The sequence below is a fragment of the Chlamydotis macqueenii genome, chromosome 17 (genome assembly GCF_036417535.1).
Source record: "Chlamydotis macqueenii isolate bChlMac1 chromosome 17, bChlMac1.mat, whole genome shotgun sequence".
Lineage (NCBI taxonomy): Eukaryota > Metazoa > Chordata > Aves > Otidiformes > Otididae > Chlamydotis > Chlamydotis macqueenii.
Window position 1 is genome coordinate 11,266,019 of NC_141572.1, and position 53,864 is coordinate 11,319,882.

General features: G+C 39.6%; 1 protein-coding gene across 1 annotated transcript; it reads right to left on the minus strand.

Moving 5' to 3' along the window:
- Positions 1–1,342: 1,342 nt before the first annotated feature.
- On the minus strand, positions 1,343–29,542 carry SLC5A1 (solute carrier family 5 member 1). Its single transcript, XM_010121210.2, has 15 exons — positions 29,456–29,542; positions 27,228–27,299; positions 19,417–19,521; positions 17,022–17,081; positions 16,568–16,672; positions 11,518–11,623; positions 11,172–11,252; positions 9,750–9,970; positions 8,633–8,768; positions 7,756–7,863; positions 7,051–7,201; positions 6,265–6,433; positions 3,578–3,793; positions 3,163–3,265; positions 1,343–2,286 (listed from the first exon to the last, which is right to left on the minus strand). The coding sequence occupies exons 1-15, from the start codon at positions 29,540–29,542 to the stop codon at positions 2,066–2,068; spliced, it is 1,941 nt and encodes a 646-aa protein (XP_010119512.1). The 3' UTR covers positions 1,343–2,065.
- Between the last annotated feature and the right edge of the window lie 24,322 nt (positions 29,543–53,864).

Below are 53,864 nucleotides of genomic sequence, written 5' to 3' on the forward strand. Positions count from 1 at the left end.
CTCAGCCTGCCAGGAAGTCACTTGTGTTATTTGTCTTTATCCAAATGTCACCATATTTTTCTTTTTGTAAGAAAGCATGACAAAGAGGGATCTGGGCAATCCTCATTAAAGTCCTTCTTGTTTGTTTGTCATCCATTACTGGTAATAACCCAGAGCCAAAATCTAGACCCCAAATTAAGTTTTGCTGTCTTCCATTATATGATATAAAAATCCCATCATTTTCTGGACACCGAATACTTCAAAATGTACAAATACTTTAATACATACAAGTCTTCATAGTCCATTAAATATAATTAATTCCATGGTCTTTAAAATACTCCATCGCTGTATTAACTGTATGAAAAAGGTTTGCGCTGATATTTATATAGTATTGATGTGATCTGGCCTATGCAAAACCTCTCCGTTTACTGCAGGGATTATACTGAAGAGCAGCGATTCTGCCAGAATCCGGAGCATTTTGGTTTAGATCCAAGTGAAGAAAAGATACTGTCAGAAGCTTATGAAGTGGGAGTGCTTAAAGCTGCAGCAGTTAGGAGCAGTGAGGTGTAGCGCATACACAGAGACCACACTGGCTTCCTGTTCAGATGCAGCTACTGCAAGCTGGTGCATCCTGCTGCAGAATTGCACTGAAATGCTTTGAGACAATGCAGTCCCACGACAGGTGTGAGCAGGAACAAGGAAGTGTGGTGCAGCTTGATGACAGCAACTGATGTCTTCCTTTTTACACTCAATTCAGGAAGTTGAATTAGATGATAAGAACTATTGCTTTTTGCTTTGAAGTGTTAAATCTGTCTTTTCCTGTACTTCCAGCTGGTATGAACTATCAAGTGTAGACAATCAGACTGGTGTAGCTGATATCCCGCAGCTGTGACTATTCTGCTTCATGAACTGTTAACTCATACTGTCATACAGCACGAATTCTACTTCTCAATGAAATCTTCAGAAGAAAGATCTATAGCTTTGCAGAAAAGCAGTAGAGAGCCCTCAAGTGTACTTGAAAGAAAAATGCAAACCCAGCATTCTGATGCTTTGGACTGTTAACCATGTGCAGGGACTGGTTTGTAATGGAGTCCACAGAAAGAGGCAAGACATTAACACCAACCCCACCATAAAGAGGTCCCAGTAATTGTGGGTGAAGATTAACTTTGACATACCAAGATGGGAACTGATCAGTAAGAAATAAATATATATATACACACACATATATACATATATATTTTAAATATATTATATATAGTGGATATATATAATGTATTGTATGTATATATATAATATATGTATTTTGTATAAAAAAGCTTCACATTCAAGTATAGAAACATATTAAAATATAAAGAGAGGAGGACCTTTTGAAGTTATCCTTAAACAGAGAATCTATGACAAGCAGAATTCTTAAGATCATCAAGACACGTTTTCCGTGATTTCAAAATGTGATAAGTTCAGACTGTTAGTGTTCCACTGATTACTGAGAAACATAACACAATGAAAAGTAAGAAAAAGGGGGAAAAAGTTATAATGGAAAGTTAGATATAGTGTCAAATATATCAATGTGTACATAAACCCTTTACTTAAGATATTCCATGCTTGGAAGGAACAAAACTATTTTTTAATTTGAATTCATAATACGGTCCCTCGGTAGTTGTGTGGTTTTTGTAATCAATTTATCATAGCCAAAGGAAAAAGAAATTCGAATTATCAGAAGAAGTGGTGTTGAAAATCAATCCTAAAAGGTAGTTCACAAGCCCTCATATGAAATACCGCGCATGCAGCCTTGTTCTGCACCTAAAATACAAAACATGTCACGAGTAGAGAGAATATCGGATGGAAATGCTGAACCTCTGTTAGCCGTGGATTGATTCAATGTCTAAACAGAAATGGTCTCTCTTGAAATTCCAGTGGCCTTCATCTTTAGATTGTTGAAATTATGATCACAAAATCAGTGAGTAAATCACCCTGATTTTTTACAAATGTAGACAATGAAAATACTAAGTGTATCTAACTCTGTAAATCTACAAGTCATTGTTTTTGCTTGAAAATACAGTACAATTTCAGAACTGTAATCTGAGGTTTATGCAAAGTAGGCATGGCAAAATACAGCCACAGTCAATAGGATGATGCCATTGATATTCACAACATTTCTCCAAAGTGGCACTTCGCTTGTGTCAGTCAGTTTCTTCTTCATCGCCTCCTCTTCCTCCTTGCTCAGTTTGGGTCCTTTTTCTTGCTCTAAGCCACAGAACCAATTGTACGCTTTCCTAAAGCATCCCGGTTCTTCACTTTCTTCGTTAACTGGAAGGAATAACACACTGGTCATGAAATGCAAGCACGGACCACCGCATGCACTAGAAGATCTCTGTGACTGATGAGGTCATTCCTATATTTAATAAAGCAGCTCTCATTTATGATATTTAGTTACATGGAAACATTTTAGTACAAGGCAGTACAAGAATCAAGTTAATATTGTGTTTTCACAGCTCACCTGGAAAAAAAAAAAAAAGTGTTTTTCTATATGTTGCAAGAGAGCCTTTTGCAGAAGACACTTGCACCTTTTGCAGCCTAGAACCTTGGTCTGATATTGGGGAAGCAAACCATGCTGCAAAGCTTAAACTCCTTTTTTTTTTTCAATACTTTCTACACTTTTAATTAAAAGACAAATAAATTAATTTGAGGATCCTTATGAAAAAGAACTTGGCAGCAGAACCAGAATCCAGCAAAGAGAGTAGATGATTTTGCCTGGATGGATGTCTGGCAATTCTCTTTCATGGTCCCTTGCACCAGATCCTTGCTCCTTCAATCCTGGCTACTACCCACTACTTCCAAGCAAATACTCGCTGTTTCATTCCAAGTGCTAGAGTCGCACTCAGTTCTGCCAATGCACACCACCTCTGACCTAAAGCATCTCCATTGTTTTAGACCTAGAACTGCCACCTAGCTACCCAGAGAATAAGATTTTCTCCCTTCAAATCCACTTCACTTCTGACTTACACTGAGCTGGACAGATTGGTAAAAGGCAGCTTGCTAGCCATTTAAATACGTGGCGTTAGAGGTTTTGTTGTTGGAGGGGAGGGAGGATGTCTTTGACTATCAAGCATGTTAATGTTTCTCTAGGAATTAAACAGGCATACTCAAATATATTGATAGAATCTTCCTTTTGAATCCCCTTACCTGATTCCTCATCTTTTTCATTAGCTTTGTCCTGCTCCTCATCTGCATCAAGATCAATACGTTCTTCTTTGCTGTTCCGCAAAGACCAGCACAAGCGGTAAAGCTGTCATGAAACAAAATGAGTTTATACATCTACAGCCTTACTACACAGAGACAAACCAGTCTGGCCAGCACATGAACAACCTATAAGACCACAGCAGCCCAAGAGTCTGTTAAGTCAATGTCTAAGATCATTAGGAGTCACTGAAGATTTGTGACAGGTAAATGAAGATTATTTCCTTTGCTTTCTCACAAGGGCTATGTGATGTGGGTAGCTGAAATACCTCAATGAGGTAATATACCAAGGACCAACGTTGAAAAGGAGTGGTTTCATTGAGCTCCATTTCTTGACGAGCAGGACTGCAATAATACTCACATGTACATCAGGGATGGGCTTAGTCATGAAGGAGACTGCCAGCATGACAATGGCAGAAACCCCAAAAAGAATCAATGCAAAGTAAAGGTAGTGAATCCCACAGATGATGAATGGGCAGTTGGAAGGGATCACACAGCTGCCAGTTCCGTAGGCAAACTCTGCAATCATTCTACCGAGTCCAGCTAGCAGCCCGACCATCAGGCCCCAGAAGGCACCCTGCAGTCAAAGCAACAGAAGTTATCAAAATTAGTAATTTCAGGCATGGAAATATGCTCTAAGCTCTGAATAGTTGCTGGAGGAAACATGGAGGTAGTTATGTGTTATGTTGGCTTTGGCATGTGAGGTTTAACCCAGACACTTTCAGTGACCGCATTTACAGCCCAGTGCATTAATACAACTGAAAGGGACGATGACCAGCAGCTCAGAGAAAAAATACAGTGGACATCTTATCCAGCTCATTTCTCAAAGTTCATCCATCTCCACACAATGCTCTCCTTATACAGGACAGGCTTTAGCCACAGACAACACATCCCAAGGGCAGTTCTCATATTGTTTTATCTTTGAGGGCTAAATCCCTGACAGTTCTAGTGTGATGGAACCAGCTAGCAAGTGTGTGTCATTCCTACCAAAATATGTGTCTGGTTTATCTTCTAATGACCTCGTCAATAATTAGTTAAAAGTTAATTCTCAATACTTTTGGTGGATGTTCCTCCTAGGTATATATTACTCTAGTCCAAAGTATAAAAGGCACACAGGTATGCCTGGGCACAAATTGAAATATGAGAAATTCTGTTTAAACATAGTTTTTTTTTTTTCATTTTACTGTAAGGGTGATTAAACATCAGAACAGGTTGCCTAGAGACATTGTTAGAGTCTCCATTCCTGGAGATATTCAAAACACAACTGGACAGGACCTGAGCATCCTGCTCTTGTCAGCCCTACTTTGAGTAGGGGAGGTTACACTAGTCCAGAGGTGCCTTCCAATGTCAACCATTCTCTGAGTTTGTGAAGCCAAAAAATTAATGATAGTAACACAAAATTATAAATCCTGATTAAAAAAAAAATATTCTAAGTTTCATGGTGTCTTGGTTTTGGCTGGGATGAAGCTAATTTTCCTTTCAGTAGAGGCTGTGTAGGATACAGCCAGAACAGTTGACCCAAAGTGGCCAAAGAGAGCATTCCATGCCATAAACCTCACACTCAGTACATCAGTGGGGACTGGCCGGGGGGCATCTCTCTCTCTCTCTCGCTCCTTTGCTTGCTGCTTGGGACGGGCTATATCGGTCACTGGGATGTCGAGTGGTGAAAAAGTTCACCTCATTCATTTTGTATCTTTTACTATTCCTGTATTTTGTTATTGTTGTCATTTTCCCTTGCTATTGTAGTAAACTGTTTTCATCTCAACCCAAGAGTTTTCCTTTCTTCCCAATTCTCTCCCCCATCCCACTGGGAAGGGAGAGGGAAGGCAAGCAACTGTGTGATGACTAGGGCTAAACCACAACAGTTGGGTTTAAGAACAAAACAGTTTTAATTATTCAGTGGTCAAAGTTACAAAAAGGTTTTGGAGTAGGACGAGATAGTTAATTCAATTTCTAGCAGAAAAAAAAAATGAATGATTCTGAGCAAGAAATGTTGATACATCTTGTAAGTAATTGCAATATTGGAGTTTATCTTATGCAAGGCTCCAATTCTCAGAAGCTTTGACGCTCATCTCCTCTGTTTACCTATGTTTAAATTGTGCAGTGTACACAAACTCTTGAGGATTATACTGAATTCTTACTCAGGTAAAATCCCAGCTAAAGGCAATTACTTCAGTCAATTTCCACCAAGGGCACAAAAATTTCATCCATTTGTGAGGTTTAGCCGTGTTAGGATAGGAAATGGAACATCCCTTGTGTGTAAAAGAGGCTTTTCTTGGATATATACACAAATAATCACTGAACTGGTCTTGAGAGAAAATCGTGAGATAAAAGTTGGAGCCATATTCAAAATCCTTCTCTTTCTAGGCTTTCTCATTGAACTCATCCTCCTTGGAGGAAACCTGAATAATAGGCCAGGTATTGTTAATCCTAGTATTACGGATAAGAAACTGAATTCCTGAGCATTGAGTTTTCAGAATGTCCGAGACTTCAGTCACCATGGCAGGTCTATGGTCCCATCAAAGCATGTGACAGAGCTCACGCCTTCTGAGTTAATTACACAGGCTTAAGTACAACATTTCTCAGTTCACTGCTCTGTGAATCAAAATCAGCGATTCCCAGAGCAGTTCCTAAAAGTCATGGGAAACAATGCATGAAACATTGTTTATTTAAAAGAGCATTGACAAAATATGTAGCAGTCAAGAGGAAGGTGAAAGGTGATATGTTTAGTAAAGCAGTTTGGTGGCCAGATCCTAAAAGATTACTTTCAAATATGTGTCCATAAATTATCCATTTGACACTCTTCTTGGCAAAATGATAGATAACCCAAGTTTCTGAGCTCTCTAGGAATTCCTAGGTGACTGTTTATTGATCAGATTAGCAAAGAACTCTTTTAAGCTCGTCTCAGGCCCTGGGATATGGAAACACAGAATCCCTGGGCTATAGTAGGGTTGAAATGAACAGGAAGAAGTTGCTGATAAAAGACACTAAAACAAAAAAGTCGTTCTCCCAGTGCCTAAAGGAACATGTTTCCTCATTTGTACTTACCTGCTCATTGATCCGCTTGCAGAAGATGCCAAGCAGAAAGACAGCAGCAATGGGAGGTCCCAGGAAGCTAGTGATTGACTGAATATAATCAAAGAGCTGCCCACTTTGAGCTGTCTGCACCACAGGAACCCAGGCAATGCTGATGCCAATTAAAAGTAACATAAATGCCCTGTAAACATAGCCAGATATTCAATTAGCCACCTGCTTAGAAGCATCTATCAGAAAGAAAAAAACAGCAATTAATCAATAATTTAAATGTCCATTTTGTATTTCAACCAGTGAAATCAATGATGATGCCCAATTACCATTGAACAAACAAAAGAAATCCAAGTTGTATATTATGTCTGTTAAACATAGGTGCGCATACAGCTAAACATGCAAACAAAACATAGAAAATAACCTTTTTCCTTTGTTTGTTATGTCTAGAGACAAATCAATTCCAGATCAACTGGAAGAACTAGTTCATTGACGGTGTAGGATGGTGTAGCATAAAGCCTATGAAGATATTTTTAAATTGTTCCTTTCGAATGGTGGTAAGAAGTACTGAGAAATACTTCATGCACCACTATCAATTAAATTGGAAGCAAGGTCTTTTTTTTTTTTTTCCAGAAGGAAAGTGTACAGTGGGACAGCCTGTCTGGCCACAGGAGGCCACTGCTGGACTGCCCACACACTGCGAAAGCAGGTTTTCACGGAGGCACTTTTTGGATCTTTTGAAGGCTGCACTCTGTAATCATCCAGTGCTCGCTGTGTCGGTAGGGCTGGCGAAGACTCGGCTGTGCTTACCTTCCAGCTAACATTAGCTCTTTCTCAGATGGTTTTGACCGAATTTTGGTGTAAATGTCCATAGTGAACAAGGTACTAGCACTGTTAAAAATGGAGGTCAGGGAGCTCATAAGAGAGGCCAACATGACTGACAACATCAGACCCCGCAGACCTGAAAGACAAAGACATGTGAACAGGGATGCGCGTTCCGTACGCGGCACCGTCCGTAGTGCTTGTCCGACCCTTTCAGGTCAGCCAGCTGTGCTGTGTCCGGCGTATCTACGTGCTGATGCCTGCCTGACATTCTCTTGCAATGCAAGCAGAGTAATGTCGCTGAGCTTTGGAAAAGCTATTTACAGCAGTGATAGAGCAACTCTTGAGCTTTTAGAACATAGGTACTTCTTTTGTGAATGTCTGGTTAAATGCTGAAATAAAAAGAAAAAATACTAAGCAGACTTTCCCCAACAGTTAGGAGTGCTCACTTGCTTGTGGTATATTTGTAAACCAGCTGTTTGGCAAAAAAAAAAAAAAAAAAATGTCAGTGCGCAGCTATTCTGCACTTACAGCCACAACTAACACAGATGACCCCTTTGATTCATAGTACAGAGTTCTAGCAAGAATTTCTGAACTAAATATGGGACTTGGGCTCCCTCTATCACCTGCTTTTACAAGTCTGGCAGCCTCACCTTTCCTAAAACAAGCAAACAAATACAGACAGCGTCTTACCATTTGGCATAAGCTCCACTACCATTTTTGGATAAGCAATATTTGTGCAGCCAACCGAGACACCACAGTACTGCTGGCAGAGTTCAGGCACGACACAAGCTACCACATCTGAGGAGGGGATAACGAGACAGGGTTAGATAAGGTTATATTACCAACAGGTTGCTCCCAAATTAGTAGAGCTTCTAAAATTTATCTCTGTGTTGAACCACTGGATTGACATGCTTGATATGATCTTTGGTCTGCTGGCCGGCTGGAAGATGATTCTAAGCCTCTACCCTCCCTTTCCTCTCTAAAAGAATACTCAAAAGTGCTGCAGGCCACCAGCATTAATTTGTCAGACTAGAACCGAACAAAGCAAGGACAGCAAGTAAGAACAAGCGGAGGGGTCTTTGTGTCCTGAACATCTCTCCTCTGCCTGCTGTTAAACACACTGATGGCTGGAGAGAAGAGAGATTGGCATTTCCCCCACACTGCATTCAGAACTACCCATGGCCCAAAATATTGCTGTCTGTGACTGATGACCCTCTTCCTCTGATTGCCAGCAGAGTATCAGTACTGGAGCACATTTTCCACTCATTTTCAGCCAGAGTGGGGCTGTAACAAACAGAGGACCAGGGAGGGACACTGTGGAATTTCTCTCTCCTACCACAGACAGCAATAGCATCAGCAGAACCCTGGGACTAGGGAAAGGAGGAAGACCTGTGGCTTCTTGCAGTGTAGTTAAGTTTTTGTGCATATATGTGCCTGGACAATTTGGATGACAAGATGACAATCTAACAGGTATTTTGGAAGGGACAGGGAACACGAAATTGAGAGAGATTGGCAGTGAAAGATAGGCAGCAGGAAGCAATTTGCCCTTCTGTATACATACGCCTACCTGTATACAAAATTCGGCTGATCATTCCAGGCATCACTATGATAAACATGGGCAAGAGTTTCAGGTATCCACACATGATACAACCAGCCTTCACATGGGACATGTTCTTGCCGGAGAGACATCTTTGGACAATAACCTGTCAATGAAACATGGCAGACATGTATGACTCAACCAAGAATAGCATTTCCATGAACACACCATGCCAGGTCCCAGATACAAGGGTACTTCTTAAGCTCTGTGATAGCGACAAAGCCTATTTTCTGCTTCTGTCACTAGGAAAAATAAAAATTACATGAAAAGCAAAGGATGTATTTGAAATAAGTAAAGGAAAAAAATCATTTATCCAGTGTATGTTTAAAAGGCAAGACTCTTTCTCACAAGATGTTCTTAAAGCAGGTAGAGTAAAAAGCCAAAAAGGAATTAAATATTTACCTCAGCAATAGATAGTTACATTGGGATTTTTGTTCCTTTTTTTTACAAATTGTGAAGGTTATCTTTCTCACGATTCAGCATGCAGATAGATCACTTGCTAGAGATTTGACACAGTCACATGTCGCATTGCAGGAGCACACTTCCCTCTACTCACGTCAGTGTGAGCTCTTGGGGAAACTGGATGGTAGGTTTTAGGGAGAAGGAAGGAGGACTGGGGAAGAGTCTCCAGACTGAAAGATCTGACATATAAAGAACATCATCCCACAACTGTGCATGCAAAGACGAAAGCCACACAAACAGGAAACAAACTAGTATTACTAACTAGGGAACCGTATCTCGACCCAGTGTAACAAGGATCATTTGATGCATGGTTTTCTGAGTAAATGTTCACATTACAACCTCTCTGTGTTTTTAGACATGGTCACACACAAAAAATGAGACAGGAATTATACACAGTATCTGCTGGGCACAGTGTATAAGAAGAATTAAAAGAATACCCATCCCATTTTCTCACATGTGGGAGGGGTTTAGAAACCAGAAACTGAAAAGTCACTGACCAGTCTTGAAATAACTGCCATTTCTGTGACCCAGCTTTGAATTACAGTGGAGGAAGAGTACCCTTAGATCACACTAGACTGCAGAGTTTTGTGTTTGGCATTTCCAAGGCACACGGATTCCACATTACCTGATCTGTGCACCAGTACCACAGAGCAAGGATGCTCAAACCAAAGATGAGCCCTGGCCACGGCAAATCTCCAGTGACGGCATCTCGGAAGATGTGAAAGGAATCTTTACGAGGAGTGTAGCATTCTGCACTAATCGTAGTATTCCCATAGGAGATATTGGATGGAATTGCTTCCATGTACTTCTGCATGAAAGCATCATACCCTCCTACTTCAGAAAATGCTGAAAAACAGAAAATAAAAGTAGCAATGAAGTATTTAATACTGAAATTTCAGATATAGTTAGAGAATGTGAACAGAAAAAGCCTCTTAACATGGATGTAAAAAACCCTAGCCAGTATACATCAACATTTTCAGAAAACAGTATACAGTGTTTTGTAAGTATTCACACAATCTAAGCACCAAAGTGACCTTTCCTTTTAGGTTTCTGTATAGCTCACAAACATGGGTTTAGGCTCCACTCTTTCAACATCTTTTATACGTGCCTTGCCAAGAAGTGAAATGAAGATACATTATTTCCACACACTATTAAATTAGGGAGAACCCAAGGCAGAGTCTTACCAGGTTAGGTCAATCTGAAGTTATTTCTGTTCTAACAATGGTGGAATAATTTAATTTCAGTGAAAGACCTAGCTAAAGGAAAACTAAGCACTGAGTAACTAAAAGGATAAGGAAAGGACACTACAAATTCATGGAATTTTATCACTACTTCTTTCTTTCTTATGAACCCTTCCTATTAATTCTGTTTAACAGCATGATTTCTGGTTTAAAATGCATATGGTATTCTGGACACACACATTGTCCCATTCATAAACATTCAGTCGTATCTTTTGTCCAGCTGGCAATATAACAACAGCCATAGATCAACTACAAGGCTTACTTAAAATGTTATTATATTGTTTTAACACAAGATAGCAGCTAGAAACAAGGAAAAAATATGCAATGTGACCAACAACTCTTCACTTTGAATCAAAAATTTTCATGTATTAGTATCTGAATATCTACATATTCTATCTATCTATCTATTCTAACTATCTATCTATTCTATCTATCTAACTATTCTATGATTCTAACTATCATCTTCTTAAAACAAAATACTCTCTGAACTTCTCAAGAGTACCATCATCACCTGCAAGCAACTTTGCCTTTACCTCATTAGCCATCACAGGTCCTGTTCTGTCATGGGATGCTGTATGTTACCTTACACATTTGCCTGTGCTTTGGAGATGGAGTGGTCTGAGTGACTGAAGGGCTTGGCAATACGCCTGAAAACAGAACAGGCCTATTTTCTTCCCTGATAAATAGGTATATGAACCGAAATCTGCTGGTTAAGATAACAGAGTTCGACACTGCAGGAGCCATTTCCATAACCACTAAGGGATTTGAGGTTGAACATTCCAGTTTAATTAATCTGATTTACTTACCAAATCCCATGAGAATAAAGGATCCCACTACCATGATAAATGTTTGTAAGGTGTCTGTGTAAATCACAGCTGCAAGGCCACCTAATGGCAAAGAAAAGTCAAGGCAAATAGGTTAGCCTCTGTGCAAATGCCTCAGTGGAAGGTTTGTTTGGTTTTCTTTGTTGTTGGTGTTTTTTTTTTTGTTTGTTTTTACTTTACTCACCACCTCTCTCTTTCAAGTGAAGACCACAGTAACTCACTCCCCTTTCAGGTTTTCATTTCTTCCCTCTTACCCACCTCCCTCCTCTTCTCTTTTTTTGTGGCTCCCTTAGCTTCTTTGATTTATCAGACTGCTCTGCAAACTCACCTGTGATGGTGTAAAAAGCAGTAATAGCAAGCAGGATAATGATGGCCAAATAAAGATTCAACCCCATGGCCAGCTGTATAAATACAGCTCCAGAGAATATGTCTGCCTATAAAAGAAAAAATGACAGCGTAAGTGATGTTTAAATTCATTTTGGTGGTCTATTACACATAGATGATCAGGGTACTGAAATACACAACTCTGCCTCTTATAGTACTGCACATACACCAAAAAGAAAATGGAGACCATTTTAGTCAGCTGCCAGTCTCTTCTCAGTGCTGTGGTGCTGTTGTAACACTTCTCCAAGAATTTCCAGGTCTCTTTCAGTGGATCGTTTTAGCTAGACACAGAGTCACCTCCCTACTCTGTGCTTACCTGCTGAGAGACAGCTTAATAACAAATGTCTTAAAACTCAGGTTACACTTGCTGCTATGTGCGGGGATGGACTCTGTGACACCTCCAAGACACGGCATGGTTCTCTTCATTTAATGCTACTCCATCAGTCCCTTACTTTTCTTTACTGCTTGCATACATGTGGTATAGCTAGTCTTGCTGGTTCAGGACAAATGGTGATTAAAGGCAAACATCCTCTATTATCTCTATTTTTACGTTCCTGTCAGAATAATTTACATCACTTGGGTAACAGAAGAGACCTTAAGCTCTTGCGTAAGAAAGGAATTGTTCAGGTTTCAGAGTAACACTCTGGGATTTTAATCACATTGAATCAGTTCCTGATTTAGATATAATTTGCATCAATGTTATTTATCCAACTTTGCAAACAGAGTTATCTACCCCTGTGCACTTGTGATGCATTACTGTAAATTATGTTTTCATTACAGGTTTGCATCCTTGCTCCTGAGCATCCAGCTCATGGGCTCATCTCCAATCCCACCGGCATGCCTCCTTTCTGTATACCACACCACCTACACCAAGGAAGTCCGATCCTCATTGAACAGTACAAGTTCTAGAGGCATTCAACAAGCTCAGGAGCTGCAACATGCTGCAGGAACTGCCCAAATGCAGGGTCTGAGAAACAAAGATAAACACCATTACTTGTGCCCTGGGGTAAAGCCTGCACACACACAATCACTGCAGCTTGCTGGAAGAGCAGGATGCTCCGCAGGCCAGGCTGCAGGACAGCCGGAGCCCGTGATTGCGGAACAGGCACTTGCACCACTGTTGTCCATGGCTGGGCTGAGGTAAGGCTGGGCAGATACACTAATAAGCAGTTATGCTGTCTGTCTAGGTGGGAGATGCCAGATGAAGAAACCCTCTTAATTCCAGAGACACTGAAACCGAGACTGCAGGGTATGATCTCACCCTTAGTTCGCCCTGGAGAACGAGGAAGAGGTATGGACCTCTGCAGCAAGAGGTTCCCCAACCCTACTGCCCTGCCATGCAGAAAACAACTGTGAAGCAAAGCATGAATCACAACAGAGGTCCCACTCCCAAAGCTCTTCTGCCTCTGGAGTAGCTTGAGACGATTTGATTTCTTACAGGTTTTGGTTTTAGTTTGGAACTGGGAATCAGGACTCTTATCCCCAGTGGCTGTTAGACTGTATCTTTTGTCCCTTCTCTCTGTGGTAATATTTTCTTCCTATCTTTTCACACCACTGATAAGCTTATGTCCCAGATCTTTCTTTTATTGTTCTTGACTTTAGTTCAGCCTACATATCATTAAACATTAATGGTCCTAAAATGACCACCAGAAATAAATGTAGAGTTAATTATTTAGCATCCCGAGCAATATATCAGCTTCTCTGAATTGCTGAGTTACCTTCCAACTTCACTGCTCCTCCCTCCAAATTAGATTATTGCCTTACAATATTTCCTTGTTTCTCCATTTATGCTCGTTTATGGACACTATTTAATCTTTATCTTATCTCTGAATAGAGTAAACCTTTCCTTTACATTACATTACAAGCTATCTCTCCAAAGCCATGTACAGGTCATGCAGGAACAACTGGCAGGGCACATGCCAACTGAGTGAATCCAGCTGCAATGTCAATGTGGGAGTCAGGGCAGTGGCACACGCTCTTTAGCCCCTACGCTGTGCAGTCCTAAGAGGAGGCTGTCCTCTCTCCTCTTGCCCCTGGTAAATCTATGCCCATACATTTGCTACCGAAATTATAGAATCACAGAACGGTTTGGGTTGGAAGGGACCTTTCAAGCCCACCCAGTCCAACCCCCCTGCAAGAAGCAGGGGCATCTCCAACCAGATCAGGTTGCTCAGAGCCCCGTCCAACCTGGCCTTGAACGTTTGCAGGGATGGGGCATCCACCGCCTCTCTGGGCAACCTGTTCCATGAATATAAATAAAATGCTGTAACATATTTAGAAATTCCCGTTTATAATTTCTGATTGAAGAAATCAAACAGAAAGCATTCGGGTCTTAATTCCCTTTTGTCTTCTCAATTTAGTCAATCACTCTCTATCAAGATTTTACTTTTAGTAAGACATTTTCTTTGGCATAGTGACCAATATCAGCAACACTAGTGGCTATCAAGCCCCTGAAAGCTGCTATGGGCATTACTCACAAAGCACTGAATGCTTAGGAAGCATGTACATACGCGGCACCTGTGCAACAGAAAACTTTTGGGCTCAAAGATCGCGAGTGTCCTCATCCCAAAGATCAACACCTTGCAGCATGGCCTTGTCTGGAAAGTGGTTATTAGCCACAAAATAAGGTAAGAAATCAACAAAAAAAAAAAAACCCGACAAAAAGTGTACAGGAAAAGAGAAATGGAAGGGACCTTGTACAGGGGTGTGCAAAGGGAATCTGATCATCACATGGCAGTGGGCCCTGTGCCAGAAAGAGCATGCCGGGAGTTACAGACCTGACGCATTATATTGTTCATTGGAAAGCACCATACCAATTATATTATTAAGAACCTTAGATAATATTTTAACACATCAAGGAAGCAGCACATGAAATAACTACCTCAGCAACAAGATTCCACTCTTCTGCAAGGATAACTGGCAGTAAGTATCGCTGCCAGTCAAACTGATAGGTGTGACCACGCATTAAGGGCAGGGCAGAAACCCATCCTTCTATATCAAATCTCAATAAGCCTCCAAGTTCAAAGGAGTGTTAGCAAAGGTGGCAGTCAAGGAAGTAACATGCAAATCTCCAAGCTGGCTGTGGCATGGATTGCCAACACATGGGTATGTTTGGATAGACTATGTGCCTCCGGGAACACAGACCTCTGCTAGCTTCACATAGCTTGCATATCTCTGCACAGCACAAAGCTACCATCCAGGATGGAACAGCCCTTGCTTTTCTGCTTCTGGAGCTGGTTCATCCAGAGATAATTTGGGCATGGTGTTGCCCAACATGGTATAGAAAAACCTACTCTGACATCCTCTGCCAGTACCTGAAAACTCCAAGGACTTTGACTGTTCTGCCTATTCTGAATAAGACAAGGCAAATGAATCAGATGTGGGCAAATCCTGCCCTACTGAACACAGTGACACAAGACAACAATGCAGAAGATGTGTTCACATACTGCAGAAATCTGAGCCACATTTGTACATGGGACAGACACTGTCAGAGTTGTTCTCTTGGAACTTGAGGACCAGATTTTTTTGTGCACTAGAATTTGTGCACCAGATTTTTCCCCTGCATGGCACAGAGACCCAGCTCCATGGCAATTCCCCACACACATCTGGAATAATGGGCTTGATGGTAAGCTGGGATGGGCCACTGGTAGAGGGAGGGCCAGGTAACCTACTGCTGTATGGATCTTTTGACTATTGCTTTGCTCCCTAATAAGATAGGATCACAAGAGCAGAAGAGGGTGCTTCAGCCTCATGTCCACACCAGAAGCTTAAATGGAGAACCTGTCTTGCCTGGAAGCAAGCCACTCCAACCGAAACGAGGTGAAATTCCATGACCAGATCCTTCGGCATGATAGAAGCTGGAAATAAAAGATAGATAGTAAACTCAGAACCTACATAACACCTTGATGGGTTCATTACAAACATGTGTTGCAGAATAGGTCTGTGACTCATCTGACTGGAAGAGTTTCTCAGCTGATAGAGCTGCCAGAACTCTGTGTCATATCTGGGATTTCTGATTATGGTAGTTAAGCACAACAACAGCAAATTAAGTAATCCATTTGAAATATATGGAAATGCAACTCTGAGGCCAGCTCCATAGTACCAACCTGTTTAATTTATAACCTTTCTAAGGATCAGTTATCGTGAAGATGTGAGAATGAGAGCAAAAGGCCACTCTTTTAGCTTAAATTGCACTATTATCACTCAGCTCCCATTCAGAGGGCAAAGAGTAACCTGCCATGGCAACTTCTGCAAAACAACAGATTGAGGCATGCCTGAACTGTGGACTTCTTCAGAGGCTTGGTAGTTTCAAGATATACGGAGAATACCAGCTCCCTTCACTACTTCACAGCAACACAACCACTTACCTAATAAATATTAACTTCATAGCACCTTAAACTTTATACCAACCACTTGCCTATTAAAAGAATCTCTCCTCTTCCCTCCTTTCACCTCAGCTGTTACAATTTCCCTCCTTTGCATTTCCCTACACTCTTATTTTCTAATTCCTATTATTCTCTTTTTCTCCATATTCCTCTTGCTCTTTTCCTTCATCTATATTACTGATGGCACGCTCACGAGAAGATGCTAAAACAGACAATCATGAAGTTTGAGGACAAAAATTCCTGTCACAGGTTTCACGGATCCCTAGGATAATAGAATGTAATACAAGTTTCCCTCCACTCTGACTTGTTGTAGAGAAGAGCATAAGTAGAAGCAAACCTTAAAACCTAAACAAGAAAGAGAAAGCACAACAAGCATCAAGAGACATTGCTAGGAAGGAAAAAACTCAGATTGCAGAACAGATCTGGATATACAGGCTCACTAGACAGAATAAAAAAAAACCCACAAAATCGTATTTTTACCATCCTTAATTCAACCAAGGGCTCCAAAACAGAAATAACTGACCAATTGTGTGAGCAACATTGTAAGTGGGAGTTTCTTTTCTTTAGATCAATGTAGGATGGAAGAAATGCTGTCAAAGTTTTACTTACGGAGATCTTTGTGAAAATATACAGGAGCAGAGAGAGGACTGACAGATAGACCTGAATCCGTTTCCCACCAAAACGCTTCCTCAGATACTCCGGCATTGTCACCACCTGCAGGGGGAGCAGATAAGGTTTCAGATAATGGGGAACAGATACAAAGCAAATTAGAGGAAGTTTTTTGCTACTCAGATACTGTGAGAGTGGAGTGCAAAGAGAGGGGAGCTGCAAACGCAGTTGCAAGGAAGAGCAGCTCCAGGAATCAAAGGAGAACAAGTACCAAGTACTTCTCAGCTCAGGCCTCAGAACAGAGAATCCTTACTTTTCAAATATATACAGGCAAAATACAGCACAGTTCTAGCACACTCGGATCTCGTGCCATTCATAACAACTTTGCAATATTCAAGAGCTGATCCAAAAACACGAGCAGAGAAGAAAAGCATTACGTACTGTTTTGACTTACCCCAGCTTTGATGTAGATGGGTACAAACAGCCATCCTAGAATAACCACAAATATCAGAGCCTGCAGCCAAGACAAGAGCAGCTGAATTAGCCTCCTTTCTCTAGACAGCACTCCCAAAGACCATTTATCAGACCCAATAGCAGCTAAAGACCATTGAAACCACGTAAACCTGGGTATTGGGGAAGGGGAGTGGGCAAGAGGAGGAACTGCTCTGTCCTTTGTTTTACAGTTGAAAATTTGGGAATGAAATCTTAGCCAAAAAATTTGTCAGGTATTATGCAGCCTGGATTTCATGCTAGATGTCCCAGAGAAACACACACAATACTACTACTACTACTACTACTACTACTACTACTACTACACTTCCTAGAAAAACAGCCGATATCTGCTCACAGGATTGCCCTCTGGTATCGAAGCACCACTCCACCAGCAGCACCAGACTATCCTAGCCCTCTTCAGATCAAGACCAGGGAGCCTGGTTTACCAATGGTTAAAATGCAACCAGCCCATAAGACTTCCATTTCCAGGAAATATTAAGGAAGGTGAAGCCTACTACTTGAGACCCATTTGCTAGCATCTTGAACCCAGAGCCACTAATGCAGGATCCTTTCCCGCTCAGAATCAGGTATGCTGCAATGGTATGTTGTGACATCGGCAAAGCTAGACGCTGGGGAGAGCAGCACTTCTTTTAATTATCATTTTCATCACTAACTGCCTTCTGCGCTGGGTCTCTGTGAGATGACTGTATGTTTTACAACAATCTCACATATTGTACAGGATGTACCACATGCATTTTGTAAAATATTTTGTATTTCCACACTGCCATTTCATAATATATTTGGTGATACCATATATGTATTGTGAACTATAGATTTACTGTATTGCAGCATCACAGTTTTCTGACAAAATCCTGCTCTCAGAGCTGCACTCTGCCATTATTCTGTCCACAGGGTTTAGAGGGCTTTTTTTAACTGCATCTTTGAAGTTCTGCCCTTAGATCAAAACCATAAGATGGACAAGAAATACTGGGTCAGCTTCTGTTGTGATACTAATACAAATTAGAAATAATTTCAGTGGAGTAATAATGATACACAAGGACAATAACAGTCAAACAGTATTTCTTTCAAGAGGAGAATCAGATTATACAGTCAAAAGCAATATTTCCACCACATCTATTAACCTGTGCGCCAGTCCCCCCGTGTCATAAGTAATGAACTATGTAGTGTATCTGCTCAAATATACACATGCATCATTGCTTCTTCATAAACAATTGTTGTACACTGTGGATGGATATTAGTCCACACAGAATCTCCCAGGAGTTAGAGCTGGATACGTTTGCAGAAGGACGTGTGTCCTAGAGATTTGAATACCATGAAATTTCAAGCAATGCTTGTTCTGTTTTGTTTTGCTCAGTTTTGGTACAAAGGTAAGAGGAATCAGGTTTCTTAGAGGACTAGTGTAACCAAATAGAAAAAGATGACAGTTTAACTGTGCACATCTTGTAAAGTTCATTTCTCGTTCTCCTTAAGTATTTATATCACATGAGTACTTGACTATTTGCAACAATCCTCTACCTGGAAAAGCCACACCCCTCAGGGTAGTATCCTTCTCTCACTGCGCAGAATTAAATGCAAGGAAAGTATTTACCAATGTAGGCTCATTAAGTCCTTTGTGTTATGGTATAATCCCTTCCATGAAGGTGAATTAAGCAGAACAAAGACATTATTATCCACACCACAGAGCCTGAGAATACCAGGAAATTAACTGAATCTCATGTGAATCTCCATGCTGTTGCAGTTAACACTACTCCTGGTACTCCAAGTAGTTCATTTAAAGTCAGCTTGGATATCTCTACACTATACTGCAACCATAAGCAAAACACACACATAATTAGAGGCAGGAGAAAGTAAAGAGGGAAAGATTTTTGGAATGCAGGTAGTTGTGAAGGATGACCAAAATTTCTTATAACTTGTGAAGAAATCAAAGCCCCTTCAACAATTGCTACAAAGCAGAATACTGTAAAAAATACTATGGGTTACAAAACTGATAACTTCTTCCCAACATCCTGTAGTCTGAAAGTGCTCTCTATAAATACTTTAAAAGTAATCAAAAATATATGTACAGAGAAGAGAATCCACCAATTTATTTGGTTCAAATGCTCTCCAAAAAGCCTCATTCAGCAGAAAAGGATCATCTTCTCCCAGTGGCTTGGACAAGGACCAAGGAGGACGAGCTAAATAGTAGATTACATTGGCACTCACTGGTCTGCACAGAAAACAAGTGTTGCCAAGCACAAACTTTGACAGTCCTAAATTATTAGGCAATGTTGTTTTGATTAACCTCTGCAGATAATTGTGATGTCACAAATATGTTCACTTAAATGCGTGCCACTTACATTCCATTCATACCCTCCGATGGCAATTCCTCCGGCTGCTGCTGTTCCTGCTATTCCCACAAAATGTCCACTGCCTATGTTACTGGCAAACAGAGAAGCACCAATCTGCAAACAGAAGCAACAATATTTGGTTCTTAGGTCCCGTTAATGGTAACTTGAAAAAATCATGTTCATTTGGCATTTTGAACTCATGCTATCAGATGGTGATGATGAGAATGATTGACAACCAACTTCCGTGACAACTTTAAAGACTCCGTCTTATTGTTCCCCCTGAAACCCGAAACTCCAGTCATCACATCTACAGCAATGAGAAAGAATAGGATGTTGCACAGAAGATCTCCTTCCAGTTGAGTCAAACAGTTTATTACACCAATATAGATTTTAAAATATTTTCAAAACTTGACTAACTGACATTTAGATTATATCCAAAGAACTGGGGAAGAAGACTGTGATCTGTCTTGCCCAAGGAGGAAAAGATAAGTGCATATCCACTTGTCAAAGTGGCACTCCCTATTTCATATTCTACAGTCTGTGAAACTAAATACATCATCGGTGAGAGTTGTACGGACTTCGTTCTTGGTTCACTTTTAGTCAAAAGATACTCGACTATTGAATTCAATTCTGAAGGCTGCATGGCAGAAATATCTGCTGAGAAAGTGCTTCTGGAAAATACAAACTCTAGTAGATCAAGGAGTTATATTTAAGAAGTTCTGGATCTCTAAGACCCCCAAATATTGCACTGATCATAGAAACAGAACAGTGGAAATAACATAGGAATTGAGGAACAAGGAGACATTAAAAAAATGAAAGGTTTATGTTGGATTACAGACAGGCAGGAGCCATTCACAAAAGGGAGATTGTGCCAAAAGATCTAATTCTTTATCAAACAGCTCAGACAATAGAAAAGATCAAGAGGAAAAGCATGAGCTTCATTTCCTCAAAATGAAACCATTAAAGGCAGCAGAAATGCATAACAATAATTTACGAGGTCAGACATTGAAGGATGCAGGGTGAGAACTCGAGCATGAAGAAGAGGTTGGACGGGCAGAAGACATGTGAGCTGGAATAGTTCTGAGATGAAAAGGCAAGTGAACATTTTGTTTATTCACTTCTATTTTTTCCTCTAAAAGCTACAAAGAAAAAAAGGAAACAGGGTTAAAAATAAAAGCAAAGCATATAGTAACTAGGCAAAAGAACCTCTGCTGACCAGCTTCTAATGCTCTTTTGAGATAAACCTCTCATGTTGAAAGATCCCAACGTACTTAAAAATTGTTTTCTAGACATATGGATGCGGGACCTGCATCCAGCATGTTCTCCTTATGTAGTTCCCTAGTACAGGTGGTTGGAATATGTTTGGAGTCAACTTTACGAAAGGGAGAAATATTCCTTCTCTGTAAGTCACTGGGAGATTTCTAGGGTCTTAAAACGTAAATAAAGGGAGTAGTTACAAATTTCCAGGTCCTCAGTCACTGCCGTGAGTTCTTTGAGTGGCATTAAAAATTAAGTCAATCTTTCTGAGAGCACAGGGACTATTGCTTGAGATTCAGGAGGATAAAAGGGATTTCATCATAGAAATCCACCTCAAAAGATCAGATTTATTCTACAGAGCTATTCCATAGCCAGGAATAGCAACCATGCTCTTCAACTCACAATCCTGATCTCTAATCACAAAATAGATTTTCCTCCCCCATTTTTATATGCAATGCACAAATAAAAGTCATCAGAGGATTCCACTCTTTCTTTTCCAAGCTTGCCTTTTTCTCCTTTCCCTAGTCTGATCTCCTGATTTCTTCTAGTCTTTTTGCAGGTAAACTATTCTTTTGCTGTGACAGATAATCTGTGTCTCCAAGTTCACTCAGTTCTGGATTATTATTATTATTTTACGCATTTCTAGAAGTCATTTGTGCCCTAAAGAAATGTAAGCATTTTGTCATATGACAGATATTTCTACAGGAATTATAAATGTTGCAACAAGTATTAGGAAACAAGCCAGAGACATCACTTTTTCTTCTAACCTCTTTGTGACAGGAACAGCGTTTTCCCAGCAATGATCATGAAGAAACAAATACCATTTGTACCAAGCATTAGCACTGCTGTCCAGCGCTTCCCTGGAGATGAATAATTAAACTTAAATCTAGGTTACTAGAAATGCAATCACCAGAAAAGATTAACCACATTAATCTCTGATTTTATTTAATGTGTTCCCTCTCCTGTTTCAAAAGCTTAAAGTGTACTGCAAGCAGATGCAAGTAACAAAAGCAGCTAATGAAGAACTTGAAGAACTGACAGCTGCAGTGAGCTTTGGCTCAGTGCCCGAAACCCCGGGACGTATTGTGGGATTCATTGACAATGCAGTGTTCCCAGCTTTACCTAGAGTACAACTGTATTAAAAGAAAAATACAAAAACAAACCAAAACAATGCAAAATTACCAACATGTTTAAGGCCAGCACAAGGACAAAACAATGTGAATGCACATAGCACCTTCAATTTCTAAATTTTCTTCTTTGAATTTGGGAACACCCAGTGCAGCTTAACTGTAAAATCAACATGTACTAATAATGGATGCCATTTTAATTTTTTTTTGTTGTTGTTACATATACATGGAAAGGTAGAACACGGCTTCATAGCTGGGAAGACACGTATTACCCTTAAAACAGCAGCGTGGTTAAAGCAAGAGGACCGTTTACCAAATATGCTTGCACCCTGTTAGCTGCTGGTGCCAGAAGGGAAAGAGAAATTTCCAGTCCACCACAGCAGTACTTTAAGGAAGAGGGAAGAAGGCAGATGGGCTCTGGGCCCAAGCTGCCTTGCTGAAGAACACTGGGCTGAAACTGGGCAATGACAAAGGGAAACAATTTTCTCCGTGTTAACTGTTCTTGGTGAATGTGTTAGTGAATTGATTTTAAAAACAGATCTAGGAGAAGGAGTAAAGAAGAAAGTTGATTGAAAGGAACAAAAGCTGTTAAGAGGGAAGGAGAGGACAAAAAAACCTGAACTAACCTGAGGCAAACGTGGAACATTAACTCTTTTAAAATATTTCAAGAGGTCAGGTTTTAACAAGAGTACTCTGTTCAGGAAAAGTACCATCACACTGGAGGCAGATGATGATCACTATGTTTTTTCCATGTTATTCATTAACCGTTTCACCTTGATCTTTTCATTAACTTGAGGATGCACTGACATCCTAGCACTTGCTGTTCCAAATCACATACAGCGGGTGTACTTTGCAAATCAATGACCATTGCAGTGACAGTGTGCACTTTACAGCTTACGACTTTTCTCCTTCCCAGGACCTGCTCATACACACCTTATGGCCCAATGTCCACTTTCCTGTTTGAAAGCGTACCTGGGTATCAAACTCTTTTCCCCATCCCAAGCACGCCTTGCCTGGGGGCTTTAGCCCCTTTACAGAGAACGGCAGAGGCTCCCTCACATCATGAGGAGGTCATGAGCCTTGCCCTGAGGTATCATTCCTCCCATGGGTCACCTGCAGAAGCTGCTTCTCAAACCCCTCTTTCCTGGACAAATTTCTCATTCTCTTGTTTGAGAACTACTCCTTGACACTGTCCATGCTTTTCTTTAACTCACAACTCTTCTCTGCAACATGTGACTTGACCCTGAAGGAAGGACATCGTTTTTTTACCTGAGTTTTTTGGGATCACCCTTAATCACTTTGGAAAAGTCAGTACACTGCTTACAATGAAATATTGCTGCCACCCTTTCAAGGCGCTGAGACCTAAAGACAGAAGTGTAGGTTTTTATTCTTCTTTCCCAATTACTCTGCAAATTGTATGTATTGCATTATTGCCAGATTAAACCACATTCATGCACAATTCACTAAGCGAGAGGTGGATATACAATGCGCATCAGATGTGTCGCTGTCTTCAGACAAGCCCAATGGCTGTTGGAACAGCACAGTTGCAAGCAGCCTGATCTGATACCTTTCCACCTTTGTCCTCTGAGACAGAAACAACACCTCCTGCCCAGCTGGAAAATTCTGACAGATTCTGTAGAAATCTGTTTCACTGAACTTTTCCTTTTCTACTAGATCTTTGCTTTGATTAATTTATTATTCTTTTTACTCTGAAAATTATTTATTTCCCACTATTTTTTTTGCATGGAACTTAACAAGATAAGTTAATTTCTTATTCCACTTTACTTAAGAAAAGGAAACACAAATCTTACTCAAGCCAGAGTTGTCTTACCTGGCTCCTCACAGCACTGTCAGATTCAGCAAGTGGAGATAACTATGAGAATATGTAAAACTTAACTGGAAGCAGAGATCTGAGAAATCATGCCAGTGGTCAGTTCTGATGGCCATGAAAATAAGCCATGCAGAACTGAAGCAAATATCTTTCTCTTTTTTCCCTTAACTGTTACCTATCTCACAAAGATCGACAACAGATGAGCTGAGTTACATTTCCATTTGAAGTGTAGCATGTACTTGACTCTGTATGCTTCCTGTGTACTCTTCAGTAAATCTTTCTAACCACAGCTGGCCTTCAGAAGCCCAGCACATTCTCTTTGTGCTATTAGCACTTATGCCGCAAAAACTGCGGTATATAAGGTAATACATAATTTTTTTTTTTTTTTCAGATAGCTCTGTCTGCAAAACTGTAGAACTTGAAGAACAAAATTCAGAAGCAGGAAAGCTTCAAAACTGAGATTGGGTTTGGTTTTGTTTTTTGGGGTTTTTTTGTGTGGTTTTTTTTTAAGTTGTGCATGAAACCCTGTTAATCCTGTCAGAAAAGCTGCTACCAAAGCTGACTGTTCTCCAGGAACAAATGCTTCATTTCCTACAATGATGGAAAGTATTTGGCTGAACCTCACTCCTTCATCTAACAAAAGAAGTTAAAGTTTGGTTTGCAAAGCCCACTCTTACAAAGCTGTCACTTTCCTTGAGCTTCTCTGTGTCTTTTTGGAAAAAGCAGAACTGTTTATCAGTATTTAAAAAGCCATGTGTGTCCTTCCTGAAGATATTTCCCTCAAAGCCCGAGAGATCAAAACCAGTTTCTTGAAGATTCTTCTCTCAGTTTCTGTAAAAAGACTGTGGAAAGGGCACAGCATTTCATACCATTATGATTAACCCATGATGGGTTTCAATCTATGGCAATCAGTGAGAACATAATTATATATCCTGGTCCCAAATTAACTGCTGGAACTACTGAGTTGGCTCATCCACTGCACAAGGGCAGTGATTTCAGTGAACTGACACAGAACTAACCTAGTGCATCCACAGAACAACCAGAAAAGACTAACTGTGGGCTTTGTTCTGCAAAATACTAAGCAACCTTCATGGGTTCTGTTTGAGCCAACAATCAGAGCCAAAGTTGGACGGATTTGACCCAGGAAAACTGTCTTTCTCCTACTTTATACATTGAGAAATTGAATCACAATCAGGCAAAGTGACTGACAAATATGCAAAATCCATATGAAAAATGGGACTAACCTCCAGCTCTTGATTGCCAGTTTCCTCTAGTCTACTAAACCACAGGTGTTATGTCATATAAGTGAATAGAACCCCTGTCTCAGGCTAGTCAGTCAGAGATCCTAACACACTGCTCATGAGCCTCTTCTCCTACAGGTCAGAAAAGCCACTTATGGCTGCCCTGTAGAGCACAGCATGTAGCACAACCACTGAAAAACACAATTAGTTTAAGGGAACTAAGTTTATAATGAGTTTATTGAAGGATTTTTTTTTTTTAATTTTTCTCTGTTCCAGAAAGCAATTACATGGTAAGGTTATGCTGAAGTTGCAGGGAAGAAATCTGATAAATAAGAGTCCACTTACAAAACAACTTCCTCCTCCCTGCCTCTCATCTACAGCCTGTGGAAGTGCATCTGGGCTTTCCGGAACCAGGCCAGGTTAGTCCTTATGTGGCACAGAAGAAAAGTTAAAGCAGAAGTAAAAAAATACACACAGTATTAGCTGTTGCAGAACTGAGATCACATCTTTGACTGAACTTTCTATACTTTCATTGGTTTCCTAGTCATTTCAGCCCAGTTTGCACTGGGTGATGGACATCCTATCTACCTGCTAAACTGTGGGAATAGGTGTTTTTATCCAAGGCAAACTTTCCAAGGTGGTGCTGCTGACATGGTATTTAGTTTGTGGTTTGAGTGCTTGCCGTTTGTTTATTTTGAGTGATACCAGGAAGAATAGCAAGAAGGGTTTATTTTTATGGTGCAGGAAGATACTCCTAGCATTCCAAAGGGAAAGATCGAAGGGGTAGTCTAGGACTCTGCTGATGACTAGCACTTCATCCATGCTGAGCTCACAGAGTTTGGGAAGGAGAGAGGGGTGATCATAGCAGCAACCCCGGCACTGTGGGGTCATTCCTTTTGTCTTCCCACTGCAGGAAGGGAGCTTGCTGAATCTGTTAGTTTGGTGTTGGCTGAGAATTCAGTATGAGATAATCTTCCCTAGGTCTTAGGGGAATCATTAGGAGTTCTCAGTGCCACTGCAGCAAGACAGAAGTTTTTTATGAGTCTGTCCTGCCTTGCTTCTTCCACCTTCATTTATTTCTGCACAAAAGGGCATATTCACCCTTGACAGGCGTACAGAATTGCACAAGGTTAAAACCAGCCCACTGATTAAAGTAACAGTTAAGCAGAATAATCTGTTCAGGTTTTTTTTTCTCTCCACCTAGAATTATGGGATTTATCTTAAAATAACTTGGAAACTTTCTGTTTCCTCAATCTTCCAGTGGAACCTGATTTTTCTTAGATTTACTATACTGAATGAGGAAACCTTTAACTGTCATGAGCCTTTAATCTTTTTATGTCATTAAAGAGGCAGTCCCAATCTCTTCTAAAGGCAGACAGCAGCTCCCTGAAGCACAAAATGACTGAAAGATGTGTAGGCATTTCTGCAGCCTACTTTAAGAAAAATCCTAAATTTTTAGACAGCAAAAATTTACTCTCATTCTCCACAATCCTGTAACTGAATCCATGTCTTCAGAATCTTGTATCAAAAGTCTTAATGAAGTGCAAAAACATTTTTGGAGACTGAATGCGAGATCAGGAATGTTGAGGATTTCCATTCAAGCACATGGAAGCATGTGCAACAAAAGTAATCTAGAAAATGCAGGTTTGTCTAAGTTTTCTGCTTTTCCAAGAAGTCACACTGAACAGATTGTATGGTCTAGAAGAAATAGATAATTTTGTCTAATATCATTTCTGCCTGATCTGCTGGATGGCTAGGAATGTATTTTCTGTCTGTGACTACTTTTGTACGCTTTGGAAGAGAATATAAATCCATGAAAGACAAACAATAAGTCACAGATAATCTTTAAAAAAAAATTAAACTATATTTTACCAATAATTTATCATAATATTTCCAGGATTTTCTCTTTGTACGGACCAGAACTTGTTATCAAAAGTGGAAACAACAGAGGAAAAATTTCAATAAATTAATTCTTCTTTGTGATAACCTCAAAATGAGCCAGCTTCTTTGAGTAAAGTGAAAGTAATAAATTCAAAATATTACAAAGTTTTCAAGTGGGCTGGAAGGCAAGGCATTGGATTTGTCTACACTGACATTACCATTGTATCTAGGTTCAAACAAGTTGGTCACATAATCAAGATAGCACTGTTCCCTATCACATGGATCACACGGCTTTTGTCATGCAGTTTGCCCTATATCACCATGGTTAGAGAGAGTTTGAAGCACATCTACATGACACAGCTATCACAATCTCAACAGCATTGTAGAGATAATTAATATTTAAGGACTAGGCATAGCCATATGGAAGTGGGTGCACATGCACATACATGTGTTGTACCTACACACACAATATATAGCACTCACCGGCCACCAAACCATGCTTCGGCCAGCCAGGAAGAATCCACCTACTGTCCCGCGGTTGGTTGAGTACATAGCCTGGAAAAAAAAACAAAAATGAAAGAAAGGAAGATTGAATCATATTTTAAGTACAATTGGCAAGCTAAACACAGACTAAGAACAAACAGCTAGAATGGAGAGGTAAAATAGAAGGGGAGAGTAAAGTGGAAAAACTAAACAGAATAGTTAAAAAGAACAAGCTTATGGTGAAGAAAATAATATGACTGTATCTATTGTTAGTCTACACTAACCATTCAAGCTTCATTGAGTCACCTTTCACTACAGTGTGAGACATGAAATTAAAATTAAATTTAACCAAAAAATGATCACTCAAATAAAAGCTTGTAGGAACACTTCACCAGTGCCTTTGATTTTAGACATCAAAAAAGACTGCAAGTTGCAGCTTCATTTACAGAAAGTGTGCAGCTTTTTTACCCAATACTATCCAGCCGCAGCAGATAGCTACAAAAATCTGTTTTCCTGTTGTATATCAGCATTGTAGCCGCTTCTCTCTGAAGTTCAAAAAAAAGAAGCCAACTGAGATTTCCCTTTCATACACTCATTTTGTACTTGTCAGGGGATGATGGGCTTTAGAAGGAAGCTTAGTCCAATTTTCATTAATGACCCTGATCCAAACACTGGATTCCCATTGTCTCCTCTGATGGACTTTGAACAGGCAAATAAAGAAAGATGACTAGGGAAAATTAGCCAGATTTTTTCTTCTGCAGAAGGAAGTAAATACAATAGATTTACATTTAACTACACACAGCAACTGAGTAAGTATTTGTCCAATAAAGAGGACATTGTTGCTGGAAAGAAACGGTTCCAGGAATTGCTCAGCACACAATTGCAAGACAAGCCACAGATCAGCCCTTTTTTGTCACAGACCTTTAATATAAAGTTCAACTACAGCAGACAGACAGACTTTGTGGCAAAGACCCAGCTCCCTCCCGCAAGACAGCAAAATGTTCAGCCATACTGAGGGCTTCAGATTTTTTGCAATGTTTTGGTCATCTACTGCCATAACAAAGAGGTAAAAAAAAAAAAAAAAAAGTTGTGTCCCTTTAGTGTAAACACCAAATCTTTGGTGCTTTTCAAAACATTGCCAAGCTGATAGAAAGGGAGGTTTAATCTGCAGCTGAGTTCTCTGCGCTGTGAAATGGACCCCTGGGATGCTCCTGGCAAGCACAAGGATTACTGAGGAACAATGCCTCCTTTCCACTTGTTAATGATCAGGTGTTCAGTGAGCAGGACAGCTTGCCCCAAGGAAACCAAAATTTAGTGACATTCCACTGTTTACAGCTTTGTAGTTCACAGCATTGGCCTATTATCTTCAAACACTTCAGCACTGAGGTTACACCAATTGGATAGTATCTGCCTTTCTCCATTAGCTGTGAAAGCACTGGGCTGTTTTTGGATTAGGCACTGAGTTTTCCCTTGCAGTCCTCAGCACATTCAGCATCGCCAGGGTGAAGGCAGGAGGCACTGGTGTGCTTAGATGACAAACAGAAGGTCATTGCCATCGCTTGCCACCCCCAAAACTGTTCCTTCCTTGTAGTTTCAATGGCACTGCACTCTGCAGCCAAGGTCCTGCTGGCAAAAAAAGCCACGATAACACTGCCCTCAAATGGCACCCACAATCTTCACCCATCTCGCTCCTTTGCTGAGAGTGATCTGCAATCCTCGGTCTGTCACACAGCCACAGCTGCAGTTTCACTGTTACACCATCATACTGCCCTCTGCGCACATTGACTTCACCTCTGTTCTCCTTGCAAATCCCTCTTCTCACTATTGCCTATGGCATCACCTCACACCACCAAGTCTCACTGCAGTCTCCTGTGCTCTGCGGTGCTAAACAGCATCTATTCATCTCTCCATTGCTTTCTAGTAGGGACCCTGATCTTTACTCTTCAGATCTCTCAGCTCCTTCCCCACACAACCTTCGTTACTCCACCTTCCCCACTAGTTCCATTCATCCACCTAAACAGATGCCTCCCTGGGTCACCATCCCCTCTCCAGTAAATATCCACATTTTCCCCACCGTGCACTAACTATCTCAATTGAGCACCAAGATCTTTATACCATTATACATTTTCATTTACTGAGCCATTTTCCCAGGACCTTATAAACTACCCGCTCATTAAGTAAAAAAAAAAAAAAAAAAAAAAAAGAAATGAAATAAAATCCCAACCTACCCATAGTCCCACTGCCATGACTACCAAAAAATAGATGACAATAACAGAGATGTCCGCAGCATTGTTGATCCTTATGTTGGATTCCATCCTGGCTGCTTCTCTGGCTTTCTTCTTCTTTCTCTCCTTATATGCTTCTTGCAGAGTTCAGGTTAATAATAAACTGCTGTCATCCCCTGCGTCTTATATAATATATAACTTCAGATTCACTTGTTCCCCATGGGACACAAGTTGAAGCTGCTGCTTTTCCTCGGACAACAATTCCTTCCCAAATATTGCTACAGGTGCTGCAGATTTCAGAGTTCAATCCCCTGCCAAAGGTGCTCAGGGTTTTAACATCCGCGAGCAGATGTCTGAGAAGGAATGAGCACGGAAAGGAGTGGCTTGGCTGCAATAAACCTGCATATTCACCTCACTGTGTGTGAATACTTTTTTTTTTTTAAAGTCGTTGTACCTGTAAATCTAGTCACAGAAGATGTAGTTCTTTTAGATGATGATGGTAAGCAATTATCTGTGAGGACTGACGTGACACCTGGGGAAAACCCAGGGGTCCAGGAGCAGGGACACCCTCTGTGTCATCTCTGAACTCAGCAGCATTACTTAGTGGAGAAATAGCCCTGTATTTCTGGGAAGGAGACAACCTAAAGCTGCTTACACCTCTCACATGGGTACAGGTAAAGATGCATGTGAACCGCAAGACTCAGATCCAGGAGTTTACTGTACTGAATTTCAGGTTGTTTACACTGTGGTGTTGGTTCTTTCTATTGTAGCTAATCAGCTTCACATTGAAATAAGTTCAAAGTTCATCAGAGCTTGGGTCTGCTCTCCCTTTATTTGTTCCTCTGACTTCAGAATCAAGCTAAGCAAAATAACTGGTCACAAAGATGTGGAACACACTGATTATAGACACATCTTCACAGCTATTAATATGGAAGTTTCCCCAAATGATGCCTGTGATCCTCTGAGCCAGAAGAGGTCAGAAAAATTCAGGATATTTAGAGCAAGAGACACAGGTGCCAGGCACATTTTTGGGCTTTTAGGATATCTGAAAGCCCTATTCTCTGCTTGATAGTAGTGAATTCATTTACAGCTCACTAGGCTGCCTTTTGGGAGTAAAATGCTACCCTGAAGTTATGCTGAGCAGAACAAGCAGTCCAGTACATAGAAAGCACCACAGGTTTGACTGATCGTGCAGTGATTATTTCCTCAGAAGCTGAAATTGAGATCTGGTGCTCTGTTCATCGGCCACAAATTTTTCTTAGGTAAACTATCCTTTGGTAATCATGGCTAATAAAAATCATCTAAGTCTAAGAAGCTGTCATAAAGTGTGATTACCTACAAGAATAAAATAAAAATCTATTGTTTGAGCTCCCATACTCTTTTGAAACAGTCCTATCCTCTGATAGTTTAGGCATCTCTCCCAAAACACATTCTTCAGTTTGCCTACAGGACTGTGAAATGTTAGCTTTAAATCCAACAGAGAAAAAATTAACCCTGGAAGCTGCTGAGCATCCAAAATTCCCATTAGCCACAACCTTCCCTGCTGTGTATTTCAGAGGAAAATAAAAGACTTATTTACTAACCTTAATTATCGGGAAAGAGTTTGCCTAAGATAGGCTGTAGGTGGCACTTCTTTACAAAGATTGACATAGATTCCTATGGGTCCTTGCAACTAACAAAAAGTTCGGTTTTCATGAATTCCATTTCTGCATCAGTCTACAGAGGTAAATAATAAAAAAAAATTAGACAGGAACTTATCTGCTATAATATATCTTCTGCTCTCATCCAGACCTCTGCAAAAAGAGAGTTCAGAGCCTAAGAGACACTACAGCCTCCTGTCCACAGCTCCTAGTGTGGCCACATCAACAAGACTTCAAGGTTTGAAATAGTAATGGAGAATCAATGTCTAAAAAATAATAATTATGCAATTCTTATCTTTATGTACAGTGGAAACAAATTTAATCCTGTTTTCTCTCTGAAGGCCACAAACCTAAACCAAACATCATCTACAAGACTGTCAAAAAGGGGAGACAGCTTTGTCGAGGCTCTTAATATCTCACCTCCACATCCTCATATCTGCAGTCCAAAGAGAAACCTAAAAGCGTTATACTCAGCAGATTTTTGGTGTACTAAATGAATCACTTCATTAATTGAATGCATATAAATGGTCTCTGAAAGGTCAGCCAAGTTTCCAGATTTGAAAAAGGCTGAACCTACCTTTGTATTAAAGCTTTCAAAGATAAGCACAATTAAACCTCCTGATGCGAAGAGTGAACTTCGCATCAGGAGATGATAACAACCTCTTTTTCTCATGCTCAGCTAGCAACGTGCTTCAGTGGGTGCTCTCATCACCCTAAAGTGTCTGGTCAAGCAAGTATAGAGCTCCAATACTAGAGAAAATGACAAATAATTTTGTATATTGAGGAAATTTCCCTACTCTTTACTATAAGCCAGGTCAACTCACTGAAGTAAGAGAGATTTTAATGGGAGTAAGCAAAACAAAGCCTAAGTAGCATAACACAGTGACTGTGATCCATGTCTATAATGACTGCTACCCTCTGGATCAAGTCTGAGGACATTTACCTTATCATGAATATGTCTGTTCATACCTGAGTAGACAAAACAGACAATGGATGAGAGCTCAAACAGCTACAGAATGGTGTAGCAACTTGTTGAAAATCACACAACGAATTACTGATGGAGACCAAACAGAATTATGCCATGGATTTGCATACTGAACTATAAAACTGCTAGGGCTGACAGAGGCACTGCTCTCTTTCGGGGTACAGGGCAGGTACATGAGCTCTGTAGAAGCTGCCATTGCTCTGATGTAACTAGAAAATGAGGCTATAGGATGGAAAATTTGAGAATTACAGCCCTTGCTGCCACTTAGTCTAGTATCTTAAAAACTTGTGTGTAAGTCTTCCTCCTGAAGATGGCAGATGATAAAACAAATAGTAAACCAAACAAACTACAAACAAAGATAAAGATGCATTAGTATGCAAACTACCTCCCACAGAGTGACTCCTCTAATCTTTTCTCTGACATTCTTCCAAATTTCTTTATAAAGCAAAGAGATTTCTTTTTGGGATGCTCTTCAGAAATGCTAATTTATACACAGGATCCTTTGTACAATTAATAAAGGACAAAATCAGGGGAAAAAATTGCAGTTATTTTACTTGCAGAAGGCTAAATGATACATTACTAAAATGAAAAAAGATCCAAACTCCAGTAAGTATGGTGTAGATAGAAGAAAAAAATCAGTAGGGAAATGGGTGCCTTCCTAACAGGTTATCAGAAAGAAAGCAAGGTCATTCTATCCTTATTCACTTAGAGGGTCAGATCAAGAAACACGAAAAAAAACTGTGTATTTATCAACAGAAAAAAAAAAGACAAGAAAAACAAAATTAATACTATTTCTAGACTAATTTTCTAATTAGTATCTCTACGCATGAGAAATATCAGAGGACATAAAAATAGGTTTATATGCAGACAGACCAACAGAATTGAAGCAAGTAAATATATTCAGTTCTTCAGCAACTGATTAAATTATCTCTGTGCGGTCACTAAGTATGTCCAGCCCTGCAGTATCTAAGCATTGCCAGTGTTATAAAAATAACAGTTCAAGGACTGTACTCTTCCTACAAGATAGGCGAAGACAGCAAAGAAGGTAACTTGAATTTATTTTTGTTTTATTAATGTTTTATTCCTTCTTATAATTCAGGAGATTAATAAAGGAGGATTAATGGCAAGAGATGGGTTTGGAACTAATAAAGTTGAATAGCAGATTAAAAAATACTCACAAAAACCAACGCAGACTGTCACTCGTTTCAGCCACCTGACAGCAGGGCAGCTTGTTCCTCACAAGCAACTTAGTAATTGAGTAGCACTCTGATTAAAATAAAAGTGTGTTTCCCTAAAACAATGTTTCCAGAAAAATATTTTTTATAGAACAACACATGCTGATTTCCCACTTCTACTACAACTAAAACTAAATAATAGAACGAATTATCCAGAGTGGCTGATAATCATCATCACAACTCTCACAAATATTTTTTCCACTCCTGATTCAGAGATGCCTTAGGGAAAACAGTGACTCCACTGCGTAAAATAGAGGAGAGAAATGAACAGGAGATGAGCTGCTGATGCCCGTTCCACTGAAATAGTTCTCCAGCTTTTCAGGTGACCTAATCAAAACCCTAGTTGCTTATATGCTATTATGCTCAAAATACATGTAATCACTCTTGAACAATGGATAGCCTCAGCCCTTCCAGATATGTTTTGATTGCAATAAGGAGCAATACATCATTATTATTATTATTTATTGTATTTGACAGGTTAATTTTATTTTAAAAATCCAAATGGAGGCAAAAAATCATAATCTACTAAGGTAATAACCTAATATATATATCAAATTTGCTCTACAGGGTCCCAGGGGCTCTTCAGTTAAGCCTCCTGTTTGCACAGTATTTGGTTGGAAAATTAAAAGAGGAAAAAATCTGAGTCGTAGAATGGTTAGGGATGGAAGGAACTTTTAAAGCCCATCCAGTCCAACCCCCCTGCAAGGCGCAGGGACATCTCCAACCAGACCAGGTTGCTCAGAGCCCAGTCCAACCTGGCCTGGAGTGTTTCCAGGGATGGGGCATCCACCACCTCTCTGGGCACCCTGTGCCAGTGTTCCACCACCCCCATCATAAAAATTTTTTTCTTTATATCTACTCTGAATCTACCTCCTTCTATTTTAAAACCATTACTCCTTGCCCTATCGCTACAGGCCCTGTTGGTGTTTTTTCACCATCTTTTTTATATGTCCCCTTTAAGTACTGGAAGGCAGCTATATAATACTGTACAAAATACAATAATACATTAATACAGAATACTGTACAAAATACAATATGAAGCTTCTGGAAAACCAGGAAGAAGAGAGAACATTGCTGGAGAGAACCCAGGGGAAACAGCCTTTAAGGAATCCAGGCTGAAACATACAGTGTTCACATTTGGCACAAACACATCTTGCTGTTGGAGCAGTAAATTGATTGGGAAGAGTGAGACATAGGAATCCCTGGTCAGGACAGAAGTGAGAAGAATTACCTGGAAACACTTCCCTGTTAGGGGGAAGGAAAAGCTAACAAACAAACAAAAAAAACCCCACCAAACCAACAATGAAAAATATCATATACAGATTACAGTTGAAAAATAGAGAGAAATGGAAATAATGAACGTGAAGAGTGTAAAAAAAAAAATACTAATGTTATCTGAAAATGAAAAATATTGATAAATTACCAGATAAATTTGTGCAGAGGAATCTTTTGGTCAAACTTGGAGTTCTGACAAAATCTAGAACAGAGGAAAGGACAGAAGTATTATTTTGGCATGAAATGGAGATCCATTCTAAAGTGAGATCTTATTAAACTGCAACTTATAAAGTCTCAAAATAAATAAAAAAAAAAAACAAACTTGTTAAATCTTTTTAATCAATTTAACAGTAACTATTGAGTTTGTTACAAAACTACTACTTTTGACATCAAGGCAGTAGCCTGCATCTATTTGCAGGAGAAATGGTAGCCTAGTCTCGTATCTAAAAAACTGTAAACTTTCCTAGCAGATATTCAAAGTAGTCTAGCCATGAGCTACGTATCCTGAACCAAAAGAACAGTTGATATAAACTAATGATGTATTTTCTTACTTTAGTAATCACTGAGGGCAAAACAGGGACAGAACTGGAAAACCTCCTAGAACACTATGATGGCAGGATTCATCGTAACTGTGTATCAGATCTCAAGATTCTTACCTCTAAACAAACTCAGACAACAGAACAACGTGAATGGAAGGAACACAGCATCGACTGCTAAAGTGAAGCAATAAAACAATTCCAAGGTAGCCATCCCTTCCTTTTAAAAGATCCATCCCTCAATTTCTCAGTTCTGTGGAAATCAGAAAGTAAATCGTTAATTAAACTATAATCCAGAATGGCCCAAGAGGCTTGTGGCTAAGCACAGCAAGAGTTAAATAGCTTAGTAGCTGTAACAAATTTATCACTCATCCACATTCAAAGCTTTGGTTTAGATTATTGCTTCACAATATATGTTTTTGCTAGCATATTCTTTTTATTCCAATCATAATTTTTATGACTGTACATGATGAAAGCTACATCTGTTCATGAGTTTTATAGCTAGTCAACTATCTACATACACTCTAGTTGAAATACTTCATGAAGCCTTCTGATACTGTGCTGTCAGCCACAGCAAAACTTTGTGATTACTAAAACTGAAACCTCAATATACATGAATTTTATAATTTTATTTGCACTGCCAAAGTAGATGTAAAAACTTATAGAATGAATTTAATAATAGACATTCATCCTTTAAATCTCTCCCATAGTCTGTGATGCAGTCATTGGATAGATTTTAATTGTTGTTTTGTAGAAAGCTGAACATTTCTAGAAAGAATGTTAGCTTGTGGACCTCATAGATCAATAGTTTTATATATTGATCTATGTGATTTCAGACTGTGGTATACATGTTTACCAGCACACATAGTGGGAGTATGTGAGGATTTTCCCGTATACATGAGAAGGTCAGTGGGTGATGAAATGGTGACATACTGATGGGTGTGGATATTTCCGGGATTTTGAACGAGGCATAAGCTGGTCGCTTACATTTTCAGGTGAGTGTTTGATGACACGAGTATATAAAAAGAACCTGCTTGATCTTTACAGGTGCTGTGAAATCTGTTTTCTCACATTGTGATGTAAAGATGTAAACTAGACAGACAGACAAACTGATAATTAAACGTAATAGTCTCTTTACAGTAAGGAAACACTTCAAAATGTCTACAGCTTCTGCTAAAACAAATCAGTTCTCCCAGTTTTGACACTGCTAAACCCCTCAGGTAGACAGGTTGCTGATGTTTTAGACATCACGTTTAAAACTGCTGAGCGCGCTTTTAGTTTGAAACAGTGCTTAAAGCAGATGCAAGGGTTGAGAGGACATTAGCATTCTCAATGTTATCAATACTTGCTTTCTTCTTTGTTAAAGGGAACACAGAGGCCGATTACCACCTAAGAATGCACCGCTTAGACACCAGAAGGAAAATATTTAGGAATAGGCTGGCTTCAAAAGCCGTATCTTTCTTGTTATCTGACAACTCAAAACACCAGGAAAGCCTGACCAACTGGATGAGCAGGTATTCCCCAAACCGCTACAGAATGTGGGGAATACAGAGGATGAAAGTGATACTCGGTTATGGATGTTCTCCATTAGGAGAAATGTTCTTCACGGAGAAAACCTACCAGAGCTGTTCTGTGCGTTCCTGAAGCAGCCATCCTAGGATTAGCATAAAGTAACTAAAAAGTCAGCATCTTATACTTCTTTCTTTCTCTTCAATGGTGTCAGGCTCTTGCACCAAAATTTGATTAAAAAGTAACATTTCTACCAAAAACAGTCATTAGAGTAATATTTTTCATTCATCCAATCCACTGCACAATCTGTAGCTGAAATCTAGAATACATATTTAGTATCATGTAGCAAATTTTTCAGTTCAACAGTGTTAAATGGAAACATTAACACATCCCAGTACAAGATAATTATGCCAATCTTAAAAGGAGGGGAGAAACTGAATGTTTTTCCCTTCCCACCCACCCTGTCCAAAAAAATAAAGGTTGTCATATTGGTTCCATGGGGATTCAACATCAGTTTTCTTCTTTAAAGCCAGAGATCTACTAGCAATTAGCAGTGTGAAATCAATAAAAGCCTAATAGAGAACACTTTAATAGCAGCAAGACATAGGAACTTCACCTATTTTCCAAGTAATGCTGCTGAAAGAAAAAAACTCCGATGGCCTTTAATAGCTTTTGACAGCCCATTTAACTGTCAGAAAGCTCAGGAACCAGCATGATCTGTAATGGATATATAGAATAGGTCATAACTAAGTCCAGCTTATTCAGAAGCTATACTTATTCTATTACTTAGGTTTGAAATAAGAATTTCTATGCTTTTCCCCACAAGCTTGCTACACTAATGCAGTATGTAAAATCCATATGTGGTAATTATCAGAAATAAAGACTACTGAATAAAGCTTTTGATAGCCTAGGACATACTAAAGACTGTTAATGTGAACTGGGTGGCAACTGGGCAAGGCCGTCAAGCACTGATGATAGGTTTTCTATACATGCGGTATAGAGAAGGCGGTTAGCTTAAATTACCTTTTACTTTCACAATACTTCAGGTATGGAACTTCCGTGATTCAGGTGCAGTTGCAAAATGTAGTACACTATGTTTAAGAAGGGTGTGTAAAATTTGGAACATATTTTTCACTGTCAGTTAAGAAGTTTGATGTAAGCAGGACATTGCATTGCTTACTGGAAACTGCGTTGAGGACTGTAAGACTTACCTAGGTAGATCAGGCTGAGTACAGAAGTCACCCCAGATAAGAATGTAGCTTCCATTGCCATCCAAAGAGATCACATCCAGAGGGACTACATAACACTGGACTACAAGATCACAGTCTACTCTCAGAGATTAGTCCTAGAATAGCAAAAGTATCTTCTAACTCTTTAGATGTCAGTGATCTTCCTTTAAGCTCATGCAAAAGAAGTGTAAATGTTTTGGTAACATCATGCAAAGATCACAGATAGAACAAGAGATTCACATTCCAGGACACTCTGAGCGTAGCCCAGAGGGACGACAATTAGAGTTTGAGTTTCCATTTGTGCTCACAGATAAACTACTTGATCTGAATACTTTAGAGAGTAAGCAAACCACAAATTTATTTTAAAAAAAAATATTTTGAAGACTACAAAAATTAAGTCCTTTGGTTGTCAGGAGAAATAGTATGAATAGTGTGAATAAATACGTATGTTTGCTGGAAAACTGTGGATTTAAACTTGTTGGAATTCTTTCCACTTCTAGAAACATTCATTTTTACACTATATTGCCACTTAGAAAAATTTTAAGAGATTTCCTGCGTATCAGTAATAGGAGTTTCTTTAAGAAAGCCAAGTCTGCAAACTGGGAAATACATAAAAAGCTATTTTTACAGGTTCATTTATTATAAGTTACTTCACTTGACTTAATAGTACTTAAAATGTACCCTTCTTCTTGGAGATCACAACCACGTTCCTGTACAATCACAGGACACCAAACTGATTATGGGTGGCTATTATTTTACTACTCTTCCTTAAGAGTCCAGAACAATTGGCAATAATAGAAGGGAGACTCATTTTACCAGGTAAGACTCTCTTGATCATGATCAGATGCTTCAGTGAATCTGAACACAGAATGTCTCAGACCATGTCAGAACTGAGGTGACCCTTAGGAGCAACTAACTGTAAAATGAGTTGACTCCCTGTTAAATGGCTACAAAGACAATCAGATCAGAGGGCTGGAGCACCTCTCCTGTGAGGACAGGTTGAGAGAGTTGGGGCTGTTGAGCATGGAGAAGAGAAGGCTCCAGGGAGACCTTGTTGCAGCCTTTCAGTACCTAAAGGGGGCTTACAAGAAAGACGAGGAGAAACTCTTCAGCAGGGCCTGCTGTGATATAACACATGGTTTTAAAATAGAAGGAAGCAGGTTCAGACTGGAAATAAGGAAAGAAAAAAAAAAATCTACAATTATGGTGGTGGAACACTGGTACGGATTGCCTGGATAAGTGGCAAGTGCCCCATCCCTGGAAACATTCCAGGCCAGGTTGGATGGGGCTCTGAGCAACCTGATTTGGTTGGAGATGTCCCTGCTCCTTGCAGGGGTTTGGACTGGATGGGCTTTAAAGGTCCCTTCCAACCCAAACTATTTTATGATTCTATGAAATAACATCCATCAAAACATACTAGTTCAACATTTTGGGGATGGGAGTGACAACTTACATTGTTCAGAGATGACAACAGTAAGGCTAACTCCCTAGAGCTACACAAAGGAAGCCTGCTACTAATACTTGTGCATCCATAACAATGGGCCAAGACATTTCCACAGGCTGGTGTCATCTCCCAAGTACTGTTAAGTCTCAAACTGTCTGAAAATAGAGCAATGGCGGTCCCAGGTTCCAAGGCTTCCCTTCTCACTGCTCAGTGCCTGCTCCACGCTAGTTGCTGCTTTGTCAAATAAACAATGGGCCCCAAACCCAATAACATAAGTGCTGTCTCACCCATTCCAAAATCTTGCTTCCACTGGTAGCTTCTGTAGAATTATCCTATACTCCGGATGCTCCTGTCAGACCAAGACACTGTTTAGATTGACAAATTGAAGCCCTTCAGGCTTGATTTGCACGTCTTGTCAGCATCTGAAAAAAAAGTTCTAGTGGTGCAGCCTTTTCCATCTGCTGCACCTCCTCTTCTGCCTTTTTTTCACAAGATGTATTATCTGATGTGCAGGCACTTGCATTCTCAGCAAAGGGAGTCTGCATGCATCTCTGTTGCTAGCTTTCAAAGGAAAAGAGCAGCTTGTACAACAGCTGCTAGGCAGTTTCAGGCTGCTCAAATTGTGTTTGAATGGTAGACCAAAAACGGCACAGTATCCAGGCACTCATGAAGCCAAGTGTCCTCACAGTAGCCCAGTGTTTTCCTGACATTGAATCTGGAAGAAGCTAATCTCCAAGAATAAATTTCTCCACAAACTTCCACATTGTATAATGTGTCCTGATTTCTTACTTTATAAAGGAAAACACACGGATATCAGGACACGGCATACTGGAGGACATCCTTTTTGCGTTCTATCAGCTAGCACAAATAGTGCACCTGTGCTGTGTCAGATATGTACGGCTGGGAGATCATGTTCACATGCCTGAGCCACATTGGATTTGAGATGCTAGCCATCCAGCCTTACCTCAGGTATCAAGGCAAAATTTTCTAAGTCTTTGACCAACTTGCTGCTGTCATTTTAATTTCTGCTACTCAAATTGGCTGAGCACACTATAAAACATATGAGTTTTCCTTATTTGAAGAGGATCAAGCCCTCCCAGACATAATTTCCAGGCACACAAGGGCCAAAAAAGGTGGCTGAGAACAGCTGTTGCATATTTACCACAGGAAAACTTTGCCTGATAAATCTGACTGCCTTCTACAATAAAATAATTGGTTCTGTGGGCATGGAGCAGTAGGCTCTTGACACAGCCTCCCACAGCATCATTGTAGCCAAACTGGCAAGGTATGGACTGGATGAGTGAGCTTAAAAGGTGGGTGAAAAATTGGCTGCACCATCAGGCTCAAATGTCAATGGTTCAAAGTCTAAGTGAAAGCTGGTTACAAGTTATATCAAGTTCAATACTGCTTAATATCTTCTTCAATGACCTGGACCTTGACAACAGGACAGAATGTACCTTGATTAAGGTCACAGATGACATCAAATGCAAGAGATCAATTCATGCACTGGAGGTCAGGGCTGCCATTCAGAGAGACCTCAACAAGCTACAGAAATGAGCCAACAAGAACCTTGTGAAATCCAGCACAGACAATGCAAGTTCTGCACCTGTGATAGAACAAGTTAGTGGAACAGGCTCGAGGATACTGATGGAAAGCAAACTCAATGTAAGTCAGCAATGGCAACATTTATTTGCGATGGTGAGGGCTAAGCGCGTGCAGGGTGGCATTAGCAAAAGCACAGCTAACAGGCTGATGGAAGGGAACTCTGCTTTATACTTGTGAAGCAGCACTTGGTCCGGTTGGGGGCCTTTCGTCACCTAAGAGATATTGATAAACTGGAGAGAGTACAGTGAAACGTCACTAAAACAGTTAAGTGCCTGGACCACATGATATATGAGGAGAGGCTGAGGGACTGGGTTTGTTTAGCTCCAAGAAAAGGTTTGAGAGAGGAATACAATTGTCATTGTTAAATATCTAAAGGGCAGTTACACGGAAGACAGAGCCACTCTTCTCAGAGGTACAGAGCACAGAGACAAGAAGCAATGGTCATAGATTGCAGCAGGAGAAATTGTGACTGGATATAGCAGGGAAAAAATTCAATGTAAGTGGTTAAGCTCTGAAATATGTTGCCCAGAAAGACTGAGAAATCTCTGTTCTTGGAGATTTTCAAAACCTGATTGGACAAGGCCCTGAGCAATCTGATCTAACTTTGAAGTTAGACCTGCAGTTCATGGAGGCTATTTCAAACTAAATTATGTTATCTGGAGATCTCTGACACGTTTCCTGTTCTTCAAAGCCCACCTTGCTACACAAGGCTGTTTGACAAGCTCATCTCTGCATTCAGGTACTCTGTCACAAATCAGAGTTTTGACGCACATTCTCACAATTGCACCACTAAAAAAGTCAATGGTGTCATATACTTGTTTCTTAGTACTCAATCACTGCCAAATCCTTAAGGCTGCTATCAGGCAAAGTCCTATAAAATCCTGGAGAACACAGAGTATACTCCAGTGCCTCTACTTCATTGTGACTTATCTGAACAGAAACTGCATGTGAGCTAACTGAAACTATATTAGGGCTGTGGGGGCAAAGTCTGGAACCTCCTAATCACTATTTGTTCAGTTCTTGCAGAGACCTCTCTTTGGAGTTGCAGGTATGGTGCTCGAATAAAGTCTGAGCAAAGCTGACAATGGACTTCACCAATTAACTACAACTGATTTATTAAGCTAAACTGCTGGTGGACAACTTGGGGTCTGAGGCTACATATCCCAGTATTTCATCAGCCTTACCCCACCCCAGTGAAATCAGCACTTTTTTTTTTCAGACAGCAATGATAATTCTCTCAAATACAGAAAGGATACTTGTTCAAAATCAGTGGAACAGCTGAGAATAAAGGGCAGTAATGACTTTGACTTCCATTTGACTTCTTGATCCCAAAGCTGAACAAGGGTGACCACAAGGTATCAACAATAACATAGGCCAGTCTTGGGATCCTGACTGTCTGTGGTCCTGGACAGTACTTAGGAGTGGCAATTGTTTAGACCAGTCAAAAACTGAGCCAGATTCACTTCCCTCCTCATTTTTTTTTTTTCTAGAAATATTTCCTAGAATACAAGCACAGTGGAAGTTTGTCACAGAGTGCCTGTGTAGTGGACTCTTCACAAGTGGTTTCCAGGTGCTTTGCAGTATTAGTATGAAAAAAGTAATTAATCCAATGTAGTTACTAGAAAGAGATGAAGAGATGAAGAGGAGAAAAAAGCTTCTAGATTTTAAGAGCAAATTGAGATTGACCAAAACACAAAAATAAAAAAAATGCTATTTATAACCACATTGTGTTAAACTCATTCTGAGTTAGCTAATTGTAATAGAATACACATATTCAATCCAGAGAAGTAAAATTTAAAATTACTAAGATCTTAAAACTTAAACCAATAGAAAATACTTCACCGTTCCCTTTTCCCACTCCTAATTTTTATTTTCATATTCCAAACAGACCGCTTGGAAAATGTAGGCCTGATCTTGCGTTGCTTGGCAAAGCCTTGCCTTTAATGAGACTCGTAATATACAGTAACATGAATGGGACAAACAGGTGCTCAGTGGTTTATCAACACAGAGACGAAAACATACCCAGTCCTACATTCTCATTGCTCTGGCCATACTAAATGCTCAGTGAATTGTAATTCCTCGTTTCACCTTTTCATTCTCCAGTTATATCATTTCCTTTAGCTAGCAAACTGCAAGGCTATTTCATGTATGTTTCATAGCACTAATGGAGAAAGTAGATGTTAACAGATAATATTTGTTTCTTATGAATTACGTTTCTAGGGCTTAATGGCTTGTGTTTCCTTGGCAACAAACACATCATGTGCTTTTTAATTAGGTTTGCATATGAGCTGTGTACAGGACAATGCCAGAGATCCCAGCTGAAAAGGTTTCTAAAACATTATGAATTCAGAAGAGTGGATCTACATTTTGACAAATTGAGGACCACACTGGTGATTTGGCAGAAGAGCAAGAGCCTTCCCTGGTCTCTATTCAATTGCTCAAACTGCAGTCTCCTGCTTTTAGTATCTGTAAGGTTCCTACTGCATACAAGTCAGTGATCAGTCCTTATTCAAGCAAAAGACAATGTTGTGGAACCATACTCACTTATTTTATATCAGTATAATTTCATTAACTTCCTGGTTATCCACCTAAATATTCTACATACAAAAAAAGCAGGATGATATCCCAGGAATTAAATCGGGCCAGTAAGGCTGCACTTTGGTTTATCCTGAAGAAATCTTGGAGAAAAAACAAGCTGCTTATTTTGTTTCATATTTTTCTACAGAACAATGTGTTATAGGAAATAGGCTGCAGTTTCTTTCAGAACTTCAACATGCTTTGTGAAATCTTCTAAAGATCACAAGAGGGTATCCCACATCCACAGAAAACAAATGTTGAACTAGATAAACCATACTGACAAAAAACCAGACTTCAGATTAATATGCACAGGCACAACTAACTCTCATGTACGAAGTCAGCAGATCATTAAAGTGCCACTCTTATATTACACCTCTAACATTCTATTTCCCCACAAATAAAAAAGCTTTATGCACAAGTCTGAAAAGAAAAAAAAGCAACTGGGAGTTTGTCAGAAAATTATGGTTATTGGTAAAATTTTGAATTATCCCATAATGTTATTTTGAGGCTGTAAATTGTACAAACTTTCAATTTTCCTCTGCATAAAAAAAATGAATTATATGTTATGGATTTCCTACTAAAATTTTCCATAGCCTTCTTGAGTGTTAAATACTGGAAAAGGTAGTCACCTCTTAGTTCTAGAATATATAATATATAAGCTGTTTTCTCTTTCTACTCAATGAATGGCTTCAAACATACTTTGCAGGGTATCAATCCTGGCAGAGAGAAGAAAACTCTGCTTGCAGGACTTTCCAACCCCAGTGAGACTTGAACAGGGGTAGTTTTGGTGATGGGAGATGAGGGCTGTTGGTCACAAAAAGAAGTGGATGCCTACCTTTATAACAGGTGCTAACCAGAAACACGCATTGCACACATTGTTTACAAAAATACTGATAAGCCAATTACTTCATTGATTGGGCAATTACTTTATATCTTTCTAGGACTTTCATCTTAAATTCAATGAAAGTGAAAGGCAGAGAATTCAACTTTATTAGCATATACAATCCACTGTCTTACAATTTTGTTATGCATTCCAGAAAAGCCTCATTCTACCAACAGTTCACCTCACTTGCAGATGTTCACATCAAGTTTCAGTTTCCACACAACCACTGTTTGTTCACCACACAAAATGAAGATTTGGTTGGTTGGTTGGGTTTGTGTTTTGGGTTTTTTGTTTGTTTGTTTGTTTTTGTTGTTGGTGGGTTTTTTTTTTTAATATCACGAGGATGTGTGAATATCCCTCAGTGGAACAAGGCATACATTTGGAAAGAAAGAAGCATGGAATAACTGCCTCCTCAGAAAATTAAACTTGCAATTATAAAGATGGAAAAAACAGCAAACAAACCTTGTGCCAGGACTGATCTTCAGCAGAGAATGAAGGTGGGAAACTATGTAGAAAAGGTCACTCTTTTTTTTGGGTCATGTCCCTGAAAATAAGTAATCTGATTAACACCATATAAATCTCAGCCAACTCAAATCTTCATAACACTACAAAAACATCAACAGGCAAAAAGGAGTGGAGCACTGAATCTTTAACACAACCAGGTAATTAACTTGTTTATATTCTTAGATTGTCATTCACATAGTACCTGATGTACTAGTAAAGAATACAATCATGTGGCCCATAAGTACTATATAACATTTGTGGAGGAGTAATCCACACAGTGCTCAGAGTTAAGGAAGGCTACTGAGAACTGTACCCCATTTTGACATCCATTGGGCAGCAGTACCAGAAATAGAAGAAAGATCTCTCTAGAATTAGAGCTAGCTCCTACATTTTACATCTTCACTGATAGCTTCAGGCACACAATAACAAGACCTATTAACTAAGGTGAAGTTAAGCGTGATTGAAATCACCTTATACAGACTGCTGTGCTGCTGAGTCTTCTTGTGGAGTCAGGGAGAGAAGAGAAACAGACGGGTGCTGCATGGTGATGTGAGAGTCAGCCTTATTCTACAGGTTTGTCTATGGAAAGCACCAGATGAAATTTTCAGTGCTAAGAGGTGCTCCAAAAACTACAACGTGAGGAGGGAAACAGAGAAACTAGAGACATTCACTTATGCAACATGAAGAGACTCAGTAAAATAAAAAGAAACTTCCTTTCCTGGTTTGGAAGCTATATCTGGTGCTATAAAATTGCAGAGAGTAAGATAAGTTCTCTGGATGATACTGAACACATCTCATTACAGTCTTGGAATGTTCCTCAGAGAGGACACCACAGAGCCTTTCTTTCCCCTCCACATCTTACCTCTTGGTTTTTGATTTATGTTCCAGAAAGAGAAAATTGCTGCTTTCCATTGTTACAATTGGCGTTCGTCTGTTTGACTTGTTTATCTAAAGCAATTGGAAACTTCAGAAAGAAACAATTCCAAACATAGAAAAAGAGTGTTCCATTGTTCCACCTGGAGCAAGAAACACAATGAAAGGATTATTAAACACACGGAAACAAGATCTAATAGATAGGGATGAAAAAAAAAAGAGGGTGGAAGTACTACCAAAATATATAACGGAACAATCAGTGTGAGGGATATCTCTACAAATCATATTGAACAGAATAGTAAATAAGGTGTGCACTGAATCACTACAGGTGGCCTAGGGAAGAAAAGAAGATAGAAGAACTGTTGCATCGGGCAAGCTTGTGTAAACAGAGAACCTTGTTTAATTTATCTCCTTTGTTCAGGCACATCAGGCTAGATCGGTGTAACCAGGACTCCCCTACTGCTATTGCACCAACCTGACCATTGTGAACATCAAGAATGTTAAAATGAATTTGCCTCTTCTTGCTACTTCACAAGATGTAATAGATTTATATTCAAAACCAACGTCAACACTGTATAAGAGAGCATTACAAAAGTGGAGAGAAGGCAACTTGTATAAATCTTGCAAACAAGTAGATCACTCACAGTTTCTCCAGTGAATGTTGCCATCATTGCATCATTCAACCATTGGAAAAAAATCATTATTCCCAGTTTATCGGAGCAGCCAACATGTAGCAACTTTCTGCTTCAGAACTGAATTGCTTTCTGCTCCACCATGACACAAAGGTAGAAAGTAAAAGGCAGCCATGAACCAGCTCATTTTCACGTAATGCTCATTTTCCAGAAACTGAAAATGAAATTGATTTCCATATGACTCAACTGGCCACATCAATACCAACCCTCCCTTCCTCCTGTACACACAGAGGCTCTTCTTCCTTTAAAATAACCAACATTATCTCCAAATTTAAGGAGCATCATACCGTGCTTAACATTGTATAAATATATTTTTCAGGAGAATACTACCCTGAAACATTTTCTGCCTGTTACTTTATACAATGAAAAATTTGTCATCAGTTTTTGTGAAACTGGTCACAGACAATTGTGGTGCAACAATTTTGTATTCATGTTCTTCATCTGCTAGGAAACTGCTTCTACAATTTGATGTCAATTTACAATTTGGATCACATCTATCAACACAGCATCACATCTCTATGTTTACAGTCCTAGAAGGTGAAGGACAAAGGAAAATATCATTTCCCTGGGATATGGCAACTGTCCAAAGTTACAGCGACATCACGTAATGGGCAATTGAGGCCACTCTAAGTAGATTCCTAATAAAAATTAGAAGTTGTCAATTGATTAAGTAGAAAATTATTAATAACTTTCTGAGAAAACTATTTGAAGCAGCAAGAGCACGTGTATCTGTTAACAATGACAGTAAGTAGCTCCATCTCAGTTCGAAGGTAGTAAAAAGAAATTACAGCCGGTAGTGGACAGACTTGCACATGCCAGTTACAGTCTGCTAAGGCTCTAAACGGTATGTGAACCATAAAGACACTGACAATGAAAACACTCTGAGGATAAAAGCACACACATCAGCAGTGGAATGTGCTCCCGCATGATCATTCAGAGAAAAGCACTTCTTCCGCCTTTATTTGCATATATAACATGATGGACTGACAGCCTTTTTTTTTTTAAACTGCCAAGAAAATCCTTTTTATTAAATAACTATTAATGGCAGCTTCAGATCCTGCTGCTCCTGCAAATTAAGTAACACCACAAGGAAAATGACAAATGCCTATGTTTTTGCCTCTAGGCTCCACATAATTTCTTAAATTGCACATGCAGCTCAGTTAATCCTACTCAATGTGGCTTCTGATGGCTGCTAAGGCAAACAGTAGTTATTTGTCCACATAAATTATGAATTTTGGGCATAGGCTGTAGCGTTCCTACCATTCACAGATTCGCTTCCTCACATTCTCAACACTCAGGGTAGAATATATGCTGCCTAGAAGTACTGAGCTGTTTATTTTCAAAAAAACAAGAGATATCCACAGACAGGATCAATTTACTTATAAAACATGTAGTATCATCAACGGAAGATACCTTGAGCTATTTTCCCCCTAACAATAGGGGAACAACCAATGCAAATCTGAAGTCTATACTTACCACCATTCTCGTAATTAAAAAAAAATGTTAAACCCCTAAAACCCATTCCTGTCCTTTCGTTTTTGAAGATCATTCCAGCTGCCTTAAACCAAAGAGCACTTGGTGTGGTTACCATATAATTAAGTTAAACACCCAAACAACGTAGCACCTTATCAAGCACAGGTATTTCAAGCAGCTTAACCATAACATAAAATTCAAAAGCTGATGCATTTTACGGAGATAGTTATTGAAGGTCAACTTGGGGAGCATGTCAAGCTTTCACGTGAACAGCTGAAGATACTTATCTCCGTGTAATAATGATCCCAAAGGGCACAGAATTGCATAGACTGCAGGTAGGCAGGGGCAAGGTGCTTTGACATTAAGTCCTTTTCATAAAGGCACTGTCCTAGTTATTGTTTATTTATACAAATATAAATAAATATATTTAATAAATATATTTAAATAAAAATAAATAACAGGAGTAGGTTATCTTCATATAGGATTATACTATACACAAAAATTTATATAGTTGTCTAAATTTATCTAAAATTATTCCTTTAACTATACATCTAGTCTTATATATAAACTTAAAAATTTTATATATACTTTATCATTTACTTCATATATAAATTTACAATTTACGCCTAATATAAGCACATTATACTTATTTGTAATGTCACCGTATCAAGTCCAAAGGTGCTCTGATATTATTACTTTTAACAACACTGTCATAAATAACAGTAACACAGAACAAAATCTATTTACTCTCTGTAAATTTCATGGTTTGGGGTGGATTTTTTGTTGCTTGTACACTTTTCCTACAAAACCTAACAAGAATAATACATAACAACAGGATAGAGCAACCATTCTGTGCTGTCCTTTCAACAAATCAATGGATTTGCAGCGAAGAATCAGAAGAATCACTCATTAAAGAGAAAAAGGCAGGCTGGAAAGTAACATTAGCTGGGCTACAGCCAAGTTTATTCCAAAATTCTCTAATCAGACCCTTCACCATGCTTAAAGACCAAGGAGATATTAACAAGAAAACCAGAAGCCACTGCTTGTTCAGTTCCTTCTCGGCCACCAGTAGAGGAGTCTTCCATTCCACTAAATGGCAAATCAGCACTGATGACAGTAGCGTCCAGGACCTCCACCAGTGACGCTCAGGGAGCACCGGCAAAGACCCTGAGGTACTACAGCATTGTCAGTAACACTGAGTGTACTTCTCTAGCCCAATAGCAATGCACAGCATGTCTCAGCGGACACCTGCTCCCATCCTGTTAGCTCATGAAGTGTAACGGGGCAGTCCTACAGCCGCTGAAGTCTCTTACTGAAAACACTACTTTGTGTCACAAGTCATAAAATTGCCCACTAAGAAAATGTTTGTAGATCCTGTGTTTTAGAATAGAACATAGAGTATTGATTCAATATAGGTAGATAATTACATCTTTCAAATGTGAAGCTATAAAGCATGTACAAGCATTTTGTGTTAGCTACTCAACATCACAGATAAACTACTTGTATTAAAATAACTCGTAATTAATAAATGTTTGGGGTTTTAATTAACAAGACTTTGGATCTCTGAGTACAGTGCAGAGTGAATACTGTAACAACGAAGTTCTCCAGTAGATGGAAGCATTAGTCAGCAAAAGCTGAGCACCGCATGCTGCCTCCCCTGCTGCGCATAGAATTTTACCATGGAGGTACACCAAGTGGTTGACACTGGTAGAAAACAAATCTCTAATTCTTTATCAGTATGAGATCTCCAGTATTGCTGTATCACAGCATACAATCATCATTTAAGTATTTACAAAAACCTGACACTGGTGAAGGATCAGGGGCAAGTAGCTGGAATATGAATTGTGACCCTGACTGCAGAATCCCGGTAAAATTTACCAAAAAACCTATAAACTCTACCAACCTTTTCCCATACCTCTCTGACAGTTAAACAAACACAGTGCAGCTTCTTGCTTTCTCTCCCTTATTTTACCAATAAACGTGATCCAAATATAAATGTTTAAAATGTGCTTAAATACAGCAAACTCAAGTTGCCAGGTACAGTGCTGAAATAAAACAAATCCAAGTTCAGGGATTATTCTGAAGCTCAGTTAACAGGAAAAGTAACACAAGTGGCCACTAATAGTAGGATCAAATATCCCTTCAATTACAGATTCAGGAGTACCCCATACTAGTAACGGTAAGGTTGTTCCAGTCCATTAGAGCCCAGGAAAGTTGCATGATTACTGACAAATCTTTCACAGTGATGCAAGCCCCGTAGCCCTGAATGAGCAAAGCAGCCTGATTTGCTGCTGGTTAATCACCATTGCATGCTGATTAACTACACACTGTTATCAAGTTAGAATTTAAGAATTTACACACAGGTCTGAAACGCAGGCCAGTGATTATTCACATATCTCACCTGACCGTTAAGAATCCCTCAACACTGACACTGATAGGCTGCTGCTTTCCACCTCCATTAGCTGTTCTGTCTGATTATCATCAGATCTCTGATAACAGTTGTTTCCTGCAGCCTTACCTAGTCACAGACATGAAACACAATTTTCTTTTATAGTTACTTTGGCACAGAGGCTGAGATTACCTTGTGCAGTACACTGAACAAATACACAGTTAATCAAACAGTATTTTTAAAGTATGAGGAAGGGAATCCAAAACAAAACTCTAATAAAAGGTTTTTACGACTTCAACCCAAACATCAAAAAACCCAACCCCATTCTCTTTGTTTCCCCCTGAAACTAAGTCTGGAAGTTCTGTTCCCCATCCAATGAAGTTACGATCTCTCTTCCCAACTCTCTACCTAGTTCTGCCAAAACTGAGATGCTGCCCCCATTCCAGCCTCCTCCCAGTATTTCAGAAGCCCTGGATTTCAATCAGTAGTTCAGGCACTCCAAAATTCTCAGTCCCCAGTTATCTGGCCTGCCAGTAGCACTCTCCGTATCTTCTTTGATAGCATTCTTGTTTTCAGCTCCACAGTAATTTTAAGCTTTGTAACCCAAATTATTGTTTTGAACTTGAGGATGACCACACACACAGGGGTCAGAGAAGGGCTCATTTCGTGGTTAACTAATAGGAAGTTCGTAACTACAGTTTCCAGTGAACTCTAGAGAACATGCATGGGTACCAAGAGTAGTATCTTTATTTGATATGTGGGGACAGTCACGCTTACACATGCGTAATTTGAATAATATACCTTAGACATGTAATTCACTCAACTTGCAGAAAGTCTGTAAAAGCCATTCTCATAAAAGCTTATTTATCCATAAAGCAATTATATGTACATCTATATATATACACAAACTCTGCCAGAGCTACCAATCTGCACATCACACACAGACTTATTAGACACACAGTTCTAACCACTATTTCCATTCCCACATCCTTAAACGAGCCATGATCAACCTTACACACATGCTTACACGTTGTTCTACACATTCAGTTAAAGGCTAATACACTACACTTGTTCTTGCACATGTTTCTTGGTCTTTAATAGCTGCCTCCTACTTTTTATTTAACCTCTGCTTAACCTTTCACATGGGACATTTCTTGGAACTCCTGGAATAATTAAAACAAGAAAGGTAATTTCAGCAAGGATGAAATAGAAATCGAGAAGGGCAGGAAGTGGAAAACAAACTGCAGACGCACAAAGAGCCTGGTGCAGATGAAGCAAGCTCGGGCATGTGACATTCACCATTACTTTATCTCTGACATCTGCTGAGATAAAAACTGGCTGAGCTATTCATCACAGAAACAAAAGGAACCAAATAGGAAGAAGTCAAACGGCAACAGAAGGTGGGAACCCATCTTACACAAGAACCACGGGATAACATGGCTTTTCACTCTTCTATTGTGGCTCGATGTTCACAACAGCATTCAACAGCAGAAACAGGTGAGCAAGATCACACAGGCCAACGGAAAGCAGCCCAAACAGAGCACATGAAATCAGAAAAAGAAAGGAGGTCTTTGAACCACAGGCAGCCCTCCCTGGAACATTAAAACATAAATAAAAGTCTCTTCTTTATCCCCATTACTGGGAACATTTCCTGGCACTGGTCAGATGACAAGCCCTTTTTTCCCAGTTACCTCAGCCAACTCAGAAACCATGGCAACTGTCTCCAGTGCAATGACATCATACGGTTTCCGAGGCAACTGTTCCCAGTGCAATGACATAACGTGATCACCATGGCGATGCTCCATGAGGCCAGGAAGAAAGTATTTTAAGTGGGAAGATAGGTCAGGGAGGACAAAAGAGGGCCCAGGGAAGAGTAGGATAAAAGATAATGGAGGTAAAAATATAAGCCTTGTGAGAAGGATAAAGGCAAGGGAAAGGAATAGATGGACAGAGTATAAGGAGAGATAGGAGACTGAAAAAAGTGGATAAGGGATAAGAGAAAGTTTGAGAAATTTAAACTACTATTTGTTAATAAATATAATCTTAATTCCATTATCTGCTTTGATGACACATTATTTACGTCAGAGCTCCTGAACCACAGCATGCGTGGTCATATGAAGCTTAGGCATGGCTTAAATGCTGATTTAGTGGAGAGACTTTTGATAATGCCTAAGAAACTGTCAGAAATCTCAAGAGAGACACCAAGTGAAATCACACTAAATGGAATATACTAGACACTTGTTCTAATACAAGGTACATTTTCCAATATATTTCCATTCCCTCACTGACTAATCACTCACGGGTTCTGTCACAGCAATGCCAATAACCAAATGTTACTGTCAAGCCTATACAGTGCTTCAGAAAAAGATTCCTTTGCCCTCTTCTTTCTGTTCTTTGTACTTGAAGACAAGTACCTCTCCAACTGACAAATGAAAATGTGTTTTCCATTGATTGAAAGCTCCTTCAGACCCTTGCCAAGATGGAAGTAAAGGGTGTCCCTTCTTTTTAATTTTCTAGATCTTCCAATTCTATTATGCTTTCAAATGTTTGAACTTGCTGAAGATAAATAACTTTCCTGAGTTCAGTTGTCTTAATTCCAGACAGTCTCAGCTTCTAGACAGTGTTACTACCAGCTTTATGTAAAATGGCCATAAAACTCCTGGGGAAAAAAAAAAAGCTTATTGGCAATGAAACTCTGGCATTACTGAAACATAGTGTTTTATCAGTGTACACAGCCTTTTGTGAAAAATAAAGCAACAAAAAGCAGAGCCTTTTGAGCACAGCTTGCAGTCTAAAAGCTTAGGACAATGTTCTTCAGGAAGCTTCCAAGTCTATCTATCCAGCAAGGCATCTTCACATATTCTCACTTAAACAAAACCTTAACTTAGTTTAATTAGCACTGTAAGTGCCCTCCATCATTCATTTCAGAAGGGTTAATGTAGAATCAGATGTAGCAATTGTGATTGTAACACAGCAATTAAGCAATGTAATGTTGCAGCTGTGACATCTACCAAAAATGACTTTTTTTTTTTTTACAACTGAAGCCAAGATGAACCTCAGTTGGTCTGTTCAGTCTCAAATTTCAAATAACGTGAAGCTTAGAAACCTGCCTAATTTGAGTATAGCACTAGATGCAACTTTTGTTCCAGGCTAACCCACAAAAAGCAGAATGTCAAAAGTCAATGCTAGCACAGTGTCCATCAGTTCAACTGTCTGCATATTTCAGCAGAAAGGAAGATAGTAATTTTCTAGATGAAGGATTTTGAATAGTTTGTAACAACGAAACTTTTTTCTACTACGAGATCTCATGCAGGTTGCTGCTGTTATTCAGATAGCAACAATGCATTTCATATGCCAAGCACTTTCAAAACCTATATGAGACAAGCATTAGGGTACGTGAAGTCAGGCTCCTTCAGAGCAGTGCATTTCAAGAGGCAGCCTTACTGCAGTAAATCTCAAAGGAGTTTCATTGCAAAACTGTGCAGTCATCAGGCTGGAAATGTTCCAGGTGCTTAATCACATGCAGCAGTGAGAAAAGAGAGGGAGAGAAGAAAAATCTTGGT

What these genes read in the sequence shown, in the direction of transcription:
- SLC5A1 (XM_010121210.2), bottom strand. Translation starts at nt 29,542, where the DNA reads ATGGAATCCAACATAAGGATCAACAATGCTGCGGACATCTCTGTTATT. An exon ending in CTTTATTCTCATGGGATTTG is followed by an intron (nt 9,971 to 11,171) that starts GTAAGTAAATCA and finishes TCTGTTTTTCAG; the next exon opens with CATTTTCTGAAGTAGGAGGG. An exon ending in TGAAAAAGATGAGGAATCAG is followed by an intron (nt 2,287 to 3,162) that starts GTAAGGGGATTC and finishes TATTCCTTCCAG; the next exon opens with TTAACGAAGAAAGTGAAGAA.